The 71,007-nt window shown below is 31.8% G+C and overlaps 8 protein-coding genes, 1 long non-coding RNA gene, 1 other non-coding gene and 1 pseudogene across 12 annotated transcripts in view; 6 read left to right on the forward strand and 5 right to left on the reverse strand.

The window, feature by feature from the left end:
- Nucleotides 1–1,589: 1,589 nt before the first annotated feature.
- Nucleotides 1,590–2,707, reverse strand: LOC114424232 (annotated as a pseudogene).
- Nucleotides 2,708–18,252: 15,545 nt separating this feature from the next.
- LOC114422948 lies at nt 18,253–22,363 on the forward strand. Its single transcript, XR_003668771.1, has 3 exons — nt 18,253–18,542; nt 18,644–18,756; nt 22,277–22,363. It is a non-coding gene; the product is annotated as an uncharacterized LOC114422948 (long non-coding RNA).
- Nucleotides 22,364–22,467: 104 nt separating this feature from the next.
- LOC114423588 lies at nt 22,468–25,036 on the forward strand. Its single transcript, XM_028390405.1, has 5 exons — nt 22,468–22,567; nt 23,472–23,512; nt 23,613–23,861; nt 24,030–24,122; nt 24,855–25,036. The coding sequence occupies exons 1-5, from the start codon at nt 22,522–22,524 to the stop codon at nt 24,987–24,989; spliced, it is 564 nt and encodes a 187-aa protein (XP_028246206.1). The 5' UTR covers nt 22,468–22,521; the 3' UTR covers nt 24,990–25,036.
- A 3,106-nt stretch (nt 25,037–28,142) lies between these two features.
- Nucleotides 28,143–28,214, forward strand: TRNAM-CAU. The gene has a single exon. It is a non-coding gene; the product is annotated as a tRNA-Met (tRNA).
- A 3,534-nt stretch (nt 28,215–31,748) lies between these two features.
- Nucleotides 31,749–34,047, reverse strand: LOC114423572. The gene is made up of 4 exons (XM_028390386.1): nt 33,743–34,047; nt 33,416–33,508; nt 32,333–32,467; nt 31,749–32,226 (listed from the first exon to the last, which is right to left on the reverse strand). Exons 1-4 carry the CDS (start codon nt 33,995–33,997, stop codon nt 32,185–32,187), a joined length of 525 nt encoding a protein of 174 aa, XP_028246187.1. The 5' UTR covers nt 33,998–34,047; the 3' UTR covers nt 31,749–32,184.
- A 2,052-nt stretch (nt 34,048–36,099) lies between these two features.
- LOC114423573 (protein GRAVITROPIC IN THE LIGHT 1-like) lies at nt 36,100–39,562 on the forward strand. The gene is made up of 3 exons (XM_028390387.1): nt 36,100–36,271; nt 36,673–37,578; nt 38,399–39,562. The coding sequence occupies exons 2-3, from the start codon at nt 36,924–36,926 to the stop codon at nt 39,178–39,180; spliced, it is 1,437 nt and encodes a 478-aa protein (XP_028246188.1). The 5' UTR covers nt 36,100–36,271; nt 36,673–36,923; the 3' UTR covers nt 39,181–39,562.
- Nucleotides 39,563–39,652: 90 nt separating this feature from the next.
- On the reverse strand, nt 39,653–44,148 carry LOC114423576 (mitochondrial uncoupling protein 2-like). The gene is made up of 9 exons (XM_028390391.1): nt 43,866–44,148; nt 42,876–43,094; nt 42,714–42,792; nt 41,959–42,092; nt 41,762–41,860; nt 41,550–41,654; nt 41,211–41,285; nt 40,671–40,757; nt 39,653–40,125 (listed from the first exon to the last, which is right to left on the reverse strand). Exons 1-9 carry the CDS (start codon nt 43,935–43,937, stop codon nt 40,102–40,104), a joined length of 894 nt encoding a protein of 297 aa, XP_028246192.1. The 5' UTR covers nt 43,938–44,148; the 3' UTR covers nt 39,653–40,101.
- A 2,116-nt stretch (nt 44,149–46,264) lies between these two features.
- On the forward strand, nt 46,265–48,371 carry LOC114423574 (proliferating cell nuclear antigen). The gene is made up of 4 exons (XM_028390388.1): nt 46,265–46,719; nt 47,417–47,569; nt 47,675–47,772; nt 47,903–48,371. The coding sequence occupies exons 1-4, from the start codon at nt 46,401–46,403 to the stop codon at nt 48,131–48,133; spliced, it is 801 nt and encodes a 266-aa protein (XP_028246189.1). The 5' UTR covers nt 46,265–46,400; the 3' UTR covers nt 48,134–48,371.
- Nucleotides 48,372–48,572: 201 nt separating this feature from the next.
- Nucleotides 48,573–51,519, reverse strand: LOC114423575 (probable sugar phosphate/phosphate translocator At3g11320). Its single transcript, XM_028390390.1, has 4 exons — nt 50,791–51,519; nt 49,542–49,645; nt 49,180–49,408; nt 48,573–49,007 (listed from the first exon to the last, which is right to left on the reverse strand). Exons 1-4 carry the CDS (start codon nt 51,235–51,237, stop codon nt 48,861–48,863), a joined length of 927 nt encoding a protein of 308 aa, XP_028246191.1. The 5' UTR covers nt 51,238–51,519; the 3' UTR covers nt 48,573–48,860.
- A 9,811-nt stretch (nt 51,520–61,330) lies between these two features.
- LOC114423577 (neutral ceramidase 1-like) lies at nt 61,331–67,412 on the reverse strand. Of its 3 annotated transcripts, XM_028390394.1 has the most exons (11): nt 67,282–67,412; nt 67,109–67,181; nt 66,301–66,710; nt 65,947–66,155; nt 64,990–65,334; nt 63,909–64,173; nt 63,545–63,812; nt 63,318–63,443; nt 62,797–62,860; nt 62,495–62,661; nt 61,331–62,153 (listed from the first exon to the last, which is right to left on the reverse strand). In XM_028390394.1, exons 3-11 carry the CDS (start codon nt 66,642–66,644, stop codon nt 61,605–61,607), a joined length of 2,337 nt encoding a protein of 778 aa, XP_028246195.1. In that variant the 5' UTR covers nt 66,645–66,710; nt 67,109–67,181; nt 67,282–67,412; the 3' UTR covers nt 61,331–61,604. The 3 variants fall into 3 exon arrangements, with proteins under 3 accessions (XP_028246195.1, XP_028246193.1, XP_028246194.1); XM_028390392.1 differs by having other exon boundaries at nt 67,109–67,400; XM_028390393.1 differs by lacking the exons at nt 67,109–67,181; nt 67,282–67,412 and adding an exon at nt 66,910–67,084.
- Nucleotides 67,413–68,127: 715 nt separating this feature from the next.
- LOC114423578 (ruvB-like 2) overlaps nt 68,128–71,007 on the forward strand; it is a 3,107-nt gene continuing 227 nt past the window's right edge. The window contains exons 1-2 of the mRNA XM_028390395.1: nt 68,128–68,983; nt 70,237–71,007. The exon at nt 70,237–71,007 is cut by the window's right edge and continues 227 nt beyond it. Coding sequence (XP_028246196.1) covers nt 68,235–68,983; nt 70,237–70,885 — 1,398 coding nt within the window. The 5' untranslated portion in view covers nt 68,128–68,234 and the 3' untranslated portion in view covers nt 70,886–71,007. The remainder of the gene's footprint in view (nt 68,984–70,236) is intronic.

Genomic DNA, 71,007 nt, shown 5'->3' on the forward strand with positions numbered 1-71,007 from the left:
TATTACATCGAGATCATGTTAAATGTTTTTCTCACAACATTTTCTAATATTATATAGTTTTCTGCAGTGACGATATGAAGCTGTTTATTTTATGTTAGACAAAGCAGCAATGAAAGGAGAGGTTGATTGCCACTACAGAGCGGTTTAGTATATTCAGATTTGCGGCAGGGTTTTTTTATTTATTATTGTACAGAGATTATTAAATAATTGGTATGTTTGTGTTGCCTCAAGTGGCCAATGGATCATGGTTTTGCCTCAAGTGGGAATGTCAGTTTCCAATATTCAGACATGGTTGGGTTGGACTTTGGAGTGAATGTCAGTTTCTAATAAACAAACCTTTAGCGCCTGGACTACATTTTCATTTCAAAATACCTGTTTAGATTCAAATTCAAGTGTTTAAGACTCAGATTCCACAACTATTAACACAAGAAATTCTGCAACTTGATTCATGGCGTAAATGTTGACTACCAATGTACAGTAATAAACTTCACATGTTGCTTTAGTGGGGATGACCGTTCACCAGCTGCCATATCATTTCATAAAAATAAGATCCACCTCCTCTAATTAAATTAGAAAGCTACAGTTTAGAGGATACAATGTTGTTATATAGTCATTAATTAAAAGGTTTGTACATGTATAATACAGTAGAATTTTAAAATTAGTTAAAGATCGACTTCATTATTATTTTCTAATTAATGGTTGTCTAAAATATACTCTTTTTTTTTTAGTCTGAGTCTCAAATACACTGTATATACATTACTAGAAAATAATCTTAATTAGTTTTTCACACTCTAATTTTTATATTTTGTCTTATACTTCTCTTACTTTTTTTTCCTTTTTCTCGTCACATTATATATTATGACAGAAGGTCAAATAATAGTAGGAGTCTTAGTAAAAATAACACTTACAATAACTTCCAAATAATTAGTGTAAAACTAGTTAAGAATGTGGCAAATTGGTCAAAATCGGTTTAGTATTAATGGTTTGCTATATTATTTTTTAATTCAAAAAAGCAACAATATTAATGATCATTGATATAATTAATTATATGTCCTAATATATTTTTTATTAAACAACTTAAAAATCATCTCACTTTTTATTTTTTTCCTAAACTAAAAGCCTTAGGTACGAATGATACAAAATCTTGTTTTTTCTTCTTTTTTTGGGATCATACATAATGATTTTACAAATGATTGACTCGATCGTTTCATTTAAATGTTTAACTTGATGATTTGTTGTGTGCTTGTTTTTTCCGTGTTCTGCATCTCTTAAGTAGACGTTCAGGCAAAAATGCAAGAATTTGTTGCTTCTTATAAATAAAACAGTGATTTGAAATGTGAATCAACTGGATGGAATATGTATACAAATTAACATGCTAGCTCTTACTCTTTAGTTTTAGACATCTTTGTATGTTATTAGTCCCCCACGTGTACCAATAACAATAGATATGGATAATATCAAATGAAAATTTAATTTTTTATTTCTTAGACAAATGATAAGTGATTTTTTAGATTAATCTTGAATATCTCACCTCCACCTCCAATAATTTATCTCTTATTTATATATTTTAATTTGAGTTTAGTTTTAACCTATGTAATACTTTGAATTTTTCCAACATATTCACCAAGAAACTTCACTTGCCACAGCTCTTGTTTCAAGCTCCCTTTCAATACATTCAGAGTCGCCAACATCCCTTCCCTACTGCTACGTTGTTGTTCACCTTTTCCATTCCTGCAGCTTGTTGGATAACCGTTTCCCCTCCAAACCGAACCTCTTTATCATCGTTTGGAAACACAGGGTCAAGCTCCTAGCCGTCTTGATTGAAGTTCCACCCACTTATCCTTCTCTGCTTCACCTGCATGGAGGGATCATCATCATCTTCATGCAAATTACCCTTACTCTCCTTGTACCTTTTCTCCACACTGGGCAACCCTTGCAGCACATTCTTCACCAGAAAATCGGTTCCCTTACGGTTCTTAAAGGAGGGGTGTTTGAGCAACTTATCAGCATTGGGTCTCTTGGAAGGATCTTGGTCGAGACAAGAAGCCACCATGTCCTTGAACGCCTTAGAGAACTTCTTCCCATTCCCCTTCCTATACTTGTCATGGACTTGGAAGGTGGAAGGTGCAAGAGGGGAGGCCTTCCATGCGCAAGCTCCAACGCGGTTATCCCAAAGGACCATATATCAGCCTTGAAACTGTAACCCGTGTGTGAGTGAATCACCTCAGGAGCCATCCAATAGGGCGTGCCGGCAACATCGGTAAACTTGAGAGACGAAGAAGAAGAAGAAGACGTGGTGGTGGTGGACTAGTAGATGGAAGCGGAGACACCGAAATCAGCGAGCTTCACTCTGTGGAGATGGCCCTGGCCGTGGAGGTAGGAGAGTGCGTTGAGCGTGTCTCTGAGAACCACAGCGATGCAGGGCTCCGTTAAGCCGTTGGGGTGGGAATGAGAAATGATGGATTGAAGTGATCCTTCGGCCATGAACGGCATCACCACCCAGAGGATGTTGGGGTGGGAGAGGTCGAGGTCGATGGATTTGATTGCGACGGCGGCGGAGTTCATGGGGATGCAGAGGGCCGGCTTTGTAGACAAGGGCGCTCATGCCTTGGCCAATCTGGTTCAGGAGCTTGTAGGAGGAAGAGTCCAGTGGGTATTGGACCCTTTTGCCTCCTGCTGCTTCTTCTGCTCCGTTGGTTGCGGCCATGCTATTCTACATGTGTGTGAGGTTCAAGAATATGGTGCATGCATGGAGTGAACTGGAGGAATTAATAAATGGGAAAGAAAGTGTGTGGCTTAGGGTTTAAAGCGGTTTTCTTGTTGAGGGTTGCAGGAAAACAAAGTGTTGTCGTGACTTCTCCTGCATGCATGTGAATAATCACGATAAGGCTCTATAGCCAGTCACCTTTTTTTCTCTATTTTAAGGAAATGAAAATTACTCAACAGAGAAAACCTAAGTCCGTTATATCTAAGCCTCATGAGACTAATCTCATAGTAATTTCTAGCAATAACGATATCTTGCTTCTAGGAAAAGAACTACACAACTAAATGGATGATTGAATCCAAAATGTAGATGGTTAATATATTACTCTTCACATATATACATTATTTTGGATAATGCATCTGAATCCAAACACACATTTGGAGCTAATGATTGAACATATTGAATGTAAAATTTATAAGACTAAATGTTAAATTTTAATATCATCTTAAAAATTCAATTTGAAGTTAACTCAATCTAAAAAAACTAACTTATAGTGATAAAAATTATCTCATATTTATATATATCATTTTTGTCACATCTTTATTTAATGTGAAATCTCCACTAAAGGATATATGCTTATTTTAGAGATTATTAATCATTGCAAATATAATATATGAAGAAAGTAAAAATAGACTTTAAGTTTGGTTTTATTAATTTGGATTCTTAATTATGTATTGAATCATGTTAGAAAATTCTTAACAAAAACATATTAAGTTATTTCCTAATGTTAAAAAAACATTAAATATGAATTTATATATATCAAATAAATATTACATTAATCAATTACCCATAATATATTCACTAAGAAAATATTTTCTATATTAGAAGAATTAGATGAATAAATCTTAAAAATATAATCATGCATAAATGATCAAGATTTAAAGTCATATGATGACCACTTAAAAGAATGTGACTTTTTTATAAAAAAAAAAAAAAAACTCATATGACTTATGGACTTTAGAGCTCATTTAAATAAGCAACTTAATTAAGATCTTATTGAATAAGGTCCAGTAATTATAAAATTATGCCTATAAGCTTTTATAATAATTATTTAATTTTTCACCTATAATAATCTTTTAATTAGTTGATAATGTGTAAAAACCTTTAAACTATATAAATATGAAACTTAAAAGTAAATTAATTGCTAGTAACAGATCCTGTTTCAATGTTCTAATTTTGCAAAGGAAAATTTTTGTTTTTATGTTAAAAAAAAAAACTGGGGCATGTGGTTAATTTAGTGGCCATTGTACTAGCTAGTAGGAGTAGGAGTAATTGCATTATATTAGTCTTGGACTTAAATGCAAAGTGAGAGACGAGTTTGGGGGTGGTAATAACTGAAAATGTAATCAATTTCCTGAGTAGGATTGGAGGAGATGTATGCTATGTGAAGATTGAAGAACCTGTGACCCACAACAACGTTTCATAATATAGATTTGAATGAGAATGGATGAATAATTATTTAAATTGAATTTATGTGTGTTAGAAACCGTTGGAACTTGGAAGGTATGTAATTTGCTCTTCAATTACCGCCGTGCATGGCAGTAATTTTAAGAGCAACACAAGCATTGGAGAACACTCGTTTTAACAGATGTTGGGAAGTAGAGTCATAGCTCTGTTTATATATATATATATATATATATATATATATATATATATATAACCATAGTTATTTACTTTTGGAATCGTATGGAATAAATAGTGCAGTCTGATTAAATTTTTTTAGTTGATATATTAGAATAAAAAATTAATCAAGTTGCTTGAAATAGTAAAAATATATGATATAATAAACAAATGTGAAAAATAATATAAAATTATTTTGACTTAAATGTAATTTTTGATCCCTCTATCTTACTTAATCAACAATTTTGATATCTTTATTTTAAAATTGAGACATTTAATACTCTTATTTTAAAATATCAGTCATTTTGATTTTCCTATTTCAAAATATAAATATTTGATCTCATATTTTAGAAAATTTATAATTTTAGTTTAATCTATAATTTTCTCTATATTTTATTTCTTACTTAATAATTGATTAAATTATTTCTCTGGATGATACCTTAAATTAATATGTTAGGTTTATGATTTAATTGGATCAAAAGAAATGAAATAAAACATAGATCAAATTGAGAATTTCATTAAAATTATGAATTTTTTAAAATAAAAGAATTAAAATTGTAATTTTTAAAAAATAAAATAACTAAATTTCTCTATTTTAACATGAGACAATTAAATTCATAAAATTTTTGAAATAAAAAGATCAAATGTCTCAATTTTAATATAAAAAACCAAAATTATTAAATAAACAAAATAAAAGATTAAAATTACATTTAAGTTACTCATTTTTTACAACATATAAGAGTTGTTTCATCAAAGTTATCCTCTTAAGCAAGCCTATCCCATCTTGGTAACCTTTTTTTGGGAGGTTCTTCTTAAATATATTTTTTCAATATTATACATCACATCACTCGTGTCTTTTTTTTCATTATTTAAGTAACTCTAAAAATTTACTAAATAACTTTCACATCCTTACTATTTCTGAACTCTAATTTAAGTAACTCTAGATAACTTTCATCAACATTTTTTTTCCAAAGTCATAATTATTTAATATATGAAAAAATAAAACAATAAAAAGATAAGCAATTTTAATGAATTAAATTTTATTTAAAATGATAAAAGATAGTTTAAATTACAAAATTTGAAAGATCATGCTAATCAATGTCCTCTCAGAACATTAAATTAATTGAACATTTATAACTTTTAGTATGTATCCGGTTCACAGTCTGGTTTGATGAAAATAAAATTAGTTTTTTAAAAACCATCATTGTTTACATTTGGTAGATTTCATTGATAATTTATTTTATTATACACTTGTTAACATCGTTATCTTTTTACCGTAAAAAAATACTCTTTGATAAAATATTGAAAATTAATCTTTTAATATACTATTTTGGTCAAAATATAATTTTTAAAGTAATTGTAAGGTGGAAGAAATAAAAATTTAAAAATCATCAAGACAATAAAGATATCAATAATGGAGGTTAAAGACAGAAGTCATCCAAAGTGAAAATGATGACAGGAAGTTATTTGAAAAGTTATGAATAATTAGAAATTATATTATCTATAAATACTAATTTATACAATTGTAATAAAGATGATAATATGCAATACACTCATTCTTTTAAGTTCATGCGACGTTTAAGGATTGATGGGTTAGGACAATGTTTTCAATTATCATTTCAATTCCATCATTTTAGTTTTTTTCATCATGTAACTTTATTTGCTTTCATTTATCTTTATTGCACATCTTCTTCTCATCTTTTTCTCATTTTTATGCTATTTTTTTTTCCTTTCAATAGTATATTTTTTTACTTAATAAGTATCCATAGTTTGTTTATTGTTTTTGCAATTGTATATTTTAAATCAAACTAAATATAAAAATTTAACACATAGATCTAAGGCGAATGACCTACTAGGAGGATAAAAGGTGTTGGAAAAAAAACATTCATATCTTTATTATTCAAAAATCACACAACCAATAACAAGAGATAACACTATAAATGAAATACAAAAAGATCACAAATTTGTTTAAGTCCTCACCTCTACATCCACAACCTCAACCTCAACCTCAATTTGTTTAACGTGGTTCAGATTCTCATATCTACATCCACGATCTTCTCACAATAAGTTTTTAGGATAAACTTGTAAACCTTCCCTCAACATGACCTTCCTTTCTAACCTTGGATGGTCATCCCCCTCTTTAGGCTGAGTAATTCTTTTCATTTTAAGAAACTTTATATATATATATATATATATATATATATATATATATATATATATATATATATATATATATATATATATATACCTTGCATCATAATCTTAAAAGAGAAAATAAATATCTAATTTATAAAATATATCTTTAATTCTAAACAACATTCTAGAAATAAGACAATATAATTTTTTAAATCTAAATAATATCTTAGAAATTTGAAATTACAAATTTGAATTGTTTTCAACACTCCTTCCCTCAATTAAAATTTAATTTCATCTTTAATTTTGCTCATCACGCTTACACTTTGCTTGCACAAAATCTAGTATATTTCCCGATCTGCTACACAAGTACTGAATGGTGACACTTCTGGATTTGTACCGCCAACTACTTTCGATGGAACACGCTACTTGACTATCACATCGCCAAATAGACTTTTGACATAAGGACCCCACACAAATCTACCATTAGTTTCCTCAAGCTTATTCAATACTCTTCTCTCTCTGGTTACCAGACTGCAAGATCATTCAACTCTGATACCAATTGTTATGGGAAAAGTACACTCATATCTTTATTATTAAAAAATCACACAACCAAGAACATATTCTTATATATAACACCATAAACGAAATAGAAAAATATCACAATTTTGTTTAACGTGATTCGGATCTTTACCCCTACATCTACAACTGTAACCTTAATTTGTTTAATGTAGTTCAAACTCTGATTCCTACATCCATGATTTTCTCACAAATTTTTAGGACAAGTTGGACAATCTTATAGATATTCCCTCAACATGACTCTCTCTCTCATCTAGGATGGTGACCCCTCTTCAAAGGCATCATAATCTTTTAAAAAAAAAATCTAAATTATAGATTATATCTTTAATTCTAAGAACATCCTAGAAATAAGGCAATCTCTTTTTTTAAATATAAACTATATCCTTCTTTTTTAACAAAATATCTTTAAAAGAAAATTTGTCTCCTTTCATAAATATACCTATGAGATTATATTTATTAATAAAAACAAAATAAATTTTACCGTTAACAAATCTGAACTTATTTCTATTCAATTATCGTTAGATTTTCAATATTGTGATAAATAGGGAGTGGATGATTTAAGGCTGCAACTTTTATTGACGTTCTTCTAAATTTGATCCGCAACAGTTGAAAAACTAAACAATTTAGTTTATTTAATAAAATAATTTATAAATCCAATTTACCAACTATGCATTAACTAAAACATTTTATATAGCCACAAAAAATGCCAATAGAGTCAGAGCTCGAAGAGTTATTTGTTGTCGGAGAGAAATACATTTAGAAATGCCTCTCAAACAAATCCTTCGTTTTATTTATTTTTAATATTTTGGATTTATATTTTTTATTAGTTCTTAAATCAGACTAATTCGGCCCTAACTTACCTTAATCCATTGAACCTAAAAAATCATAACCCACAAAGATATGGACCTAACTTACCTTAATCCATTGACCATTGTTTTGGGCATTCAACATTTTTACTGGGACACCCAAGGTGAAAGGGCTAAAATACCATTCATCTTTTGTCGATAAAAAACAAGAGTGAGTCACTCTTCATGCATCGTTGTGGTTTTTCTTCTTCCTTTTCCCTATATTATTTCACTCCGTTGGTGCTTCTTCTTCTTCCTTCGTGGGTGCTGGTCCTCTATTTGTTGTTTTTCTTGTTGGTGGCTCCTAATCCTTTGTTGTTGACCTTATCATTCTTATTTTTTGTGCATTGTGTTGCTACTCCTTTGTTGTTGTTGCTTTTCTGAATGAATGATTGTATTGTTTTGGATATTGTTGATATTGGTTTGATGATGTTGTTTGAAGTAATGTTGCAGACAAAAATGACATTTTTTTTTGGAAAGACCTCATACTGATTGCTGATTCGTATGAAATATTTTTTTGTTGAATGATTTTTTTTTCAATTTTTTTTCTTCTAAATTTGTTTTTTTTTTTAATTTTTGTTTACATTGTAAATATATATTTGTCAATTATTATTTAAATTATTTCGTAGTATAATGTTGTTTTGTAATGTTAGTAAAATTTTATAATTTGTTTTGATTTATATGTTAAGTATTGATTTATTTGTAAAATAAATATATTAGTTATTACTAAGATTAGTTTAGATTAGATTGCAAAAATTAAGATTAGATTGGTGAAACAATTAATTTTTAATATTGTTATATTATATTTGTTTAACTTTTTTAAAAAATTGAAATAAATATTTAAAAGATATTAAATTTGTTACTTATGAAAAATATTAAAATCATAATTAAAAATAATTTAAATTTGTTAGTTACAAAAAATATTTAAACAAAAATTTTAAATAATTAAAATTTGTTATAAAAATATTGAAACATAATTTCTGATTGTACAATAAATCTGTTAGTTATAAAAAAATTAAGAAATCAAAATTTAAAATTTAAAATATGATAAGATTGTTAGTTTAAGATAATGATTGAAATCAAATTAAAAAATTTATTTAATTTGGTAGTTATAAAAAATATTGAAACCAAAATTTAAAAGTTAAAATATGATAAGATTGTTAGTTTAAGATAATGATTGAAATCAAATTTTAAAATATATTAAACTTGGTAGTTATGAAAAATATTGATACCAAAATTTAAAATTTAAGATATGATAAGATTGTTAATTTAAGATAATGATTGAAATCAAATTTAAAAATATATTAAATTTGATAGTTATAAAAAATATTGAAACCAAAATTTAAAATATGATAAGATTTTTAGTTTAAGATAACGATTGAAATCAAATTTTAAAATATATTTAATTTGGTAGTTATAAAAAATATGAAAACTAAAGTTTAAAATTTAAAATATGATAAGATTGTTAGTTTAAGATAATGATTGAAATCAAATTTAAAAATATATTAAATTTGGTAAAAGAATATTGAAATCAAAATTTAAAATTTAATTATTAATCACTTTATGCCATTAGGATTTTAAAATTTTTAAAAAAAATAGAAACATACAGATTACTCATCCTTATCTTTCAAAATTATTTTTGTATTTCTTTTTTTCGGTGACGAATAACCACCCAATTTTATCGTATTGTCTTGACCAACATATACACCACCACCAAAGACAAAAAAAGGAGACTAATGAAAGGTAACAAAAATATAAGAATATTGTTAATATTTTTAAAAACTGTTAAATGTCTCGGCAAAGATGCTGGGTACCTCAAGCAATTGCCTAATCCATTTTGACATCGGCTTGTTGAGGTAGGTTGGACTGTCCATTTTATCCTAACAACTCGGTACAACTGTTTTTTCTTTTTAAAAAAATGTTTAGCAATAAGAAAACTAGAGATTACTAAATTGTCATGTCTTAGGGGCATTCTTCAAACACACACGGTTCTTATAATAATCAAATAGAAATTGGATCCGAAATAATTATCACTATCAACCCATTTTTATTACGTTTTCTACAAAACTATTTTTTAGAAAGTCAGAAAAGTTCAAAATTATCAAGTTGCTGTGTCAAACATTTCCAAAAGAGAAAAATGATTTTACTATGAAATTATAAAGTTTTATACAGTCATTCAATCAAAATTAACTATATTAATAGATTTGTTGACTTTTAAAATAATTATTTTATAATAATTCAAATATTAATTTATAATTAGATGATAATATAAAATTATTTTACACTATCAAATAGGTATACATTTAAATCTTTCCAAAACACAAAGTTATTGAAATAACTAAACAAAATATGAACCGAAATAATTGTGATTACAAATAATCTTCATTTCCTTTTTATGAAAATATTTATAGAAATAAGAAAAAATTTAGAAATCAAAGCTCTGAAGCATTCTTGAGTAAAAATTATGTAAGAAGCATTCTTCCAAGACACAAGGTTGTCACAATAACTAAACAGAAATTGAATCCAAAATAATTATTACTTACAGTTTTTTTAATAATTTTTTAAAATTATATTTTTAGAAATAAAAAAGGTTGGGTAAGAATAATAATAAATAAATCTACTCCGCAAATTCGTAACATTCGAACTCCTCTTTATGACAACAAGCTACGAACTAGGGAAAATAGAAACGGAAAAATCATAACAACCAACTAGCAGTGGCCACCAGATGATAACCCCAAAGAAGACTACATGAATAATGTGAAACAACGGAGAAAACAAAAACATGTAAACAAATAAGGTGATTTTATTTGTATTTCATTTTTTTCTCCTACTTTTTTTTATATATTTAAATTAGTTTCAAGTATATAAAAAATAATTTTGAAAACAAATTTCTGAAATAAGAGTATTAATTATGAAAAGTAACAAAGGATATGCGAAAAAAAATTACCCGAAAACATATGACATGAAGACCCAATAAAAAAAAAATAGACCCATGGTCCACACATGACCAGCAATATGAACATTTTCACCATTCAATTGAATAAAGTATTGGAAAATAAAAACATAAAAGGAAACAAAACAAAACAACAAGGGAAAAATAAATGAATGAAGGCGTGAAGAACCACGATACAACAATTTTAAGCCCAACACATAATTAGTGACTCAGCGACTGAATGAGACTGGATTGGATCGTGCCCTTAATTGGACCCAAAGACGGTAGCCAAGATATTGTTAAACGCACACCAATTTTTGACAAGTACGTTCCTTGTTTTACACTATTTTTTTTTTATCATAATGTTGGTACGAAATATTCCCACCACCAGCAGTGACTAATATTCATTAGGAATCGTGAGAAACACAAGATGAATGTTCTTCTCCCAACATGATTTATTCCATACTTAAGGGTTAACAAGGATTCGAACCTGATCCACTTGGTTAAGGAACAAAAATCGCTACCACTTATAAATTATAAAAAAAATAGGAAATAAGAAAATTAGTATTAATAAATAAATTTTATCAGTCATCTAGTACCCACTACCCAACATCTTATTTGTTCATTTGTTGAAACTTATTTAGGTGCAAAATATCATACTACTAAAAATGAAGGTTTGGGTTAATTTTTTAATTTTATTCGATTTATTGTGCAAACACAGATCGTAGTGCAAGCTATGCTACTAGCAAAATTGCCACAACATGCATTCTATAATTAAGATAAACTAGGGTATCACATTACAAGTTTCTACCTCATTACACTTTGAATAAATGGACATTTGGTTTGTCTAGACAAGACTATGAAAGAACAACTTCAATGTGTCCATACACTGCCCTTTGGCAGAAGAATTGAATTTGTTTATTCTGAATCGACTATGAGTGGTTAGGTATGCACTATTCACCTCAATAACTACTAATCAGGGTTGTGTTTAACCTGTGCTTATAAAGTAATACCCCCTAATTCCGTTTTCTGGTAATTTTCCTAACGTGTGGGTATTTTGGTAAACTGGGTTCACACTGCTGGGATGCACACAGAGTCAAAAGTATAATCCTTGGTGTAGACCAATGCGAGTAAATAACTTTTCATGTGATAAATCAAAATGACTGAAATCAAACAATGAAAATCATCTGTGTTTAGATTGGCAATTTTTGAGGTATGTACTCTGAATTTGTCTCAACATTTTTTTATGATAAAAAAAACTCAAAATTACTTATCTCAAGTCTCATGTACCAAAAAAGAAAATTACTCTTATCTCTATTTTCTTCACATGTGCTCACGCCATTAGTTTCCCTATGAGAACAGAGACAAGGCTCGTTTCATTGGGTGTTGTATCCCTCATTCCATTTTCTGATTCTCCACAAGATCTCATTCTTACCACAGATACAATAATAGCCATCAAGCCAAATCCAGCCGTTGGATGCCACCACTTGAAAACCCGTTTTGTTGCTTTTGTTACCATTTCATTTGTTTATCCTTATGAGTGGTTCCAAATGCCATCGCAGTAGTTAAGGATTTTAATGAGTTTCATATGCCCCGACATCAAACAAGCCGCAGGGATCCCCGAGAGTTGCAACAACAATAAAACTGATATAAGAAAATCTAATTCATACCATAGTTTGTGTAAAAATTTAGTTGCAAAGTATTTTTTATTAATTCGGCTTAAATAAATATATTTTAATTAAGGTAAATATTTAAAAGATAGTTATTATTAATGAATAAAAAATAAAAGTAATATGATTTTATTTATTATTTTAGAAGAAACGAATATAAAATTGTTACGTGACATTATACCATGCAAAAATATTATTTTATATATACATATATATATACTAAATAGACGGTGGGAGCCGTCTCTGTGTTGTTTTAACGCGACGGAGACGTGGGAGCCGACGAAGCCAACTGCGCTGATGACGAGGACGGACATGCCGCCTTGACGGTGGATCTTGCGGAGGTGCGGACCTGCTTCTCCCACTGGATCCTGCCCCAGGAGACAGAGAGGTAACGGCTGTCGGAATCAACGAAGCCTCGAAAGCTGAGATATGAAGCGAAGGATGCAGAGGAGGGAGTGGTTGAAGCCGGGAACTTGTAGGAGAGGGGTTTGGCGGTGACGGCGGAGCAGAAGAGGGAGGCGAGGGTTTGGAGGAAGTGAAAAGGGAGCGAGAAAATTAACGTTTAGACAACAGGTGTGTTTGGAAAACGAAAAGTATCAACGGTTTTGCTAAAAATCGTCACCATTCATCTTCTTTTAATTACAATTTTGTCGTAAAATATTATTACTATTATAATAGTGACTGAGTTGAAATTAACCAAAGAATGATAAAAAAAAGTGATGCTAAGTTGATTGGATTATCATTCTGAGAGCTACAAGATGAGTCGACAAACATTCTATGACGCGCAAATCTCGCTGTCCTCCTTAACATTTCAGGTCCCTTGTCCTATTCATATGGCAGAGGAGATTGGTTCTCAGTAATTCATTATCCTTTGTCTGCAAATTTGGTTTGTTGGTGTTGTATCTTTGGTTTCTATGACTATTTCTTCTCTGAGTTTACCTCCCTTGCAATGCCACAAGTTTTAGAATATGAAAGACCGTTTTCCTCGAGTGGTTTGAGAGGTCTCTAGCTGACCCATCTTAGTATTGGTTTTTTCAAGTTTATGAAACCAAAAAATCCACTTGTTCCAACAAAAAAAAGAAGCCAATACCACGATGAGTCAAGGGAGAGACGCTCAAACCACCACTCCATGATAACACTCTTTGAGACTCTAAAACTTGTGGCACACGGAAAAACACTCAAATAAATCAAAAAAGCAAAATCAACAACCCAAGTTTGCAAATGAAGAAAAAGAAAGGACAATGGATGGACTCTCAATGCTTTACATTAAGAAACAATCTCCTCATCTTTGCAACATGACAAGGGACAAAAAATGGTGAGGAGGACAATGGGGCATGTGCGTCCTAGTATGCCAGATTATGATTATTTGTCGGCTCATCTTGAAGTTCTAGTGAAGACAACCCATCCAGCTTAGCTTAAAAACATCACATTTTTTATTTACTTTTTTTTAAGATTTGGTAATTCTTTGGTTAATCCAAGCTCACTCCGCACTAGGATTCAATATTTTATTTTGACATTTTGTATGAATTTTTTAAATTGAACTAAAAATATCACTTACAAGTACGTGTAGTTGTTGACTCCCTCACTTATTTATATTTACAATGTATGACAAGATAATGAAGCCATAAAACTAAATTGGTTCATTTTCAGAGTTAAGTTAATTTTAAGAATTATAAATATTTGATAAATTTATTAATAAATTATAAAATGATACATAAAATATATTTATACAATTCCTAGAATTCTTGTTTGACAACCAAATTTGATTAAAATTTTAAAATAAATAACATAAAAACATTAATGTACCGAAGGTAATGAGGAAAGAAAAAAAATATTTATATTTATAATTTTAAACATTGGTTATATGATGTGATGCCATATTACAATTTCATATTTATTTCCTCTAAAATAATAAATCCAAACATATTTGGAATTAAATTTTAAAAATAATATAATAAAAAAAATCAAATTCTCAAGTATCAATTCAAATAACTAATACCCTAATTATATGAAAAGAATTGTATTTAGATCCAATGCAAATTTTCCTTGATCCAATCACAAGATTCAGTGGAGGAAGTTGGTTCATTCCTAGGCATTTTTTTTCAATAGGCAATCAAGTTATTTGAATTAGTCCATTAAGTACTTTCTTGCGTTACTTCCAGCAATCCCTTTGATTCGATAAGAGAAATTTGAATAATTAAGAACCTAATACATTTCTTTTCAAATATTGTATAAATAAGAGGGAGTTAAAACCGTACCAGCTTACACCCATAAAAAGGATCAAGCACGCATCTGACTTCTCTGGTGTATTTTTTCAAGTTTTCGCTGTGTTACCTATTTAAAACTATATTGTATAACAATTGTGTTAATATTTAATTGTGATTTAATTTTAAAAATCATGAAAATAATATTGTTTTCGAAGGGACAATGAAAAAACCAAGTTAATTAGGCACCGGAACAACTTAAAAAGGGACAGCTAAATTTTTGCATTACAAATTTTGAATTTTAGAAAAAGAATATTCAAGAATCACATTCTTGTTTTTTTTAACATGTAAGAATCACATTCTTGAAGTAGTAGTTAATTTTGCTCACCTTAGAAACGTTTCCAGATTTATTATTATTACTGTAAAAAGATATGAAAATAAAAAACAGTTAGGATTATGAGATTCATGAAAATAAAATATATCTTTTAGTAAGTAAAAAAAATAAATTAAATTGTTTTAAAATATTAGATTGTCATTTTTATTTTGAAAAAAATATGAGTATAATAATATATTGGATTGGTTAAAGATAATTACAAATAAAGATAATAGAAATAATAAATAAAAAAGAAATATTAATTAAACAAATTTCAAATTAGTACAACTCTTGCATAAAGATAGACAGTTATTTATCTTATAATCACACCTAAATGGTATGTATTAGTGAGTTGTATAAGGACAGAGAAAAGAAAATAAAATCAATAAAGACTAATTTACTTTCTAATAATATTTAATTTTTCTTTCTAATAGTAATTTTTATGGTACTATTTTAAAGACTATAAATAATTACATTTATAAGCCTTCAATAATATTATTTTGAAAATATGATTAATGTAAAGATTAATTTTTATTATAAATTCATCAAATTTCGTTGTGACATGTTAACATTGAATCTTGTAATCTTGGGTTTGTAAAAAATGTTTAAATATATTTATATTAATATTATTATAAATTATTGACATAATTAATATTTTAGAACATATGAATATTTTATATCAAATTTGATATACATATAAAATCTTAGTTTTCATAGTTGGCCTCCCCTAACATAGAGGTTTGGGTTCGCCCTTGAGTGTATGTTCGATTAATTTAATTTGAACAAACAATCATTCCACCTATTTTCTTAAATATATATATATATATATATATATATATATATATATATATATATATATTAAAATAAAAAACATTTATACTCTAAGAAAGTTATTTTCATTTACTATTGTTTTTTCGTTCAAATCAGTTCTAATTACATCAATAGTTAAGTTGATTTGACGCGATATATATTAATAAAATAAAATAATATACTTAACATAACTTGATTAATACATCTTCTAAATTTAAAATTATTATAACAAATAATAAATATATTTTTTTAACAAAAAAATAAAGTTCAAAACAAAAACAATTCCATATTCCAAATTAAAGCATTGTCATATAAAAATACATATGTTTATATGTTGGATATGGTATAAATATTAAATTTGTCGTAATATTCTAATTTGAAGTCCTTAGTGCAATGGCCTAAAGTAAGTGTGCACTATGCAACACTTGAAGAGCAATGGGTACGAAAACCATCTCTGCAAAAATAATTTTTTCAAATTTTAATACTAAATAAATTTACTCTATGTTAATTCAAATACCGCCTGACTTATACTTTTAATTTGTACAAATGTTAATTCAAATATGTTAGAAAGTATTTTTTTTTTGGAATAAAATATACATAAAATTTATTAGATAAATATTAAAGCCTACCGAATAAAACAAAACCCTATTCAGTAGCCTACTAAATAAAATAAAACATTTCCGTCACCAACTGAGGTGGGTTTTGTTCTATTCGGTGGGCTTTAATATCCATCTAATAAATTTTATGTATATTTTACTTCCATTTCCCTTCTTCTCCTCTCAAAAACATATTTTTCTCAACCCTATTAATTACTAAAATTTATTGAAGTCGTAAAATTACAATTCTGTCTCATTAATATGAAAGACTCTAACATTCTTTTCGCAAGTTCTATTAAAGTATAACTAAGAAATTAATAATAGAAAATATATTCAAATTAATATGATAATAGTACTTTCATTTAACATTGAATATTAATTATTAATGTTAAAAATGAAGTCGTAAAATTATATTTCTGTCTCATTAAATATGAAATATATTTACATTCTTTTTTCAAATTCTATGAAATTACAGTTAAGAAATAATAGAAAATAAATATTTTTTAAAAGGATTTTAAAAGATTTTTTTATAAAAAAAATTTGTGATATTCAATCAGAATTTTTTAAAAGGTACAAAAAAATCCAATAATATTTAATTAAGATTTGACTTTCTAGTATATATAAAATATCTATCAAACAATCTCACACAAACACTTGAGATTTTATTAGACTTTTTTCTTTCTTTTTATATTGGTTATCATATTTTCTTTTTTCTCATCACACATATAATCTTTTGTCTTCAATACCCAGTACAAAACAAGATCTACTCAATTGAAAGAAGTATTTGACAAAAAAATAATATTTTTCAAGATGTGTATGTCATGTGTTTCTCATATTCTTTTGAAACAAAAAAAATGACAAATATACTCATTTTCTTTGCAATTTTCTATTTGCTTTCTAAATTAAATTAATGTTTGTTTTATGTGTCAATGCTAACCATGTTTTTTTATATTGATTATGTTCATCACCTACTCGACACAATATTTTTATGATTGTTACCCTTAATTTTGTATTTTTCATAACTCAGTAACCCTCTTACAGATTTTACACTGTCATCACTCTCATCTAGTACAAGCTAGTTATTACATCTCATTTAAACATGTTATTGAATTTATCATGAAATAATTGTAGTAATTGAAAAATATATAAGAGAATTAGTGTATAATTTTAAATCTATTGTTCGATAATGAGAATATGTTATTGTAAGATGAGTTAGTATAAGAGAACTTAAAGCTAAAAATAATTTAGCTATTAAAAGATTAAAAAATTGTATTGATTTTACTTTTTTTTTTATCCAAATTTCATTATTTTTTATTATTTTTCTTATCAACTCTTGTAATTTTAAAAGTGTTTTTAAAAATTCATCTTATAAATTTATAAAGTTATTTTAAATTCTTTAAATTTTTATGATATAAATCCATTAAAATTCAAATTATCATAAAAATACTGTAAAAGAATTTGATAAATTATAATATTCCAACATAATTTTTAAAACAGAAAAATTTATATTACAATAATTTTTTAAAATCTTAATTCAATACATCCTTAAAAGTAATATTGTAGCATCACCTTCATTTAATATTAATAATAAAAATGTGTGGGGTAAATAATGTGTTTGACACTTTGACGTAATAAAAGAAGAATAAAAAGGGTATCCTTATCTAACACCAAGTAAGAGAAGAGTGAATAGTCAACAAAAGTGGGGTTCTACAAAGTGAAGTAACGCTCACCGCAGAAGAGTTAAAACCGTTTCTTAACTTTGCTGGCTGCATGGAACCTTACACTTACACATTGCACTCTCTCCCTATTCTCACTATCTCTCATCACTAAAATCTAATGCAAGAAAACGTTTCTTTGCCAATGTCAATGCTCATTTAAATCTTTCTTTCTCTTTCACTTTCCTCTATTCCATTCTTCTTCTGAATTACCATTGTTCTTGTTGTTCTCTCTTTATTCTCTTCTCTTCTCTCACACCACCCTTCAAGCCATGGACCCAAACTGGAGCACTCGCCGAACGTATTATCTTCGTCACCTTCATTTTTTTTATTTTAAGTTTCTCTATTCTGGGTTTTAGTTATTTTCTTGATCACTTTTTCCCATGTATTTTTTTTTTGAAGGTTTGAACGTTTTCTTTATGATTATCTAATCAAAAGAAACATGCACCAAACTGCTGAGGTTTTCAGATATGAGAGTAATCTTCAGCTTGATCCCTGTGCTTCTTCAAGTGATGGTATAACATTATTTGTTTTCTTTTTTTTTTCTTTATTTCAAGGAGATAGGAAAGAGAAATTATTGGATACTGTGGAGCTATAATTGTTCAAATTACCAAAAAAAAAAGCTAATATGTGTCACGTAGAGATTGATTAAGATCACATAGTTTCAATTCCAAACCAAATAATAATTTCTCAACAGAAAATAGGTGCGACTGGTTTGTTTTCCTAGCATTGTAGATGTTATAAGAAAGTCTACATGGAATGAGTAAAGTAACACAATTAATTAATTCAGATACATAGAAAATCTGAGTTGTAAAAAATAGTGTTTCTTGTAAAGAGAATTATAGTATAATTTTCATAAACATACATGGTGGAATTTTCCTTCATAAATTGCTTTAATATCTGTTGATTGAAATTTCAAAAATTTGAAATTGTAACAAAATATATGTATATGAAAAATAAAAATCACATGAAAATTTTCAAAAAAGTAGTTTTACAATGGTTTCACATGTATCCCAAAAAAACCACATATCCTACCGTCATAAAAACTCTTGCGCCGTGAGGGACATGTTGAGGTCCCCCACGTTAAGCTGCATCAAAAGTTTGACCCACATAAACACATTGGGAGAGAGAGTGACAAGTGAAACCTAAAAAGCTTGAGGTTGGAGTGGGCTGGGTATACGGATCGGGTGGATAAGCCCTTAGACCTAACGGACTTTACCATCTTACAATATTTGTTATTTAGGGGGATACGGACCTTTTAAAAAATAAGAGTGTTGCTAGGTGCACCCAGCATTATTATTGCTGGTGCATCCAGCACTAACCTTAAAAAGATAAAAATACCTTTTACGGATCAAGTTGATCCATAAGTTAATTTTTAAGACTTACGGATCAACTTGATCCGTAAGTCTTTTATGGATCAAGTTGATCCGTAAGGGGAGAAATTAGCAAGGGCATTTTTGCCATTTTTAAAGAATATTGGGTGCACTAGCAATAATGTTGGGTGCATCTAACAACACTAAAAAAATAATTTATTTCACGGATCAAAAGTATATGACTAGTCTAAAACATGGATTTCACAGACTGAGCCTTAAATGGGTCGTGTCAATCCGGATGCACAACCGATCAAGGAAAAAAAACTCCGCCCTACAAATCCCATATTGCGAATCTCAAAGTCAGATGAACCTCTATGTTTTCATCTCAAAGAATGATTCTGGTAACTTATTGGTTAGGAGGTTGACGATTAAGATTTGGAGTTAGGTTCTGGCATGGGTTTGTTGCGTTATGGTGGGTTCATGCCTTTGAATTGGCACGGTGCACGATGGATCTCAACATAGTTTCCTTCCCTTATCGTGCATCACCATGACACCTTCGTCATGGAGTTAATGAGGATTTGAGGGAGAAGCACGAGCTACTTTGATTTCAAATTAGGGATTTGGCGATGTGCACAAGGAGCTACATCCCTCATCGATTGTTTCTTTTCTATTACTGAAAATTAATCGCGTAGAATCATTAATGGATGCTAGCTCCTACTTGTATTTGTCCATGGAGATTTAACACAATGTTGTGTGATTTGATTTGAATTGATTTTGGATATTAGAAGTAATGGTTTTTGTTGTGTTTTCGATTTGAGTTGGAGTTGGATCTAACATGTAATTTTTTTCATTGAATAATTAAAAAATTAACATGTGATGGTCTTAGAGATACCATGTCAACTTTAAGAATTTTAACCTGTCAAAAATTTATTCAAGAATTAAAAATTTAATTAACCAAATGAATTATGAAGTTCAAATATCAACAGTTCCATTTTTTTAATCAAGATTTATTACTTTACACTATCATTTGAAGAAGTGGATGTTAGAGGAGTCAAATTTATAAACAACACGATTGAAATTGCATGATGCCACAAGTTTTTTATGCTAGACAAGTCAAATGCTTAAATGGATACAATTTGATTATGTCATTAAATTATGTTGATATGACAATATTTTAATAATTTAGGATAGGGTTACAAAAATAATTAATATATTTAAATAAACTCATATATATTTTATCGTCACAGTCCAAAATTACATTTACGATTGACATTGATAGTTTCTCCCTCCGAAGAAATTGCCCCTCCTTAGCTGAACAAACAAGCTCACTATGCTAAAACAATATCCCTGAATATGCCAAAAAGTATGACAACTATAGAAATTAATCTTTCATGTTAAAATCTCACTTGACAAGGACATGTTTAAATCTTGTGTCTCTCTAGATATTACATAGGTAGGGCCTATTTAATGTCTATTAAGAAAATGATATAGGTTAGTATTCATATAACAATTCATATACCAATTTATATGATAACATTTCTATATCTATATCACCATTTATTATATCTCTCTCATTTCTTCCTTAGACGTAAACATTGTTATACAATTCTTGTATACATAACATTTATCTAAAAAAGAGATAGAGATCGACGATATTTAAAATTAAAATGATCTTGTAATCGAAGAATCCTAACATGTTGGTTGTTCTCCAAAATGTTATTTCATACCTGTATATAATGTACAAACAAAGGCTTTTTAATTATTACGAAGTTTGACTTAGTTGGCGTCCTGAATGTCACGTGAGTAAACCTTACCCAATTACCCGTAGTGTAGCAGTTTGAAGCCTTTTTAGCTTATAGTAAGAAAAGGCAAATGAAGACTTCTTATTTGCATTTTTTTGAAGGAGTACGTCTTATTGAAGGATTAATCCTATTATTTAAGGTATATTTGGAAGTGTGTATTTAAGCTTATGAAAGTGGTTGGTTATGCATTAGCCCTTTGACTAGTCCCAAGTGAACACTTCAATGTTATCACCACACGCACACTGCTGATTTGTAGCCTGTGAAAAAACTATATATGATACCAATTGACAAGAATTTTGGAAGAATCACGCCACAAAAGCTAGTCATTGTAGTTGGTGACCCCATGGCTTTATAATTCACACACTAAAATTCCATATTTTCAATGTGAGACTAAGTCCTATAACTTGCAATTGGATCCAAAGTCAAATGCTAGAATTTTTTTAATTAAGTACATGAAACTATACTTTATTTTGAATAAGATAGTTTAAACTGTCATATCCTTGATACATTGTTGGGATTTTACAAGGGACTTATTTTTAGAAGAACATATTATAAAAAAGTTTTTTTTTTCCCGATAAATATTAATTATTAGTTTAATTAGTGAGAAAATTCAAACCCAAGACACGATCTCTTCCTAGCTCTTTTTTTTTCTTTACTACTAGACCAACCTTATATCTCTCATTATAGGTGTTTGCGATGTGATAATTCTTTTTTTTTTTTTATTTTGCTATAATAAAATTGTAAATATTTTTAGCAAGAATTTCTTTGTGGTAGTTTTTCCTCAAAAATTTTTGTTCTTTAACAATAATATTGCAGCTTATACCTTAAAGCTATACTTGAATGTTCTTACATTACGCTAAGGATTATTTATTATTGTGTAGCAATTTTTGTGACTGAAAAATGTGGGATTGGTTTTTCAGCAATGAATGTACCAAAAGGATTTTTGGAGGAGTGGTGGTCGCTCAACTATGATTTTGACTCCTTTAGAGCATGGCTGCAAGTCCAAGTGGGTTACACACTACTCCCTCTAATTGTGGCCCAATTCAAGTTGTTTTATCGATGCAATAATGTGTTCAAATCTCACTCTTCTTGGATTTAATTACAGGACACACATGGATTAGAAGCCGCACAAGGATGTAATGCTTCTCAAGAAGCTGGGTGTTCCATGAATGTTGAAGCAATGACTCAATTGCCTAATAATTTCACTCCTGGTATGTTTCTGCCTCATTAGCTACATTAGGGCATTTTAAATTGAATGACCTTTATTATATTGAGTTTGTTTTGTTATGCATATGTAATTTCAAAAACTTTATATGCATGTGCATTGCTTGATGAACTTTGTCTTCATATTTGTTCTATAAAGTTTGATGGGACAAGGCTTGTTCCATGTAGCTGACCCTGCATAATGGGATATGGTTTGATTGTTTATAAGTCAATGAGACGTTATATGTTTATTTGCTGACAACAAACAATTCTATACTATCACTCCAATTTATCCAAGCTGGTGTAGTAAAATGTTTCATGAAATGGAGTTGAAAACAATGCATGATGACAAGAGTAGTATCCATCTACTTTAGCATAATGAGTTAGACTTAGATGTCAATTAATTAACTGACAATATTGTACTTAACATATCCGTAATATTTTGCAGATGATATTTATGTTAATTATAAAGTTATTAATAAAATTCTTCTTTCCTTTGGATTTTTTTTCTTTTAATTGTCAACAAACGTATCTCTAATAGTTTATGACTTAGAACTTAAAGATACTCACTTTTTCTATCGTCTGATTTTTCTCCATCCAATACATTCAACTGTAGTAATGTTATTTAGACATGTTAACTTTTAAAAAATTAAAAAAAATTATGAAATTACACACCTCGATATCAATTATAGGTTAAGCATCAGAAAGATTACCAGGAACATTAGAAGCCTTGATGATATCCCTAAATTTGTTCTTGATAAATGATTATATGAATAGAAGACAAGGAAAATTAATCTTCCACTAATAACTTAGATTCTTCATAATAAAGTTTTAGGTGTAATGTTCAAGAGTCGGTTCATGGTATAGCCTTCCCCCTTGATATATTACTCTCTTATTTATTTTGTGTTGCAGTTGAAACATTCAGCATAGGGGGCAACTCAATTCCATCACATGTAATGAGCATTACTTCAGCTAATAAATTTTAACTATCTTCCTAGAATATTTAACTTCTATTGTTAAATTTTTGATTTTTTTTATATAAATTTTTGGCAGGTAATGGGTGAATTGCCATTATTTTCCCTATTATATTCACAACAGGAATTAAGTGGTCAATTGTCACAATTTTTTTCGCCATTTTCCCACCAAGCAATAAGTGGTGAATTATCACAACTTTTATTGCCATTTTCACAAGGAGAACTTCTAACGTCTACAACGAGAGCAGACAATGTGGCTAGTGCATGTATAGAAGTTGAACCTTCTATACAGAATACATCAAAACCTCAATATACCGGTTTCAGTGAGGTAGTTACATTGAAGTGGTTAAGCTGAAATTTAAACACAATTTCATGTGATTATACTTGTAATAGGGTTGCCAATGACTACATGTATATTATATAAATAAAAACATTTCTATACAATATTTTTACTATCAACAACATAACTAGTTGTCTTGATAAATTGTTTTTGCAGGAAACAGATCCAGTGCTTGAGAACTTGATAAATACATTTTGGTTGTTTGACCAAGATCAACCAAGTCTGTTTAACGATTCAACTGCAGGAGAGGTAATACATAATAAAAACCCTTCAAACCAGATTAATTATGTTGTACAACTTCGCCATCTAGTTTATATTGTAAAATTGAGCCGAATCTGTTGCAGTAATATATCTCTAGCTATCATATGGGTGACTTAGTTTATATTTGGTTCAATTTAATTTGGAGGAATCATTTTCCCCCTAGCTAGTTTCTTGAAAAAGTTTTTGAAAAAAGAGTGATTATTCTCCAAAGAGAATTGTTGTTGTGAAACAGATAAATGTATTACTACTTTTTAAGGGATACATTGTAAGTTACTAACTAAAGATAATTCATCAGTTTCTTTTATGACACACATTATTTGGAAAATAAGACTTTTTAAAAAGAATATGAAATGTTTTGAATTGTATGAATTTGTGATTGCATTTATGGGCATGGGGAGGTGTAATCTACTCATTCTTTCATTAAATTTTCCTTCCGTTATTTATTGGTTCTAGTTTTGTTACCTAACGGTTGTGTCATCATTGAAAAATATAGGCGACTACCACTGATCATTGTCAAAGCTTTAGTGTCCTTTGAAACTCAACTTAGAATCTCAGATATTGCATATGCATGTGTTCTATATGCAGATATAATTGGCTTGTTGATTCCTTTCTCTAACTGAGTAAAAAATAAAATAAAAGGTGGAAAAAATAATAAATTAATATTTTCTAATATTCTCTTTAATATTAAACTTGCATTATCTTTTGCTTTTGGTTCTGTAGATCAATAGAAATATGGAGAATTTGTTGGCACATGGAGAAGGAAACAATGATAGGAATGAACTTGTAGGTTCACAACCAACATTGAGGGATGGCGATAAAACTAGTAAAGCAAGTGATTTTTCTAGCAATTTTTGAATAAATGATGGTGATACAGATGTTTCGATCGGTAACTTTTTTTAGGATTAATTTGTTAGCATTAATTGCAATTTGTATAGTTTCTATGTATTGCATATCAAATGAAATAATCAACTTTAAAAGTTACTATACTAGATTTCTAGATGAAACAATTTAGTATGAGATATTAATTAATAGGGATAATTATGTTGGCCTTCCTTGAGATTAGCACTATTTACATTTACATCTCTCTTGATTTAAAATTACACTTAACTCCCTTACTTTATATATTATTTTTAATATATATTGACACCCGTTTTTTTTTTTTAAAAAAAAAGTTACACATACCTCCATTTTTTAGAACATACCATATAAATAGTAACCTTAAAAAATAACAAAGCAGGTGAGATGCAAGAGAGGTAGGTGTAATTTTCCAATCAGTAAGGGTGAAAGCATAATTAACACCAACCTTAAGGGAAATCAATGCTATTATCCCTAATTAATGTTGAATTGTCCATGAAAATAGAAAACCACATGTTCAAGTATTAAATTAACACATTGTGACTAGATAATCTGATTTACCAAATTATGTGGGACGACAAATATATTCTCTCAGTTTGAGTATAAACTAATTAAGGACGGTAGAATGCGTTTTTAAGGTGACCAAGCATGCAATCAAATTAAATGCTTGATTGTTAATAACGGTGCCAATAACTCGAAATAAAAATAATGTTGTCAATAATAACTCCACTTTTTTTATGTCAATGATTTCAACTATTGAACATACATATATACATCATACACACATTTCACTCATGTGTGCGTATGAAATTTGTCTATTGTAACCTTATTCCAATTTCATCCTAATTATATGGAAAGTTTGGCTTGCCGCTCATCGGTTAGAATCCAATGAAGAAACATAAATCAGTATTTTCAAGCATAAAATGTGATCTATTATTTGCAATTATGAATTCCCTTATGTAAGAGGACTTTTTATTGTGATGTACAGTACTGCGATGCTATTAAATAAGTTTTATTTGAATAATATCCTTCTAGTTCGATTTTATTGTACACAATTACACATAGTCTAGTTACCTATAATATCTATTTTATTGTTTCTCTAGTTATGCGTCTTCGATCTATTTGGTATTTGGTAAATTTGAATGTACATCTTGCATAAACATCACAGAGCTTATAATCTTCGGAGAAGCTTGAGTCGTCACATATATATTAAAGGTAAAATTGTAAAATTGGTTTCCCAATTTATCTCTAATTATGGATCTGGTCTTCCTATAATTTAATTCATAAATTTGGTCCCCCAGTTTTATAAATCTCTGTAAAATTGGTCCTGAAAGCTCAATTTGGACGTTGACCGTTAACTTCAGACGTTGACTGCCGCATGTCAATGTCACATGTCAATGTCACGTGTCAATGTCTGAGTGGTTCCTTGTAAAAGCTTCATTTTTTGTAGGTAAAATTGCACTTTTGATCCTCCAATTTTACTCCAATTTCGATTTTGGTCCCCCTATAGTTTAATTCACACATTTAGTCTCCCAGTTTTATAAATCTCTTTATAAATTGTTCTTGTAAAATTGGTCTTTTGAATGGTTTAGCCATTGATGCTAGAGACATGGTAGGTCTTAATAAATCTCTCACTTCTTTTTTATCGCAAGTTTTTCACTCACTTGGAATCCAGAGAAAAATCACTCTTTGTCTCTCTCCCACTTCCGGGGTTGTTTAACTTGGGAAAGTGGCGCATGAATCCCAACCTAGGTCTGAAATTCTCAGATCTCTTACTTTAACAGGTTCTGTAATAACCCCCTATTTTTTTTCTTTTTTTGCTCCCCATGCGGTATTATGTATATACGACTGCTTAAGTGACCTATGTATGATAATGATATTTTTGTTTGAAATTTCAAATACAACTTTTCCAGTAATGAAATTTGGCTGAATTTATAAAGGGATTTATAAAACTGGGGGATCAAATGTGCGAATTAAATTATAAGGAGACCAAAATCAAAATTGGAGTAAAACTGGGGGACCAAAAGTACAATTTTACCTACAAAAAATGAAGCTTTTACAGGGAACCACTCAGACGTTAACATATGACATTAACATGTGATAGTCACACGTGGCATTGACACATGACAGTCAATGTTTGAGGTTAACGGTCAACGTCCAAATTGGGCTTCTAGGACCAATTTTGCAGGGATTTATAAAACTGGAAAACCAAATTTGTGAATTAAATTATAGGGGAACCAAATCTGAAATTGGAGATAAATTTGGGGACTAAAAGTGCAATTTTGCCTATATTAAAATATGTGATATGTTGTGCTTTTAATTATTACATTAAAATCCAAAGATTATAGCTTGAGTCACTTGGCTTGCTAGGATGAATTGAACACAACAACATTGGGCCTATCTAAAAGAAAATACTTCCATTTAGATCAAGGTCCTTTTGTAATGATTTCTCCAAAAGTTTTCTAGGGTTTTTCTCTACTTTTTTTATATCTTAGTCGATTTTTCGTCATTTTCTCCTCAACGAGTGTTACTTCAATTTTATCTTGGGTATATTTGTTCTTAATCTTATCTATTTGTGTATGTCTACTCATCCACCTTAGCAATTTTTTAACTCCGCTACACATGTTTTTTCTTTTGTTTGCACTTCATCGAACAACTTATTCATGATTGTAGAGTGTCAATGGTCTTGTAGTTTAATTTTCCTGTAGAACTTTCCTTTGAGCTGAATAGGATATTTGGGATCCTAATTGCTCAAAACCCTCAAGTAATCAACCCCCACAAAGAAAAAGCAATATCTAAACCTCTCTATTCATTATACATTTCCCCCCAAATGTCAAAGCTCAAAAAGATTATGTCAAAAAACATGTATACATTATTACCTGCAAAATAGAACACAACATGCAGAACCCTTATAAGAAAATAGAAACTCTTGAAACATTAAACCCATTCTACCTCCAACTCCATCATTCACCTTATAACTAAAATTACATTAATTTTATCTTATCTCCAAGAAATCCTTGAATTCCTTCTCACTTCTCATAATTTTCCATTTTGATTCTGCCAAATCATTATTCAATTTATTTATATTATTTTTGCTATTTGCGTTTTCTACACATTAAATAAGTACAATTTTTCGAAATATAAGTTTCATCAATCAGAGTGGCGCAGCGGAAGCGTGGTGGGCCCATAACCCACAGGTCCCTGGATCGAAACCAGGCTCTGATAAAAACAGAGTTGCTTTCCGCTTTCACTTTTTAAAATTCTCTAGTTTCTGAACAGTATACATGCTATTTTTTGGTGCAATGAAAAAAGAAGTACCTTGACTATTTTATATTTTTAAATTACGAAAGTAATATATATTCGTTTGAAATTACATAAAAAAATCATTTGGATTTTAAAATATATTTTAAATATTTGATGAAATGCCAAAATTTACACTATTTTTGGGGAGAATTATCTGATTTTTTAATTTTTTTTGTGGTGAACCACCTTACACATTACCAATGGATTATGCTGTAGGCCTTTTTTCATTGGGGCCTTGGACTTGGGATTATAAGATTCTTTAAGCTTTTGATTAAAGTGTGGGTTTATCGGGACTATTTGCTATCTTTGGAATAAAATCATAAGGTTAATTAACTTCGTGATTTTGGTTCAATTCAAAGCTTTTTTCTTTTCAAGTGACACATCACACTACTAATTAGAGCTAACAATTATTTCTAATATATTAACATTTTTAACTAACCACTCTTAACAATTTATTGATAAATCAAATATTAATAAACACTTCTCTTAATTTAATATTTTTTGTTGAGTTTGAGATTTTTTATCAATAAATATTAATTATTAGTTTTTATTAGTGGAGAGATTCAAACTCACAATTTATCCCTTCCTCCCTTCACCTTTTCCCATTCATTAATTCAATCTTGTATCGTTTTGTTCATTCTCAGTAACTATTTCAAAATCTTAAACTTGATAGGTTTCTTATAAAAGAAAAAAAAACTTAAAATTGAAACATATCCACTTCACTTGAGCCATTATAAACTGATTAACTAAAAAAACTAAGTGTTTGGATGCTTGTAACTAATGGGTTTAGTCTTTTTTATAATCAACTTCATGCATGTGCTTGTAGCCTTTATATGTAACACGATGGGTTTTGCTTTGTTTCTTTCCATTTCTTTAGTGTTTGTCAATCACATCTATTTGACTCCTATTCACTTCTTTGACATGAATTGACTGCTATCGAGTATATTATTCTGCTCAAATACTTTGATCTCTTCAGTGAATTGTGTCTAACTTTTGCTTTTCATATCTTTTCAATGTTCTAACACGTATCTATAAAGAGACAAAACAAATGATTCGCACTACAATTCTTGTATTGCATCATAAATTTTATAGATATTCAGTAGTTTGGGAAGATTGTTGGGTGGAGGGAGTGTTTAGCAGAAAGATTTCCTAGATTATTTATTAATTCACTTCAATTTGGTGAGTTAATAAAAAAAACTTTGGTTTTTGAGAGGGAAATACACGGGATGCTTTGGATGAGATGAAAAACTTGCTGAACACGAGATCTTTGGTGAAGGATAAAACTGACTGTTGGCTGTGGTTGTCTGATAATAGTGGCACATTCTGAATTCATGGATGGAAGGGTGGAGGCGCCTCCGAAGGCACTTCATATGGTGTGGAGGTTGTTCCTTTAACAGGTTACCGGTGAAGGAAAATCTTTTGCAGAGAAATATACAACTTTCATCCAATAGCTCAAGGTGTGTGTTCTGTAATGCTCTTGAAGAATCAGTGTCTCAATGGATGGATTATCAAATTGTTCACCCTGATTTTGTTAATGATCATTTCCTACAACATCCATTTTATTTGGTTACTAAGTCTGAAATCTTTAAATGGCGGGTTGTGTGGTGTTCTTGGAATTTATGAAATCAATGCATCTTTAATGGTGGAACATTTGATAAGGAATCTCTTATACAGAACATTCTATTCACTGCATGGAGTTGGCTAAATGGATTATCTGCTGGTTTTTCTTACTGGTTTGCACAGTGGTGCATATGTCCTGGGGCATGTATCATGCGAGTAACATGAAGATGTATAGATAATTTGGAACATGTTTGTGTGGAATGAGAATACTCGAAAAGTTATGAGAGTGAATAGCTTGTGGAGATGGTTTAATTGGTGCAGTTTTTAAGGTTACATAATTACTGGGGTAGTCTGTTACATATCCAAATGTGCAATGTAGTTTTGCTGTAATTTACCTTTCATTATGTCGGTCAATTTTGTAAGGATTGGTTACTTAGCATTTAATGCTTATTTTTCATTTAATGTCTAGTAACCATTTAAATGTCAGGAACTTGTAAGTGGTTGGGTATCCATTATACTCATTACTTATTCAATAAAATCCTTTTTGCTTGAAAAAAAAATACTCATTATTTTATTTCATTTTTATTAACAGATACTCATTATTTTTCTAAGCACATAACATTATCTTTCTTAATGGTGTGGACGGGTAATTATAAACATACATCTCATTTTCTTACAACTCAATTCCACCTCATTTTTCTTATTGTATTTTCCTACCTTTTTCATTATATTACATTATCTTTCTAAGCACATTACATTATCTTTCTTCATGGTGTGCATTTACATGGATTTCAGATAGTTTAATTTTCCAAATTGTGTGTGGAAAACGTGTATTGAAGTGTTTAACTGTCCAAGTTTTTTTTTTCTATCACCATTAATTAGGCACCCTTTAATTTAAATGTCTTGGTTGCTCGTTGAATTTTTATATCTTGCTCAATATTCTATTCTACTCAGAAATTTTGCTTGCAGTCCGATATTGACCTAATTTTTAAAAAACACAAGCAAATATCCTTTTTTTATCAGCAAAGATATAAGCAAATATCCTTTTTTTTTATCAGCAAAGATATAAGCAAATATCCTGATGTCAGTTGAAATGAGTTCACTTGATTGGGAGGATATATAGCGCATTCTGTTCTGATTAATGAACAAATAACAGTAGTTTTGTTTTGTCTATTAGGTATCACAATTTGTTGAAATTTGATGATAAAACTTGCTTGTAGTATCTATGCTATTCCATATATTCTGCTTTGTTTGGATATGAATTTTTTAAAATGTCACCTACATCTACATGTATGCTCAAAAACAATGAAATGTGTCATCTAACTTGTTTCTGGGATGAGTAGTTTAGCCTTGATTGTGAAAAACTATGTAACATGTTATGATCATTATATAACTATTCAGTCAATTAAATGGATATTATCTTCCTTTTCCTATTATTGTGTGCTTTTTATAACTAATTACATTTGAGGGAGATTGAGGAATCGAATACTGCAATATGACAATGAGGGATTGTTAGCTTAGTCAGACTGATGTCACTCTCTCTTAAAATTCTTGAACTCAATTCATGGTGCTAGTGCCTGTAATGAGTGTAGGTGTAGATCCTTCTGGTCAATGCAAGTTTAAGAGGCAAACAATAAATCAATAATGTCACGCCATTCCTTAACTCAAGGTGTTTTCATTTATAAGAGGCAAGTGGGAGTCCTGATTTTATGATAGTCCCTTCTACAACTACTGGAAACAACCTTTTTTTTCCTCTTTCTTCTCTTTTCATGTTAAGTGTTTGAAATTTACAAGGGGCTCAAAATATGTTGATTAATTTCTATAAGACTATTATAAGAAAATATAGGTGCATGGTGTTCTAATGGAGAACAAATAGGGATGCTGTTGGTAGGAATAGTAAATAACAATTCATTCCTCATAGTCCTGCAGGATGCTATTGCTATAGAATGAATCCTTGTGTTTAAACTAGACATACTAATTACAACACATTCTCAACTTAAGTCACTTTTGCCTTTCATATAGTGAAAAGACTGTGTCCATGACATCATCATAAGATTAATATATGCATCACTAAAATATTAGTTTGCTTTAAAAATCTTTATATGTATGCGATTAAAGACATATCCAGGAATGTAAGACATCAATCATCAATGATACAAGATGAAATGCTAACTAGTACCATATCTCAAACACAATAACCTTGAATCCAACTCACAAGTTTTTTTTGTTTATTTAAATTTATTTGGTTTGCAACTCTAAACGCCACGTGGAATCCACACAATCTGAAAAGAAGCTGAGATATTGATATCTTCATGTAACCACTCCTCCATTCTTAGTTGTCACTCCTGTTAGGTTTGTCTGAATTGAAACCCACCTGAAACATATTTATGTCAGAGCAAAATTATCTGAAAAACACAAAGATGACATAGTTTGTTTTAACTAAAATAGGAAAACTTAAGGTACTATATATGGTATGGTACCTCGTTGGAAGGAGAAGGAACCCAATCATTGGTTGCTGGATTGCACTTGCAAGAGTGATGGCAACCAGTGTCATTATCTGGTTCTATGTGAAAGTCATTTCCATTTTTCTCTACTTTGATAAATCCTGTTCCCGTCTGTGGATGACACACATATTCATGAATTGTTTAACATAAACATTTGATATTGTATTTAACATTATAGATAATTATCTTTATATTTTAATCATTTTTTTTATTCTTTTATCCACAACAGCAACAAAAATCTTATTCTGATAGATGAGATAAATTATATGAATCACGCGAAGTAATTAAACTTGTTAAAGACTAAAATTTAATGTATATTATTTATTATAAAATTCCACTTGGTAATTTTTTCTAGTATTCTTATTAATCTTTCTCGATCCTTTTTCACATGATTAAAAATCTTACAAGTTTTTTTTATAATTATGATACGAAATATTCACCGATTTTACTGATGATTAATCAAACACTACTCGTACTAACAATATGTTATTAAAAGAAACCCTTACAATTTACTATCCTCCCCGTTTCCTCTACCTCTTTCTTTGTATCAGCACGTTTCAAAAATACCTCTTTCAAATTAAAAAGAACAACAAAGGTTATCTCACTTTAATTGTACCAAAAACATTTTTCATTTACATATATGTAAGTTGTAACAACTATGTTTTTTTTTGTAAAGGATTTAGAAGCTATCAATATTACTAATATAGAAATATGTTCTCGGGAGTAAAAGGTCACAAAATAATAATTATTATAAGTTCACTATTATTTGAAAGGTCTATTAGTTTTGCTTTTCTATCTTGTTCATTTAATTTCTTAAAAAAAAAAAATCTTGTTCATTTAAGACATGTATTGTCATGTTAATATATAAGGAGAAAGGAGCCAAATCTATTTGTAAATGCTAAACAGAAGTCTAGGTGACCTGTTAGATAAAGTAACATGGTTTCAATATTTTGTAATCAAATACACTAAAACAAGAAGAACATAAATTAATCTAGAGATGTATTTGCGAATCACATCAAATATATTGAGAAGAACACAAGTAGGATTGGACTGAATTACCGTATGGTGGTGTTTGTCCACGCTGTTGAGATCTTGGTAATACTCTGTTTCCACAAATTCTTCCGGTACTTGACTTCCATTGTACTCCAATTTCTGAATAAAAGAATGCAATGAAATAAAAATTAAAGTCCAAATAACCAGATCTTGCTCACACGAAAGTTATTTAAAATAGAAACATAATTTGTATAACTCAAAATCTAACAAAAATATAAGTTGACTTAATGCTAAAGGGTAACAATAAATATAGAAAAGAATGGATCGTGAATTCGAATTTTCCTACTATGAGAAAAGTTGATAAATGATAAATGATGTTTTTTTGGAACTAACCTTCTCTTGGGGATCATTCTCGAGGCGTTGGAATTGCATGAATTCTGGTATAGAAGAAGAAGAAGAAGAAGAAGAAGAGTGATGGGCATTGGAGAAAGCATCCACATATTGAGCTGAATACTCACTTCGTTGAGGCTTTGTGTGGCGTTGTGGTGCAACCCCATCAAAGTAGTCTCTGGTCTTTGCCTCTATGGTGGCTTCTTCCTCTGCTGAGAGGTGGATGTCACTCCTATTTGGCCTTGTGTAGAACTCCATTTTTTGTGCAATGAAAACTTGTTCAATTGAATGTGGTATTTGTAAGATATTTCCCAGATATTTTTGTTCTGGAGTTGACATTTCTAGTTGCTACGTCCTGAAAAATATCCCTTTGAGGGGCTTTTTCCATCCAAAATATCTAGGAAATCTTATCCATTATGTCTTGTTAGATGCTGGATTAAATTTTTTCAAACTCAATCTACAAACTTAAATTTAATCATGCTTAATTGTATTTTTGTTTCAAATTTTTTAACTTTTAATTAATTAATTTAACACATTTTATCTTTATTTTTTAAAAAATTTATCAATTTTATCTTCTGTTAATTTACTTCTAACATAATTTCATATTTTGTCCAAACTTTTTATTGTTTTTCAAATTTTACATCAATTTTTTTTATATTTTTTTATGTATTTAACTCTTTTTTTATTATAAATTTTATCCTTAACTTTTGTATTTATTAATGAATAAATAAAAGAGGTAAAATTCATAAATTTCTTAAAAATTAAAAATAAAATATACCAAATTAATTTATTAGGATAAAATTCACCAAAAATTTAAAATTAAAATTAAAATTAAAAAAATACAATTAACCCTTTAATCTAAACTTAAGTTTAGAAACTTTAATACAAATATGCATTGAAACTTATAACTTTCCTATATCATACTGTAAAAAAAAAAGTTTTCCTATATCATAAAGCTCTTGATCGGTGTTCCTGTGATGTTCTTATTTCTAGATTTTTTTTGGCAGAATATATTGTCTTTTTTAATATAGAAAATATATTGTATTTTTTTAAACCTTTGCTACATTTCCTGTAAAAAAAAAACTTTGCTACATTTGTATATGCTGTGAAAATTCAAAGTTCTAATTTTCGTGCAATTGATAATATATATAAGAAAATTGTTTTCGAGCACTTTCTATTAAAGATTTAAAGTGACCCCAGCTCACAGCTCCTTTGAAAATGAGAAAACCTTTCATAATATAAAGTGGAAATTTGTACAGGGGGCCATGTTCCCACGTGACTATCTCCATCAGACTCAACTTATGTGAATATTTGTAAAATTAATTTAAAATTAAACTAATTATATAAAATTAATTTTGAAGTGATATAATTTGTATTTGAATATTTTTATTTTAAAAATAAATTAGTATTAAAATTTAGCATAGTTTTCTTTTATCCAACTTAAAAGTTGTGGATATTTTAGTTTGAATTATCTAATGCAGTTATCCATGCCAATTAGAATCGACTCTTTTTTTGGTACATTTTTTTTATACACATTTGAAGCGACTCTTTATAACTTATGCATGAAATTAGAATTGAAAGTGAAAAAGTTTTACAATGTAAAATTTAAAGTGTTTTTTAATGGGCGGATGATAAAGTAAAAATTTACATTTATATCAAATTAAAATGATAGATTTTGGAATAATTATTTAAAGATTATATCTAAGATGATTTTTTATTGACAAGAATTAAATGTGATATTAAATTTAACCTCTTAATATTTAAGATTGATCTAGAGATAAAACAACTAAAACTCAAATTTTAAGTACGCCAATAAAAAAAATATATGTTTGCTTAGTTTTTAAAAGTAAAAATGACATATGTAAGCCAAAAGACTTAACATATAATTTTTTATTGAAATTATTTTTAAAAACAATTTCTTTAAGCCTGTTAACATTAATACCAACAATGTATTAATTATATTCATAATCATCTTTTAAAAGTTTAAATAGTTAAAGTTAAAACAATAATACTCTATCTAATCTCTACAACTTCATGAATGAATTCATAAATAAAAATACTAAACTTTAAGAATATATTTTGTAAAATAGCTCTTAATCTTAAAAAGGTAAAGAAAATATCAACCACTTATTTATTATTTATTTTCCCTAATTATTATTTATTGTTGAATATTTCTAATGATAACAATTATATGATAGCCGCTGTTTTCCTAATTATTTTTATCATGAAATAGGAAATATATAAAACTAAGTACATTTTTCTTTATTCTTTTCCACCTATCACTAAATTGGAGTATTTACAATAGCAAAAAAAGGGTATTACAGCTAAGAATATCCTCTTCTGTGTTCTGTCTCCACACAGTTGACTGTATTCCCTTATCTCATCACATGCTCTCATAGCAAGCAATTACTAATCCTCAACCCCAGGTCCACTTTTTCCCATTCCACCCACAAGTCCAACAACTGCCACCGTCAACCACCGCACGCCGCCATATCACTCCGGCAACAGGTCAACCATCTCTCTCTCCTTATGGTAGTCCCAAGTGCCCACTCCCCTCTTCTTAAAAACCGGACCTCACCACCACTACTGTCAAATTCCCAATTATTATTATTAAATAAATATATTTATGCACATTACCTCTTGCATAGTTATAGCTCATTCAATTCTACACATTCTATTTGATAGGTCAGGTAACCAGTTCATAAAAAACGGAAACTTTTATCATGTTGTAATTTTTTTTATGAATAAAAGATTAAGTTAGTTGGAACATACTTTAAGATTCACTTAAGCTTATAAAGAAACATGTATGAATTAGTTTGATTTTTATCAATTGAATATTCTTTTGTTGGCTATAGTATTGTAATTGAAAAGATAATAAGAAATTAACAAATTTTTTTTATTTTTACATTGCATATACGATGGCATAACACAAGAGAAGTAGAGAAGAAGTCCTTGGCAGAACATTGTTGTTAGTAATTGTTATAGTGCGCACCCTCCTCGTGGGTGGTCTCTGACACTGTTGGCAGAATCCAGCAAGTCACATTCTCGCAAACACACACAGCACGTGTTTACTAAATTTCTTATGGCATTTATTATCAAGTCACACTTGTTCTGTCCCACTTGCCACCATTTTTGAGCTTCACTCGCATCACAACACAACACAACGCATCTCAAGACAAGACCAATGACGAGAAAGGTCTCGAATTTCTCGGATCTGATCCAAAGGGTCACCGCCTCTTGCCTCCTCCACCCCCTCGCCACCGCCGCCGCCGCCGTCAAGGAAGACGACAACTCGCCTTACGAGTCCGAGGACAACCGGAACGACTCAGAGGAAGAAGAAAATGAGAATGACGACGAGTACGAGGATGAAGAGAGATTGGTGGGGCCCTTGAAGGCTTTCAAAGTAAAACAGATGGAGGCACTGATGGAACAAGTGTTCGAAACGGTGTCGTCGATGAAGAGAGCCTACGTGAGGCTTCAGGAGGCGCATTCGCCGTGGGACCCGGAGAGGATGAGGTCTGCTGACGTGGCGGTGGTGTCGGAGCTCCGGAAGCTTGCCGTGCTCAGGGAGAGGTTCCGACGGAGCGGCGGCGGCGGCGACGACGACGGGAGGAGAAAGGGGAGGAGGAGAGGTGGCGGTGGTGGGGTTGCGTCGGTGAGGGAGGTGGTGGCGCCGTACGAGGCGGTGGTGGAGGAGCTGAAGAAGGAGGTGAAGGTGAAGGATATGGAGGTGAAGAATCTGAGGGAGAAGCTTGATAGTGCTGTTGCTCTCACTACTAATGGAAGTGCTGAAAAGAAGCCTGGGAGGTCTCTGTCTAAGAGGAAACTGGGAATTCAAGGTACATTTTTCAGTATGCTATTGCTACCCACTTTTTTTATATTTTATTTAACAGAAGAGAATCAAGAGATGCTTGTTTTTTTTTTTTTTTAAATGAAAATGTGGTGTTTAGATTTAGATGGATGGAATATTCAGAAGAAGAAGAAAAAAGTGGAAAGTCTCTATTTGTTATATTTTGTTGCTTTGAAGTTGGAAGTGTGTTTCATTCAAAGTAAAGTAGAGAAGTGTGTGATTTTTATTCCAAGTGATTCTTGCATGTGAAATGGTTAGGCTTTTGGGAAACTCCTGCATTGCATGATCTGGGGTTTCAGAAGCTCCTTCAGGCTAAACCAGAGTCAAGTGTATATGAGAAATGATTTTGCCTCAAACCTGATTTTAGTGTGTTTGGGTAAACATATGCAAACTTGATTTTGAATTAAAGTGATTTTGAAATGATGTGATCTGTATTTGAATTTTTTTTAATCAATGCAGAAACTGCCTAATGATATTTCATCTCAATCAAATTTCTCAACATAGAATCAAATATGTGAAAAATTACATTAGCTTGTATTTTAACATGATTCTGGATTATCTAACAGATTATCTAACATGAATCCAATCATGCCATTATAATTATAATATCAAGTAGAATTGATTTTAAGTGATAAAAGTAGCTTTTGTGTTAGGTTGCAAAATTTACACAGTTTTACATCATACTTGCTTTCAAGGTAAAATCCAAATTTGTGAAATCAATTTTATAAATGCTCGCCCAAACCAAACCTTAAGACTTGCTAGAAGAGGAAATGAATGGAGGATCTAAATTTGTGAAATTCTATATGCAGCAATGGCAGCAGTACCAACCCCTGAACTCTTTGAAGCAACAATGGTGCAAGTGAGAGAAGCCTCAAAGTCTTTCACATCTCTGCTACTGTCTCTCATGCACAATGCACATTGGGACATAACAGCTGCTGTTCGTTCTATTGAAGCTGCTACTGCCTCCACTGACAAATTCCATAATACTTCTTCAACCACGTCCATTGTCTCGGCTCACCATGCCAAGTATGCCCTTGACTCCTACATTTCCAGGAAAATCTTCCAAGGGTTCGACCACGAGACTTTCTACATGGATGGCAGCCTCTCCTCCCTCCTCAACCCTGACCAGTTTCGCCGTGATTGCTTCACTCAGTACCGCGACATGAAGTCCATGGATCCTACCGAGCTTCTTGGAATCTTGCCAACATGTCACTTTGGCAAATTCTGTTCCAAGAAGTACCTTGCCATTGTCCATCCCAAGATGGAGGAGTCCTTGTTTGGGAACTTGGAGCAGCACAATCATGTCCAAGCAGGAAACCACCCCAGGAGTGAGTTCTACAATGAGTTTCTAGGGGTGGCCAAGGCAGTGTGGTTGCTTCATTTACTGGCATTCTCGTTGAACCCTGCACCAAGTCAGTTTGAGGCAAGCCGTGGAGCTGAGTTCCATCCCCAGTATATGGACAGTGTAGTGAAATTTTCAGGCGGGCGAGTGCCGGCTGGTCAGGTTGTAGGGTTTCCAGTTAGCCCTGGATTTAAGCTTGGGAATGGCTCTGTTATAAAGGCCAGAGTTTATTTGATAGCCAGAACATAAAGTTTTTCTGAGGGGAAATTCTTTTTGCACCATTTTCTTTTCTGGTTCCACCCTATCACTTGTTTTACATTCCATAAATTAGTTTCTAGAATACTAGAAACTAATTTCCGAAATGTATAAAAAGAAAAAAAAAAGAAGGGGGTGTGAAGAGAATAAAGAGGGTGCAAATAGAATTACTCTTTAGTTAGTCTTGTATTAAAGAAACTGATTAGAGTGATCCAAATATTTTCCTAGCAGGATTACTGGGCTGTTGATGTAATATGAAAAATCCTTAGGCTGGCTGGGTTATTGATTTCCAGGTGATTGAGTCTGACCTTGGAAGTCATTCTGATATAGCTCATTCCCAAACCTACATTAGCAAGCTATTATTTTCTTCTCTGAATTATTGACTTACAAATGAGAGGAAGGAGAACTGTTATAATCCCAAAGTCCAAGATTATCTGGGATCTCGCATGGAACCAACAAAATCCAATATCCATTCAAAAATGGCAATAGACCCCATGATATTTGAATGAAGTAATAAGCTATACTCTAAAGTATTCATACATGTTTCATTTCATTTGTCTATTCAATGAGTTGGGAAATACGCAACTTATTTCCCAAAAATACATTACATATCGATCCAGTACAGTGAATGCCTTTCAAGTAAATGTAATTTCACGGTCTATTCATTGTAGCCAAGAATGTTTTAATTGTGGCGTCCACATGGCCCAAGTAGGAGACAATGGTAATTTGACGGTTTATTCATCGACTAAGAATATATGAAGCGTGACGTACATCCACACGGCAGAAGTAAATGTAGAAAAACCACCTTTCTGCTAACAAATCTGTTGTTCATCTGATAGCAGTAGCACTCACCCGAAAAAGAACACTAAATTTGCTTGGTGAATCTCAATCATGAAGAGTAACAACTAACAACAATTATCCTCTTATAACTCTCTTTGCCTGTCACATGAATAATAACACTTTTAATATTGACAAGCAGATTCATATGTTCAGAAAGCAAAAGCTGTCTTTTGTAATTTACAAGGCCAATTTTTCGGGGAAATTCACAGCTGTCTTCACCCAATGTGGGTCTAGAAATGTAATTAGGAATCTCTGAAGTAAGAAAGCATGACAGCATGTTAAGTGAAAAAGTACGTGTATCCACCCTTGATTTGAAATAGGACCATTATACTTGACTATAACAACTATCAGACAAAAGATCTACTTATTTGATTCTGATTAAGTTACAAAAAGCTATTTTCTCTAGAATACATGTTAATAGCAGAAGCTGAAGCAGAAGGGGAAAAAATCATCGAAAATATTTACTAGACTAAGACAGACCTAACGTACAATTTGTATGCTGTGTAATTGAAAATATACAAGTGGCTTAAACATTTAAGCAGGACATTTGTAAGTGGATAACAGGGTGTAATACGATATATAAATTACGTAAGAATATAAAGATAACACAAACAGCATTGCCAAGCTAAAGATGTGTATCTTACTTGTTCAAGGGTAAGAAACATAATCACATTCCAGGCTCCTACTCGACTAAAATTAGGAAGGAAACCTTTATAGAAGGCCAAAAATCCCTGCAATACATTTATGACATGAGTTCAAGCTGTACAGAGAAAAAGACAAACTTTATGCAGACCTCCATGTCAACTTATTTATCGAACCAACAACCTCGTGGCAACTGTTAAAAATATTTTCAGTTAGTTCAAGGATCAGAACAACAAAGCTTGCTTTTAGTATGGAAAAGCCATATGCATTGTTTGGTGGATTAAGTGCGCTGCTCAATAGCCTCTTTAATCATGCAATACAAAGTTTGTGTCCGGCCTCCCAAGTCACCTCATATAATAATAAAGCTCTTTACCAGGAACATTTATAAAACAATCAGGACAACCAAAATAAAAAATATAGCAACAAAATGGTGCTAAGTGCTAACTATTGTAATTTGTAAGAAATCTTTCAATTTCCCTAGGTTTCAAGATTTTAAACACCAATTATAACAATGGCCAAATCAAATAAAGAAATTCACAAACCTCATTAAGCAAAGTCTTGAGAAAGCATTCAAATGTGCTTTTGTAGGTTGAATCCCCCATCATCCTGGATTTCACCTGGAGCATGGATATAAGTCAACCCTTGCTTCATAAAAGTAGAGGCTGCTTCTTCATAGGAATTTCACCAATATTGTTTAGGAAACTTGCAATGGTTCTCGAATTTCAAAATCCTAAGTTACTTATAATTTCCTTCTTTTTCTGTCTCTTTTCATTTATAAACAGGACTATCATTGATATCAATGATATGTTCTACTCAAGCATAAGTGTAGACTGCAGACAAACAAAATAGGGGAGAGAAAAGGGGGCTAGGGTAGCACCTACCACATCAACAGGAGAACCAATAAAGACAGCAAAAAGACCTGCACCTAAGCCAGCGAGTAGGTGAGTATAGACATTGTCCATGAACCCTGGAATTTTCAAAATCGTCTGCATAAGTATAAAGAATCAGAGCAGCATTGCAATTAAATTTTATGTAAGGATATAATTTGAATTATAGCAAAAATCCAATTTAGAATACCCTATAATGTGATTACCCGTTTCACTTTATCATAGCTAGCCAATTCCGCAGCATTTATAATTGCATTCCTTGCTATATTGGCCCCAAGACCTGTCCACAAGGCCCCTATCCCTTCCTAGTTTAACAAAAAAATATAGAGAGAATTGGACTTGATTAGTATATTTTCAACAAATAGAGAGGAACAAGACCAAAATAACTATAAGAAAGGCTTACTTGTCTCAGTATAGTTAAATATGCATCTATAGCACCAGAATAACGCTTAGGTACCCCAGTTGGCAATTGACCTTCAGCTTGAAGCCTAACTTTGACTAGATCAGTTGGATTAGCAATTGTGATTGCCAAAGCACCTATCACAAGCTCAAAAAAGTGAGTCAATGACTATTAACATATAACATAATACAAAACATACATATATATCCATGGGGAATGCTAACTTCCTCACCTTTGTGTAGAAGTAGAATTCTCCACACCTTGAATTGGATAAGGAACCACTCTCTTTATTTAGAAGAAAAATACAACTTGTGAGCATTTAATTGTTTTTGTTAAAAGGAAGACAAATCTAATTAATTCCCTTTTTAATTTCCTTCTCTATTAGCATTTCCCATACCTCCAATTTACAAGCTTTTTCTATTTTCAATTTCTATTATCTGAATGTAAAGTCATTAAGTCTAAATTTACACTATGCAATTACTATTTCACATTTATGATAAAGTCTAGTGCTACAATATCAAGATGAAGAAGTTGCGTGATAAATAATAAATAAATAAAAACACAGCTAAAGTTTTAATTTTCGTGTAAATGGGGGGAAAATGACCATAATTCCAGCATTATTTTCCTTTTAAATTATAATGATTTTTTTTGTCCCATTGAAACCAAGGAGGATGCTAATTTCCACACAAAGGTGAGAAGGTCAATGAATGTCATGCAATCTGAAGCAACATAACTGTTCAGAACTCAGAAGTACTCACCAGTCAGCAGAGCAGCCAATATCATATGGTATAATGGAACCTCTCCAACAAATGCACTACCAACAAGAAATGTTTTCACCTGTTCATGATGCAGTTCATATGTGCAACCCATGTTCCTCCAATGACAGTCTTATTCAATGAAAGTCAGATATTTATACTCACAGGATCATATAACCCAATTCTTAAGCCTCCATATAAACATTGGCGGTGTAAACCAGGAACAATGCCTTTCCACAGAGCTGATATACCCTCTTCTCTAGCAATGGTCTTAACTGTGCCCAGCAAACCCTTGTATTTAGGTAAACCCACTCCATCATCAATCCCTACCTTCTTTTGGAGTTGAAGCCTGACCTTAGCTGTGTCCAGAGGAATAGTACAAAACTACACAAAACACAAGCACAAAGGAATTATTAGAATTACTTTCTGGCAGGGAAGTTTCTTGATTAAATTTCTACGGCAGACTTGGGATAGAATATTGTCATAAAGACATTTATTTATCAATAGTGTAACTTCAAAAGAGCATAAAAGAAACATATAAAGAAGTTTGAAGCATGATAACTAGTTTTTCTTTAGAGTTGAAATACACTGCCAGTGTAACATTTTTTTTTTTTTACACTATCAGCCAATTAGAAATCATCCTTAATATGAATTTTAAATTAGTTGTTTTAAAAGTCAACAAACTTGATTAAGGAAGAAAAGCTTAGTACAAAGCTACTGATAGAAACCAACCAGTCATGCCAATCTATCTGTATGGTAAGAGCATCAAGGATCAACAATGATAGTTATAAGTGAATACACCTTAGTACGATCTCAACTCAGATTCATTTAAAACTGGAACTAATTTGTAAACTCTTAATTTGTAACCATGTAGGACGGTGTAAAAACCCTTTACATTGACACTATTTACTCAAAACTAAATACAACAAGGAACATTAAATTAAATAATAAACATATTGGAAAGCGAATAACAGGCACAATTTGACTTTTCACAACTTCTACACTTTTACACACACAACTCAACTCACACAAGCGAGTCCTTAATTAGGATTTCCTTTGGATTCTAAATGTACGATTCAGTTTCTATCCAAAACAATCGAGTATGGGAGTAGCTTTATTCCGAGATCCAAATGATGAATCGAAACGGAAGGTTACCTCGGCGAAACACGCGGCGAAAGCGCTGCACAAGAAGGCTTGAGCGAACGAAATCTGGTACGGATCTGACATTGTTGACGCTGGTAAGAAGAAGAAGAAGAAAGGGTTGGGTGAGAGTGATTAAGAAGCTGAAGGAGAGTAGTAGCATTAACGCAACTTCGCAAGCAACCACTTTGGGTTAAATCTTTCAAACGAGTTCACGGTAAATTAATATATAGGTGTGGTGTTAGCTGCGTTACTTTCACACTCCAAGATAGAGTGGTTAAACACAGAGAGAGAAATTGATGTGAATCATGTTAAGTAATTAGAAAACTACCCCCTTGGAATGAAAATATCCACGTTGCATGAAAGTAAAAATAGATATTCTACTAGTATTGAGAAGTGAGAACCTATCAATCACGTACACTCCATCCTTTTGTTCGTGTTTGGTGTCTGACACATGTTGGTGTCCGTGTTCGACAGGACTCTTTAACTTTTTTAAAATGTGAGATGTGTAGATGCTTCATATGTGAGAAATGAGAAGAGAAGTATAATGTTTTCGACCCCGTTGATTTCTATTTTTTTTTTTTACTTTTTTCAGTAAAAATGCGTTTCATCCCCAAATGGCCAAATCTCTAATAAGTTATATCATGAGTCATGTTCATTTTATATTTAAGTGAATTAAGTTTTGTTCAAAATATATACATATTAAGTTACTTAAGTATCAATGACTTTAATAATGACAGATTTAACATGGAAATAATTGTTGTCTTGAGTTTAATCTAGGGTTCTACCGTTCTAAAACAATAATGCAGAAGAATCAGAAAGAGACAAACCTAATATAAGCATCCATAACCAGGCTTTTTTACTTCACTTCTTGCCACTCTCTTTCAACAAGTAAAAAATACTACAAATAAAAAGTAGTATCATGAAGGCAGCAACGGGTCAAAAACTCTAAGTTAGGAAGACAATTTATTTAAAAGATAAAAAAATTATAATTTTTATTATAAAAGGAGTAAAAATTAGAAATGAGAGTTCAACGTATAAAATTAGAGGGGGTAAAATATACACATTCAATATATCTATATATATAATTTTGTAAAAATGAGTGAGTACATCTGCAGCCGCTGACTACAACGTAGATACGTCACTGCATGTAGGTGTGTAAATGTGAACCTATTTAAATAGGCCCAGTAAAGACCTAGTAGATGGACCCCATTATATTGGGCTTTAGTTTGTGGGTTTATTTGGGACTTTCTTTGGCATTCAAAGTTCAAACTAACAATATAGAATACATTTTTTATGAATCAAAAGTCAAGAATCAAATATAAAATTCTAAAATTTTTAAGGAAATAAAAATATTTTTATTTTTTTCATCACTTTCTTTTTGTGAGACAATTTTGTTTATTGGTGTAGAAAAAACGGTAAATTGTTAGAGTTTTGGATCATTATATTGATGCTTCGTAAATTATTTTGTTTGTAATTGTTTGTGAGCTTTGCTACAAAACTTGTAAGTTTATACACACGTGAATACCAACATTATGTTGCTATGAATGAATTGGCTATGATATTATAAGCACGTACATGCTAACCTTAGATAGTTAGTCAAGTACTTCAATAAAAATAATAAATTATTTAGACCTATAATATATACAATTTAATAGATGGATTAATAAAAATTACATTTTATAATTCATAAACTTTAAAGCAAACAGACTTAATAATATGTAGACATAATTTAATTGTTGAATTAATTAAAATTTCATTTTATATCAAATTATAAAAATAATATAATAGTTATCCAAATTATACAGTATAATTTCATCTTTATTGATATATATTCTCTTAATATATAATATGCTAATAAATTACTATAAAACTACTTTGAGAATTATTAGATTAATGTCCAAATGATATATTGAGAAAATAAGTGGATGCTCATTTTCAAATTTTATTCGAAATTCGATGCAATTATTATTTTTTCTATTTTTGCAATTTTCAGTTTTTTGATTTTTAATTTATTTGATTTTCATTTTTGTGTGTCGATTTTTTTTTATTCTAATTGATTGAATCGGTTTATGTACCAATTCAGTTTGGAGTATATTAGATTACTTTTAAAAAAAATCGATTTTAAGTTTGTTTGTTTTTCAGTTTTCTGTATATAACCTTCTAAAAAAAAAAGTTGTGTATGTAACTTTTTTTTTATTGGATTTTAATAGGTTTATCAACGGCTCTAATTATTTTTTGGTTATAATCAACGTCTCTAATGATAACAATCGTAGAAAGACGTAAAATAAAATTAAAATTAAAGTTTGTTCATTCCCTCCACAGATTCCACAAAACCTCATGGCGGGAACTGAATTATTTCCCCCCAAATCCCCCCAACTGTTTCCAGAACCTTCCCCTTATATAAACCTCACCTTCCCTCTCATTTCCCACTCCTCATTTCCATTTTCAATTTTAATTTCCTCTCTAACCCTAACCCTAACCCTAACCCTAACCCTATCCCTCCCCGTCACAAAAGAAAACCCTCTTTGTCCGATCATCGTCGTCAAGATGTTGGAACTCCGTCTCGTGCAAGGCTCCCTCCTGAAGAAGGTTTTGGAATCCGTCAAGGAGCTCGTGAACGACGCGAACTTCGACTGCTCCTCCACCGGGTTCTCCCTCCAGGCCATGGACTCCAGCCACGTCGCCCTCGTCGCTCTCCTCCTCCGATCCGAGGGCTTCGAGCACTACCGCTGCGACCGCAACATCTCCATGGGCATGAACCTCAACAACATGGCCAAGATGCTTAAGTGTGCTGGTAATGACGACATCATCACCATCAAGGCCGACGACGGCAGCGACACTGTCACTTTCATGTTCGAAAGCCCTAGTACGTTCCTCCTTTTCTTCAGCATTCTTTTCGGTTCTTGAGTTTATTTCCGATTTTAATGTTTTAGGCTTTTCTTTTCTTTTAATTCAAATTGTTATCGCTGCGTTTTCTTGCGCGTGAACTAGATATAACTTGCTTTGACGTTTTGAGGGATTTGACATGGAAAACTACTGAGATGTGTGTTCTTGAATCAAAACCACTCGCGCACTGTGTCATTTAATAGTTCAATTTTCAATTACTTGCTGGAAATAATTGTTTGTTTTTCTCTGAAAGAAATTGGTTCTCTTTAAAATGTAAGTGTTTTCCATAAAGAATGTGTTTCTTGATGAATGCATTGATGTTTTTAGGTTTATAGTGCAGTTATTTGGTTCAAGATTCCCTAAATTTCAGGGTTTAGGTGTATGCTTTTACCGAGGGAGGATTTGTGTTTTATTATGCTTTGAATTCTGAAGCCTTGGAACTTTTAAATGTGAAAAGTGATGCATTAGTAGGCAGAGAGAGAGAGAGAGAGAGAGAGAGAGAGAAAGAAGTATAAGAGAGAAGGATGGATGGCAATATGCAATGTGGTGTGACAAATTAGAGAGATGTAAATAAATAATGAGTGTTTATTAAGGCGTTTGTTCTGATGTGTCAAGAAAAAATATTACTATTTGTAGAAATTTTAGTTTGACTTGTGTTTTGGGTTTGTGCTTTACAGCACAAGACAAGATTTCTGATTTTGAAATGAAGCTGATGGACATTGATAGTGAACACCTTGGGATTCCGGAGGCAGAGTATCATGCTATTGTTAAGATGCCATCCTCTGAGTTTGCTAGGATCTGCAAGGATCTCAGTAGTATTGGTGACACTGGTAATCAGCTTTGCTCCTCTGCTTTGGAGGTTTTTGTTAATGTTTGATTGTTTTGTTGAGAAAGTTATGCTGATAATTGTTGGTGTTTTGTGGTGTATGTTGAAGTTGTCATTTCGGTTACTAAGGAGGGTGTGAAGTTTTCCACCAAAGGAGATATTGGAACTGCCAATATAGTTTGTAGGCAGAATACTTCTGTGGACAAGGTGAGACATTGTTTTCCTTCTCATTGCCTGTTCCAGATATGAATTTTTAGCTTAATAATCAACTTTCAAGTTATTGAATTTCAGTGGTGTGTTTTTTTTACATAGTTGTAATTTTTGGTTAATGTTGCAGCCTGAAGAAGCAACTGTCATTGAGATGAATGAGCCCGTGTCCTTGACATTTGCTTTGCGATATATGAACTCTTTTACAAAGGCAACGCCATTGTCTAACACAGTTACCATTAGTCTTTCAAATGAGTTGCCAGTTGTTGTTGAGTACAAGATTGCTGAGATGGGTTATGTGCGGTTCTATTTGGCTCCCAAGATAGAAGAGGATGAAGAAGATACGAAACCTCAAGTTTAATCTACCTATTAGATGGTTGGGTTAGGATATTAGGATTTTAATGTCTTTGAACTTGTAGCTTTCGTTATACATCTTCTGTTGAAGATATTTTAACCGTGTGAGCAATGAATTCACATTTTGTGGATTTCTTAGATGTGTATTGGTTACCTACCACCTTATTTTCCCTCGATTTGATTGTTAAGAACAATTCGAAACAATTGGTGTGTATTTTTCATGTTGATGCGTTTTTATTTGTGAACCGGAACAGCTTCATAACAAAATACTGCATCAAAGCAAGAAACCTTGAGTTAACCAAATAACAATACTGCTTCTACTGTCTTATAAAATTAAGGATAATTGTTTTTCTACTTTGTAAATTCAGGAGATGAAAAAGAACAAGGGAGTTGGGTAATAGAAGCTGCCTAAATATAAAGAATATTAAATTGAGGCACATTGCTGATTTCACCAAAATTACGTCAGCTTCCATTAAACTTATAGGTTCAAATATCATACATGAGTTAAAAAATTAAGCAAATGTTACAAGTAATAAAGTTCTTTCTCCAGTCCACTAATTCCTAGATATGTCAAGCCGAGCACTAACATCGCCCATACGCTGATTCTCTTCACTGCTGATGATTGAACCTGGCTGAAGGGGCAAAATATTTACACTTTCAATGAATCAGAAGATTAAATTCTTTCCGATAGGTGCATCAGCAGTTTTAAGAGTCGATGGATGCATTTTTCACTTTTATTTACCCCGTTTCTTGGCTTCACTATATAGGATGACTCCAATGACTGTGAGAGAATATCCAAACATTCCAGTCACTGATACAGGATTTCGGAATATCAAAATGGAGATAACAACTGCCACAGCTCCCTTTGCATTTCCTAGTACCTGGCACAGTAATTATGACTTATTAACAAAAAAATGCATGGTTAGATGTTACTGAAAATAAGTAGCTATGAATATGAAGAAATTTGGGTTCCATACATATGATCATTCTTGGTGTACTAAAGCTTTGCAAATTTCCTAGAATTTCAATGGGGAAAGGGAGAGGGATGATTACCTGAAGTGTTAATGCACTGGTGTGCTTTGTGACTAAGAAATTGGTCAAATTGACAAAGTATGCCAATGCAGAATTGAACATAAGCAACCACAAAATACTTGAATCCTCTCTGGCAAGTGAAATTGTGATTCCAATGACATCTTCCTCCATTATGATTGAGGCTGGAAGAAGGAATGCAACAGCCACTGGTGCCATGTACATAAGAAGGTTCATAGAATTGAGCTTTTCCCTGAGAAATCAAAGAAATCATTTCTGTACTGACCTGGCCAAAAAATCTTAAAGATACTATGTTGTGGAATATGGATGTCACTCATTCAATCAGCAAAGTTCAAATACAATGGCTTGAAATTTGAGCTCATTACCCTTCAGAAGACAGCAAAACCCCTTGAAGTACTGTTTTGAGTGCCCTGGCTGCTGTAGCTGCGATGCACATTATGAATCCAAATAGATGAAAACTTGGTTCTCCCTTCATCCATGCAAGTGAAAAGATATAGTAAAAATCAATAACTATAGCTTGTAACTCCAAGCAGAACCGTATTTTCAACTACATTAATGACATTTACACCTAGAAAATCTACATCAGAAAAAACCATCCCCAGCATAGGCGATTTCTCCCATTAACAAAATTAATTAACAGGCTAAAACTAATTCAGAGAACATATTTAAAAAGAAAATTCAAAGAAACAAAAGAAAGTCTTACATACTCTTAAAGCAATAGACTCAACGGCTTAAATCCTCTTAAATATCATCAAATTAACCCCGCATACACATCATCAAATTTCTGCATCACATTCGTGTGTTTTAATTATAATATTAGTAAGAGCACATAAGAATTTTCTTCAACATCGACTTGTTTATAATATTATAACAGGCTTAAAGAAAAGGATTTGACTCCCCTAATATACGGAGTGATTGCTAAAGGATCAATTTCAATAAAAACCATTGATAAAACATATGAACTAATGAGTAAGTTATGAAATTGTAAAATCTCAACTGTTGAACCTTGCAATTAAAAAGGGGCAAATCCAAATAAAAGAACTAGAATTGCATGTCCCAATTCAAATGCTTCACAATTTCGTAACCATAGAAAACAAGATATATACAGTGTCCAATTTAATAGTTTGTCAGTTGCACATTATAATACAACACACAACAAAACAAACACCAAAATAAGAAAGTGACAACTCTTACGGAAGTGAATTCCTTGAATTAGCACACTCATAACTCATAAATCGATACCATTGGATGAAAATAAATCGGACTATTCACATCTCAGATGCATGTTTTATGTCGGATTCATTCATCAAGATAAAATGAGTCATCTGATTTTCATCCAACAATTCTGATTAATTAACTGAATGAATGCTAGAAATATATATCACATGGAATCCAAATAATTAAGGCGAGGAAAAGAGGTTGAAATTTAGATAAAACATATGTAAAAAATGTAACAAATTAGCAGTTATAACATGTTGAATTTGGTTTCACATTTGGGATGTAAGTTTTAGAAACTAATAGTAATAATTATAACTTCCACATCCTAAACGTGATTCTTCTGTATATTCTCAACAAGTTTCCAAACACGCTAACAAGATAAGAGAGAAGTGATACCCCACTAGCAATAATAACACCGGCGACAACCGGGAGGAGTGTGACATACGTGAGCCAACCCTCCCTCCGGAGGGTCATCAAATAGGCGAACACCGCCGTGAAGAACGGCGTGGTGGCGCCGATGGCCTGGTTGAACGACACCGGAAGGTAGCGGAGGGAGATGTTGCCCCCCACCACGGACAAGCAGAATATGAGTCCCAGCGACGATATCTTCACAAATTGCACCCTCGAACGCACCGTTTGCATGGGCACCATCTTGAGCCATGCAATGGCAACGTAGCTGAGAATTGAACACGCCATCATGTGGCACAGTGTCAGGAATATAGGGTACCTGAAACCGTGGTTGCTCAGAAGGTACTTGTTCAGCAGCAACACTCCTATGTTGGAGGCGTACCAGAAACTTATCAACCCTAATGTGAAGAGCTTTCCTGAGACTGAAACCTTCATTGTTCTGTTATAATGTGATTGTTGTTGCTAGTTTTTTCTTCTTCTTCTTCTTCTTAGAGATGATAATGGTGTGGATATATAATATCTGAGAGGTGAGAATTAAAGAAGGAGGAGGGGGAAAGAACTGAAATGGATAAAGAGAGGATTTTGGTGATGTGGGTGGAAAGAAAGGTGGATTGAGGAAATGGGTTTTGGCTTAGGGGGCGAGTAGAAGGAATGAGAGAGAGAAGAAAAAAATGGGTGATGCAGAGTGAGAAGCTCTGTGGAGGTGAAGGGTTTGGAAAAATTTGTTACGTGAGTCGTCCTAAAACATGAGGGGATATTATCTGTTATACTATTATTACAATAATCAATTTTTTAATATATGCAATGAAATAATCTCTTTTGGAAGAATGAAAAAAAAATTGTAAATGTGAGCATCCCGTTGGGATTAGGTTAGGGTAGAAGAAGAGAGAAATAGAAAGAAAGGTTTATTATTATTTTTATTTCTATTGTTCTATTTGGTAAAGAAAAAAAAATGATAAATGAGTGAAATGAACCGTATATTTTGTAAGACCCACATTTTTATTTTTTATTTTAATTTAAAACTTTTATATCTTTTCTTTCTTTTCTATCAAACATATACTTAGTCCCTCATCCAAATTTTGATTAGTAATAAAACTTTTTTATTACCACTTTTAGTCCCTAATAATTAGAAATAACAACTTTAATTAATAACATAATAATAATATTGACAATCTAGTGATTTGTCACATTACAAGAGTTTGACGGGAACAACAAGATAATCACACTTATTCTTTTTTTTTAGCAAATTATGTTCTTAATCCTTATCAACTAGTCAAGAAACGAGGGGTTAAAAATATAATTTTTCAAAAAAAAAAATTACATGTGATTATCGTGTCAAATTTATTAATGATATGATAAGTCAATAATAAAAAAAGATATTTAAACAACTAAAGTTAGAACAAAAATATTTAAAGGAGTAAAATAAAAAAATCTCTTATTTTATAGAGTCTAAAATGTTATTTAAGCTTAAATTAAATATAATTTCATAAAGCAAGTATTTAATTAATATTATGTTTGATAGAGAGGAATGAAAGTGTGAGAAATAAAATGAAATGAAAAGAGATGAGAGAGAGTTGAAAGAGAAGGGAAAATGAGGTTATTTAGTTGAGATGAAAGAAAGTGAAAAATGAATTAAATATTTAAAAATTAAAGTAATTAGGTAAGAAATAAACTAAAATTAAGCTTTTATGAAATCTCAATGTTTCCACCACTGGAAAAAATGCTATCTTTTTATTGTAAGATTTAAAAAAAAAAATTGATAAGAAAGGCATAATCAATTATATGTTTTGGGAAAGTTTTATTTTTTTAAAAAAAAAATGGACTGTGCCAAATGGTAAGCTTTTTCTTTTTTAAAAAAGAAAATTTAAAGGTTTATAATCAATTATATGTCTATCAAAAAAAACTTTTGTTAACCACCGAGTGTGTAGATCAATTGACACAAGATTGTTCTAACTACGTTAAATACTTGATACTTGGAAGGAGAGGAAGAATTTACTGCTCATTGTGATCCCACAAGATTCGAATAGAATTATCTACCACAAAAATACTTGTAATTTATATATAAAAAAATCTTTTATTATTCACTTGAGAGCCCCGAGTGCATGAGGGAATGGCTCTTTAGGAATGTTGACAAACAAACAAAGGAACACTATGTATTTTAGTTCACTTTTATTTCATTTTTGAGGTGAAAGTTTCATAACTGGAACTCAATTTTTTTTTTTTATAAAAAAAAATTCATCACACTTCTAGTAGAAACAAACATGTGAGCTGAAAATGTTTCAGTTTGTTTCATTTATTAACTTTCATTTCATCACACTTCTAAACCTTTTCATTATACAATTGACCTTTGGTTTCATTACTTAAAATTACTTTGGTTTAGTTATTATATCCATTCTTAATAGGTTACATACTAATCCCGTACGGACCAGGGAACTTTGCCTAGTGGATCCGTGTTACATCATGCATGAATCCAAATTTTGTATAGTAATTGAGGGCTCATTTTGTAAAGAAGTGACAATGGCATTTGTCAAACTAATCATTAATATTTTTATTTTGTCATTGTAACTGAGGGAGTTGAATCCCACACCCCCATAACTGAGGGACTTAAATAAATAAAGATTTTATTGTTATTTAATATGGAATAATAAATCATACGTTTACTCTAATTTATTTTATTTTTTATATTATATTTTGGATATTTTTATATTACATTCTTAATGATTATACTATTTATTTTATTAATTTAGTATTATAAATCAAGACATTGATAATGATAAATGATAGTATTTTTTTTGTTATTATATTTTATATTTTTTTATGTTTATCCATTGTACCATTTATAATATTTAATTTATTATTTAAACACTATATTTTGTCTATTATTTTTTAAATAATTTTATATTAGATGATTTATTTTAACTATTACATTAATTAACATAATAAAAATATAATATGTACTTAAGTGCATTTTCTTATATTATTTTAAATTCGATTAAAAATATTTAAAGAAATAGTATAAAATTAATAATAAAATATTTAACATAAAAAAATATAACATAAAATAACAGAATATAAATATATTATTTTTTTATTTTATATTTTTCAAGTTACTTTTATTAAATATTTTTAATTTAATAAATTAATTTATCAAATTTCTATCCCTAACTAACTTTTCAACTTCTAGTTAAACTTGAAGTTTCAGCTGGTCTTAGGAACACATAGATATTTCTCCTTAGATGTGTCCAAAGAGACTTAAGTTACGAGGCACATGCAACACCGTTTTGGACACAACAATATATAAAATAAAAATTAGTAAGGTAGCTGGTCAGGTTTGTCCCGCAGCCATGACATGGTCCAATGGCTGAATAATTTGTTCCTATGTCTTATTAATTTTGTAAAGGTTGAGAAGCTAAAATAAGGGTTGAGTTCAGGTTTCATACTTTTTCCAACTGCAGAGAATCCTGGTTCCTATCGAAATGCAGCACTTATACCTCTTATAGTGCTTCGAAAACACAATAAATATAGATGATTCCAATAATTCTCCTAGAATTAAAATATTCATCATCACCTCTATATATATAGAAAGGGGATAAAATCCACATCAATCACCTGATCTGGATTTTCATTCTCATCTTTCACTATGAATAAGTCCAAGGCCTATTTTGTTCTCATAGCCATGCTGTTATCTTCAAATGGAATTATGTATCAAGTTTCCAACAGTAATCCCTTCCAACAATCAACCCCAACCAAGTTGCTTTTCGTTACTGCTATATTCTGTCATGTCCTTGCATCCAAGGCTGACATGAGCTTGCTAACTACCATCATTACATTCCATGTGTCAGGGATAATTGCATCTCAGACACTCCTCTGGATTCTCCTTGCTCAGTTGTTATGGTACTGTATCATCAACTTGCTTCTTTTACTGGTAGCATGGTTCTGCTTCTTTGACTACATTGCTAACAACATCACTCAGCTGCTTCATAGTGCACCTTCACATGCTCATCAGATGCCAAATATGGAACCACAAGAAGCTCAGGTGTAGCATTTGTAACATATATAGTCTGGTTTCATGGATAGTTATGTTTCTGCTGATATTTTCTTATTTTTCTCTACATTCAAGTTTGTTGCTGTAATACATTCAAGTTTGTTGCTGTAATGATTCTGTTGGATTCCGAGTTAAATTCCTAATGATTTAGGGGTTAGCCTAATCCTGAAATCATGGGGTTGTGTTAGCTATAAAGGAAACCAGACTATTTTTATTTTACGGCGATGTTCCATACAAGTTAACTACTCTAGCACAGCATTCATAGATAAATAGAAGATTACCATGTTCAATTTACAGAACCCTATGATGCTTGGTGCAAAGAGTCCTGTAGAACCACAATTGTTTTTTTTTTTTAACATTCACATTAATTTACGCTCTTATAGCATGACTGTTACAAAGTTATCACCCCTATGACGCCAAGAGGCACTTGGCCCTTCTGGTGCCTTAGACATACCTTTAACTACTCTAAACATACTATGTTCATATAATAAGGAAATTAGGTATTGATTAACATCATCATTAGCACAGAACTGCTATGTATGCCAACTGGTTTTCAAAGCTGAATGAACTAAACTAAACCAACTTCTTCTCCTTCTTAGGTTGCATGAAACACAAATATTATATGTTTACTCTTTCCATGATCAGCTGGATCTTTATAGGTGGTGATAGCTTATTTATTGTTATTCCCACAATAAAATAGCTTCATTACAAATTTACAACTGTGTCCCAATGTATTTGGGTTTTTCCTTGCCCAATAGCTTTTTATGCTGTTGTTGCTACTGAGATATGTTTTGTCTCAGCAGTGGATTGATTTGAGCCACTACTTGTTTTTGTTTCTGTCTATCTTATTTACTATTATCAATTTGCCTCTGTATGAATCAAATATGATGTATCTGCTTTTGATCAATTGAGGTTGTAAGTTTTCTGATTAATGGTAGGTAAAATTCAATTCAGTGATACCTAGTTCTATTCTAAGAAATGTTTTAAGTTGATAGTGTTGGGGAAAAACATATTGTGTAGGCCAATATTTACTAAGGAAACCCTAAAGTGAAAAAATAGATTTCTCCATAACAGGATTCTTTTGGTTCATGAATCGTGATGTTGTTGATGGACTACTACAGGTTGATTTGGCACTGGTGTTAGAATCACTATAACAAGAAGGAATAATTAACCTGCTACATTAGAATCATGCTAAAAAGAGCTGAACTGAACAGAGCATATGTTTCTGTGTACTTGTATCTAGTTGTTTTCTGCCACATTCCACAAACCAACTTCAGCATTAAAACAGTCCTAATCTTCAGGATCACCACTGTTTTTGTTGTCAAAATGTCTGTCCTAAAATTTCTCACAATATATATGAATACAACACTCCTTGATGTTTATCCTTAAAAATCCAACTCCGAAAACCAGTTAGCACTTATAATGACCAAGGCTCTGACCAAAAATATATTTGAAATTTTGAATCTCTTAGGACTAAACCAGCTTTTTCTCTTTCTTAGATTGTATGAAACTTAACTTTTATGTGTTTAGTCCTTCCATGCTGGACATGAGTGTTAGTGACGCTAACAGTTGATTTATGATCACCCCACCATAAAATAGCTTTATTTTAATTTAGTCTCAATTTAGTTGGATTTTTTAAGCCAAATAGCTTGATTTGCTCAACAACTTGTTTCTGCATGGATCAAATGTAACAGCCGCTCCTTTACTTCCTTTAAATAAATAAAATAAGATTAGGTCATCAATTCTCTCATTATGTAAATTAACTTTTAACCTAGAACAACTTTTACAAAAATACATTTCTATTTCTCTGACGCACAAGAACCCTAACAGAGCAGTCGGAGGAGGAGTTATAGCGAGCACCAGAAACGTCATCATTGCTAATGGGAAACGCTTGAGCGACTACATCGAGGTAAGGGATGAGTTACTCACACTTGAAAATTAGAATAAACATGTATAGTGATCCCTAGAGGATTAATTCTGGATTATTTTGAGTTATTTCTTTCTTTTTAAAAAAATTAAACTCTGTTTTTCTTAAAATTTTGCTTGTCATTGTGATTGAATTTCACTTGTGCAAAAATTGATTATTTACATATGTTGCAAGTTTTAATTTCACGTGAATTGTTTGCCTATTTCAATGCTTGATTTCAATTTGAATTATATAATAATAATAATAATAATAATAATAATAATCATATGTATATAACTAGAAGTGGTGTTCCAATTTGACTTGCGCGCAACGGATTAATTCTAACCATAAATTTATGGTTTGTTGATATTATCTTTTATATAATAATAATAATATTTTATTGATGTTAATGATTTTTCTTGGAGATAATTTGTAAAAACCAGAATGTATTGGACTATATTTATTATGGTATGAAATCATCGAATTTTATGCATATCACTAATTGAATTTTGTGTTGGATGATGATTGATGTTGGATATCTATGTTTTATTGTAATAGACTGTAAGTTAACTTTGTCCATTTGTCCTTATTTTCTTCAAGTTTGAATAATTATTTTAAAATATTTTAATAATCTAAACGGATTTGCAGCACTAAAAATGTTGATACTTAGAGGCTTTCCTTGAAGGTGCAATATATATGTTTGATTCGTTAATGATTTTGCATATTTAATTGGTAAACGGATTGCAGCAGTAAATATTGCTTTCAAGGTGTAATAATACATGTTTAATATGTTAATCATTGAAGATATTATATTTGTAAGTGCAGCAGTGGTAATATTCATACCCGTGGTTCTTGTTTTTATTTGTATATATATATTTAATACATTCTTATTTATATATATAATATGGTTCTCTAATGATACCTTATATATACACGGACAGAGCCTCTGAAGATGAAGGATATTTTTTTTTAATGTTAACTTGCCTATTAGTAATTGAATTCAAGTGGTTGCAGAAAGGAGGTCAAATTAATACTGTTCAAACATATTTGATATTTTCAAACATAATTGAAATCAAAACACTCTACATATTTTTTTCTTAGTAATTCTAGCAGATTAAAGGTGAAGGATACGTCATATATATACAGACAAAGCCTCCCGAATATATAGTTTCTTTTATATATATATATATATATATATATATATATATGTTTATCTAATGATACGTTGCTTATATATTTGGTATTACATGTAATTGTATTTATTATGTGTTATATATATTTGTGTATTTATAAGTTTTGAAGTTAGATATATTTCATTATTATGATACATGCTTATTTATTAGTTAAATATTTTTGTTGTTAGTTAATCGAGATTTAGAGGTGTATATCAATATTTTATGCTTAATGTTTTGATTTGGTTAGTGCGTATATACTACCTTGAATTTATATTGTTATTAATTAATTGACATTGAAGATGTTATAATGTTGCTTTGATATAATTTTAAAAATTATTCGAGTTGATGTGTATGTAGTAGGTTATGTTTTATAAATATTGATATGAATGTATAACATGATATATCAGTATAATTGAAGTATGTGATTAAGAGAGAGGCCCATGCCGTTAGATATTACGGAGGGTTAGTGAGCATCATGCTGAATCTCTCTACCATTTCCTTCTCTTCCACTAATCACACAACTGTAAGACCCTTTAAAGACGACGAGTTAATGTGCGATGAGTTGTGATTGGTTCTACGGTGAGAACCCAACGAGTTTAATCACTTGAGGCGCAATGAGTTAAAATAATTTTGAAAAATAATTGAGATTTTGAGTAGTTGTGTGCATTGCATAGTTTATAGGTAGAGTTTGTGTGTTAAAATATTTTTCTGGGTTGGACCTAAATCAGGAGGGAGGAGCCCTTACGAACTCCTCGGAGTCTAGGCCTTGGGGTAAATACACTCGATTTGAGTGTTCTTTTAAGCCTAAGTTGATCCCATATGATTAGAGCATTCTCGCAAAACAGAGTAATCCTATCTCCCTATGATTTCACTTAGTGAGAGTGATCTAACTTACCCATTGTGAGGCATGTCCCGTCATGTGCTCCTAGGCGCCCGATGAGGTTTTCACTGAAAAATGATACCACATTGTATGTAGACTTGAGTCTAACATATTTGTTGCATAATATTTGTGTTTGACTTTCATTGAGTTAACAATTACGATTGGATGTTATTTTCTGGAGTGTGTGAACTTGAATGAGTGTGAATAATGTGTGATTTTGTGAAGTGATGTTATTTATATAAATTCAACTCTAAGTAATATATGTTTAAGATGCTCTAATGTTTTATTATATACGAATGTGATAACTCACTCTCCCAGTGTGTATTTGTGTTTGGACTGATTGTCTTTTAAGTGAGCCAACATATAATGAGTTTCATGCCGGAGATTGAGAGATTTAGCCTGTGATAGGGATGTGCTTTGATAAGTGTGAGTGACATCGGGACGTAGGATTTTACTTCATATGTTATAACTCCGTGAATGATATAATTGTGTTATATTTTCTGTTTTAACTTTTGTTTTATATTGATTCAGAATGAGCGGTCTTATTTTGAGTCGGGATAACTTTATCTTTTATCTAAATAGTTTCTAGTATGATTTCAATAAGTAGATGTGAATCTTTTATTTTTTTTAAATTGATTTAACATCATGTATGGCTTATTATGAAAAATGTAAAAAGTATAATTTTTCATGAATGTAACTCACTCTTATAAGTTTGACTCATTCTAGGTACTAAAAGAACACCAACGATTAGCTTTACACCCGTTGAAGTGTCAACTACGATTTCTCCCTTTCCTTTGACATCAAGTACTCTTCATTACCTTATCATCAATTTGGAGAGTACTCTAGCTAATGTCAGTTCAATCACCCATCAAGAATGAACATTGAAAGCTTCTGAATTTCAAATCTCATCAGGACCCCACTGAAAGAGAATCCCATCCAATCATTTCCCTTCCACGACGCGCATATGTATGACTAACATGATCGAATGGACTTTTTGATTAGTGTGGTAATGACTAACTCTTTTAATATATATTTTTCTTTTGCAATGAATTTTGAATATCGTATTATCAATTTTTAGATTCCAGTTGATGAAATGATAATTTAAACTGTGGTATTATTAGTTTTGAAACTTCCCTTATAAGATTCAATCCATGCATCTTCTGAAATCCTAGTGGAGATTCAATAATAGTTACTGAGAATGCTAAAAAAAACTTGATCTTAAATACACAAGGAAGAAGGAACACAGTAATTTGATTGGTGCAAATATATATCACTTGGTAACAAAGACCAGTTCTCTTGAAATATTGATATTTAATCGTGAGGCACGTATTGGATCGGTGCTAGTGGAATTCTTGACTTCTGGTCAAACAGGCTTGTTTTGTTTGTATAATGCTTACAATAAGCGACTATCAATGGAATTAGTGTGGGGTATACATTGTGATGTGAGGATGGGTAGCTATTATACAGTCATGGAAAATTGTCGGCTTGTGTAAATTTCTATGATTACTTGGCATGGTACCTTAGGTACCTTTTAATGCAATAAAATTTTATTTGGCTAATAAAAAAAATGTGAGGGGCATATTCATATTATATATATATATATATAAGTCTATGTATTTTTGACAAAATTAGTTAGAATGATTTTTTTTATAAGAGTTAGAATGATGCTACATCTGTAATGAAGTATAAACAAAAAAAAAATGTATGGGTGATGGAATAAAGTATAAAAGTAAATTTAAACTAATTCTCATATTTCATAATATTATCTTTAGAATGTTATTCATTTAATTAAAATTTTATTTCCAACAAACATTATATTCTTTTTGTCTTATGCAAATTGGAGAGTGTATTTTAGGAAATAATTTAATTTTTTTATTGAGACAATCAACATTAAATGATGTTAACTAATTTTATTAAAGGAAGAGAGTTAATTTTTTTATATGTTAACTAATTTCACTTGAAAGCTCAAGTTATTCTAAATCTCCTAATATTTTATTTAATTCTTATAGATAAAAAAACATAAAAAAATGAGTTATAGATAATTTACAGTAAAAATAATTTCATTACATTTTGTCCTAAAATTTTGAAAATTTCTCTTTGAAGTCCTTTACTTAATTCCGTTGATTTTTCAATTAAAAGTTTGCAACGGTAGTTGTTCTAACATCAAGGCAGTAGTATGTAATGCGCCATTAGAAGAATAGAAAAAACCATATTACAGTTCTATTATTCCTTAACAAGTACATACAATTAAACTCGTATATTACCTATATTGTAGGTGGAACCTGATTCCGGGAACAAACATTAACGGGTACATTGTCTGTAATAGGTGGAGATAATTTACATTTAATAGAAAATATTAACTGAGTTAAAAGAGAATTAAAAGGGAAATTTTGAAAATTCAAGAGGCCAAATACAATAAAATTATTTTGAGAGAACTAAAACCAATATCAATCAATATTGATAGTATTATTTTTGGAGAACTAAAATCAATATCAATCAATATTTGGAGGATCAAAATCATATTTAACCCTAAATATATTTTAAAATGTAGAAACATTACAGTTTTCCAATTATGAACAATTGAAACTAGTAGCAACATTTTTTAAAGAGTAAGTTTAGCCACATCTAGACTAAATTAACTACTGTGGTTTATTGTTCTTAAAACTAATACCAAAAGGGAAGGAAAAAAACAAATATTAGGGAATCATTCTTAGATATTGAAAGGATTCTACTAAAGTTCAGCACAAGAAATCACAAATATAGTAACGGCAGCAACCTGCAACAACATGCCTCCCTTTAGGCTACTACAAACGCAGTGGATGAACCTGTAAAGTGATGAATTGATCCAAATAAGCCCTTTGCAGCACCAAAGTGACTTAATCTGTACACACCAGGAGTCACACCCTGCGGTATCGTCCATTCCAAGGTTCCTTTACTCCTAGAACTGAGTTTGGAAGGCCTTGACCACTTATAGCGCAGACAGAAATCATCATCATCATAAGCAGGAATCCAAGCATCCTTTTCTTGGAGAAATTCGACCAGTGCAAAGGTGCCTTCAGTCATCAGGTCATTGCGAGGGCACGCGGACCAGAACGAAGCTGTCACCATGTCACCACTCTTGAAGGTGGAGTTCCGTGGTACATCGGCACAAACATCCCCGAAATTCACACCAAGGGGGGTTGCATCCAGCACAACAGGTGGAAGTAAGCTTATTTGCTTCTCCAGGAGATCAGGAGGTAGAGGACCAGGTTCTACAGGTTCACCATAGATTAGAGCCTCTGCAAGTTTCTTAAACTCCTGAATGTATGCACTGAGTGTGTGTGGGCCATATAGCGTAGAAGCACCCTAAAAACAAGGAAAAAGTCAGAAAGCTATATGGAATCGATACAGAAAAAATGATATTGTTACTGTAATATTCTCCATATGCAGGTGCATGTTGGCACATATGCACACAAGTGTGCATGATGATTGGTCTATCTATGATAGAAGCATGAACAAATTTTCAAACATGCCAGAAAAGTTTCTGACTGTCTGTTTCTATCACTCTTGTCAATAAAAAGTGATATGATTTGATTAAGAATTTGGATCACTAAAAAAAAAATTTCGCCAATGTTGCATTTGTTCTCGCTATGGCAATCTAAGAGATGTGAAATGTTTGCTGCGATTTCATGTCGCTAACAACTGACCTCATATCTTTGCACCTGGTACTCTTCATATGTAGTGATGTACTGTGAATAAGTATTAGTTAACCCTGCTATAACAATGTGAATGTCATCAAATTCAAAATCTTCTTCACTAGTTAGCACCATCTTCACTGCATCACGAAGACGCCTCCCAGCCATTGTTGTGAATTCTGTCAGAATGAAAACAATTACAAACAATTATAACAGTTTCTGTCATAATTGAAACAACAGTTGAGGATGTGAAGGTAGAGATTCCAGCAATAACATATTACAGCCAAATTAGAGAGCAGGAGACAAGATGGTACCTCCTGGTACACTAAGAATGATAAGCTGCCCAATTCGGAGGATCTGAATTGGAAGTATTGAAGGCTGCAAAACTAACATGAATAAGAAAGGTTTATACCAGTAATGGTTATCTTTTTATTAGCACACAATACTAGATCTGCATCCCGGAAGTGATACAGTAAAACTTTTCTATAGAACTTCTGTTAACAAAGGACATGATTGGGAAATAAATGCCACCCTTGCGGCTGTAATTAAGGCAGACCCCAAAGAGATTGCAATTAAGGCAGACTCGGGGTGATTGCAATCAAAGCAGCTTTCCAACACTCCCCCTCAAGCCCAAGGCAATCAACTTGGGAGTGATTGCAACTAAGGTGGCTTTCCAAAAGAAGTCTATCCCAAAATAAAAGATAAGACCAAGATGTGACAGTGGTATATCTGTAGAGAGCTAAATAGAGTCCCTATTCGATCAACATAAAAACGATAATTGAACTGAACGAAGGGACTACAAAATCATTATATTCAGGATGTGCGAGTAACCTACAGCCCAATCATATGGTTTCTTCATTTCACCAGTATCTAGCAAAATGGGCTTCGGGTGCTGACAATCTATTTGTTCCCTGCTTGGAGTCTTAAGCATGTCACGGACCAGCTTCCAGAAAGGATTGCCCTGATGTGTATGAGAACAAATAATAAGCATACACCATGACTAATATTTAAGACTACAAGTCTAGGATAATGGGAAAGCATAAGGTATAAAACAATGATTACCTTATCATCCCCTTGCTGAAAATCAAAAGCTCCTGGTCCATCTGTTGTTCCAGCCGCAAATGCAAACCCCATTGCAGCAGGGCATGTCTTTACAACCTCTGAATATCCTTGATCAGAAATAGTTACCTCAAGTTGGGAAAAATCTATATATGCATGTCGAAAATCAACATCCCCTTCAATCTCTTCATCTGCAGCATTGAAAAGATCCACTGCTTTTCTAAATTGTCTTTCTCCTATAATGCGGGTACTTTCAAATTCATCTGGGTAGCTGCCACACAAGTTATGGGATGCAATTTAGTAATTCTAAAGGCTTAGATGGCATTTCCATACACTTATGACAACAAGAGTATCAATGAATAATTACCCAGGTCCTCGGCTATAGCATAATTCATTCTTCCCTCCACATGTACTATGATTGAAGTCACAAGGTAATCCAGTGTCTATGCAAAATGCTCCAAGCACATTCGGACTAACATCTCCACAGTTTGATTGACAAAATGCAGATACAAATCGACGCTTGCCAACCTTCCTATGAGCACTTCTCACACGTTTAGCAACACTTGAAGTTTTAGTTACTGGTCTACCAGGAGGAGACTGGAAGGAGGTAGCCAGTTCCAGTAATTCACGGTCTGCACCAATGAATTTTAAATGAGCATATAATTCATTTTCTATTTTCAGATATATCCCTACTACTGACCTAGTTACATAACATCAATTATACAAAGTAAGGCATCATTCATCCAATAGATTGCTCAGTCAGCCATAGGACTTTCAAGCTGAAAAGACTTGTAACATTAATGCAAAGGATCTACCTTAAATTTGCATAACAATATGATGTGATACCCCATATTACCAAAGCACAACAAGAATTAGCAGGTAAAAACATGTAGACATACTAAATGTAGCCAAGAATTAGATGAATGTAAGTGTCAAGACTACAATATTGCAATTACTTTATTTGAGCTATAATTCAAGACATACAGACAAATGCTTGTCACTTGTCAGTATATGCATATGATCAAGCATTAACTACTTGTTACTTCCCAACTACCAGATACAATCTGAATAAAAGCCTTGATCAGTCAAGCAAACAGAAATGAAAAAGACTTGGTTGCTTACATAGTAAAATATTCTTTGGTTCTTCAACCAAAGTATGAAACAGTCAAACAGATGTAATATCTAAAAAGTCATATGTCATATCATTCATGACTGGTTCATCTACAAAACCATTTGAGGACACAATTTGTACTGAATCACCATCAACATCAAGGGTTTCAAAAAGTGATAGTATTCCAAATGATGAATTCACCTGGCATGTAGAAATACAAATATTCATGCTATTTAATTGGGATACTTATCTTGTTTCTTAAATCTGTGTTGGAAAAGAAGCTAGTAATTTCGTCAATGGATGCATTGCATCCAAAAACAAAGCATAAGTAACATACGATTATCATGATGGCTAGGAATTATATTTGGCATTCTTCTGGGCAAGGCATCATCTTCAAATACTACAGAATCTGTTCTTCCATAATCTTTTTGCTCAAACCAGTCTTCCATAAATCGTGCAGCAGCACCTTTATTATCCCCACTAATTAATGAGTTTGTACGACTCATTGAAGTTCCATGAGTAGGGAACCAATTGAAGCTTCCAACAGGTCCCCATTCATCGTCAACAAATTTTAAAAGAGTCATATCTGTATCAACATTATACTTATATTTTCTTCTCTCTCCAGCAGGATTATTGAGATAAGCACTGGGACTGCGACTTACACCAGCATCTAAGAGTTCTCCTGCATGTTAAAGATAACCTTCCAATGAGTCATAAGTTATTACCATCCAATTTCACCTAAAGGGAAGGAAAAGATCATAATTTTATCCCGTGAAAAACAAAACCAGTACAGCAATAGAGATCTAGTATCGAACTTGAACCAATAACTACACTAGAGAAAAAATAAATGAACTTTTTATGGTGCTACTCCATACCTGCTGTGGTTTTTATTTTTTCCTCTTTCTTAGCACATATATTTCCAAGTTTGATATTTCATCAACCAAGCCAGTGCCAGACATACATGGCACTTAGTAGCAATAAACACTAACTAAAGTTCGTACATAAGAATTCAAATTGAAAGTTATGAAGAGGTCTTGAAAGAATAACTTGACAGTATAACAGTAGCACTGTTCCTTTGGTCTTCGAACTTTAAAAAATACTACACAAAATGTAATACTAAAATTGATTCCTGTAATTCTAAATCTTTTCTGACATGATTCAACAGTATGCAAAACTACCATCAGTAAAATAAATTGACATGAAAGTTATGGATGTTGGATTGCATGCTTGTATTGTACCTGTGTATAAGAGCCTAGGGAGGAAAGAAGAAAAGTATGCAATTTTTTTCCCTTACCCTTATTGACAAATATTGATCCTGGGCGGAGATTTTCATGGGCCTGGATAATGCATTTCTCAATGCCATCGACAATGACATCAAAGGACTGGTGCACAAATCCAAGAGAAGTTACAATGTACACAACATATTGGAGATAACCCCCAGGACCAGCATGAGTGTGAATTCCACTAATGGCTACATTCTCTTCAGTATATAGATCACCATATCTGCCAAACAGAATGCAAGTATGACTTCAAGCACACAGCTATTGAGATCAAAATATTTTACTACCAGCAGAAACCAAAGTAAAATTTCTCAAGATACCACAATTTCTTTATCACAGTAACTCTTGAGACTAGTCACTATTAGTACCTTGCTTTCAGCCTCTCAATTACTTTGATCTTCACAATCTGTGAAGCCATGCAAGCATCAAGGTTCACAAACACTACCCGGTTACCATTTGGCTCTGCAACAATGAAAGCACGAGCCCGCAGCCTGAAGTGAATTCCGGACGCAATCTGTCCTGTGTTAGCATACCCCATCATGTTAACATCAGCAGCAGGGCCAGTAATGTCATAGCTTCCGAGACCAACCAAGTAGTCAGAACCAGAACACACATCACTCTTCAGTAGCAGCAGGAGTAAGAAAAGGATCCAAACTCGCACATTTGCACATTCCCTCCAAACATTCAAATGATCAAAGGAAGGAAACTCCATCACACACTCAATTTCAAAGCAAAAAAGAGCCAATTTTGCCAAGCTTAGCAAGTTCTTCTCATTCCCCTTCACCAAAATACACCCACAAAAGAAGCTTTAATTTCAGTCATCTTAACAAAAAAACATGAATCACAATTGGAATTCCAGAACTAACTACGCTAGGTGCATGATCAGAACCCAATAGTCGATAACAGCTTCACAAATCACAATCAATCATAAAATAATAATATTTCAAAATTAATTAAAAAAAGGAAAAAAGACAAACCTTTTCTTACCACCCAGATAAAAAAGCAGCTAATTTTACATGAAGATAAACATGGGGTAGTAGTATAAGCTATATTCAGTTCACTCTTGAAACTATTGATTACATAGAGAGTGTCCCAGAAAGTGTGTGTGTAGAGAGAGAGAGTCTAATGGAGTAAAAGCAACGAAAAGGAATGGAAGGAAAAGTTGCAAGTAGTAACCTTGACTTGTAGGAAGCAACTGTAAGTGGCAACTGCCAACGACCTTGAGAAGACACGAATGGGTAATTTCCCTCTGAAATTTGAAGCTTCCCAATTTGACATTATTAGTAATCATCACCATTACCAATAAATAAACAAAATAAGCGAGTTACATAAACAAATAACACATTAACCTTCTTTGTCCTAAATGTGGAGATTTTACAATTTCAGCCTAGGATTCGCAGCATTCGAACATATAACAACACATCGTCCCTTTTGTCAAGTTTGGGCCTAGCTTTTATGAAATTGTTTAAAGGAACAAGGTTACTCGCATAGTGTTTTTTGCGATAAAACCAAATGCTATTCACCTAGTGTCTAGTGATTATAAAGTTAATCTGCGTGCCAATTTCTTTTTTAATTAAAAAATGGTTATGCACTTATGCTTGAGTTAAAGTGAAACTTATGCTTGAGTTAAAGTGAATTATGGATAATCTATACATGTAATAAAGCCTAAACTTTGCATTTGATTTTTACTTTTTTTTATACCTATTTACTCTTTTAAGTTATACTCTCAATGTCCCAAAATATAAGGCACTAATTCACTAATTCATACTAATTAAAAAATTAATTTTGGTAATAATATTAAATTTATCTGTAATTATAATATATTTGTTAAAATTATCCTTAAAGTTATTAAAACTAAATATATCACTTCTTTTTGTTAACTACTTTTCATCTAGATAATTAATGTATGAAAAAAGAGTAATAGTAATAGAATTTTAATTTTTAAAACCAAACTCTCTCATCCTTGTGACAGAGAAAGAATCAATTCATAACATTTATTATTTATGAGTTAAAATAAATAAGAGTATTTCAGTAAAAAAAATAACAAATTAAAAAAAGTTAGAAAAAAATCTTACAAAAAAGAAAAAAACTTCAAAATAATATTTTAGAGACAGATGAAATATAAATTACAAATTATTTTTCAATGACAACACTTATTATAAAAACAAAAAAGGTTACGTTTATATATGTCCAACCAGTAACGTAACAGTGGCACAAGCACACTCCAAAGACCAAACCCTAAAAACCCTAAGCACACTCCGAAACCCTCTTTCTCCCTCGCACCGTCTTCGTTGTTTCTACAATGGCGGAGCTAAAACTCTCTGAGAGCCGCGATCTGACCCGCATAGAGCGCGTGGGCGCGCACTCCCACATCCGCGGCCTTGGCCTGGACTCCTCCCTGGAGCCGCGCGCCGTCTCGGACGGCATGGTTGGGCAAACCGCCGCCCGCAAGGCCGCCGGCGTGATCCTCCAGATGATAAAAGACGGAAAAATCGCCGGCCGTGCAGTCCTCCTGGCCGGCCAGCCCGGCACCGGCAAGACCGCCATCGCCATGGGCATGGCCAAGTCCCTCGGCCTCGAAACCCCCTTCGCCATGATCGCCGCCAGCGAAATCTTTTCCCTTGAGATGTCGAAAACCGAAGCCCTCACCCAGGCCTTCCGCAAGGCCATCGGCGTCCGCATCAAGGAAGAAACCGAGGTCATCGAGGGCGAAGTCGTCGAGGTTCAAATCGACCGTCCCGCGGTGGCTGGCGCCGCCGCGAAGACCGGGAAGCTGACGCTGAAGTCGACCGAGATGGAGACGGTTTACGACCTCGGCGCGAAGATGATTGAAGCGCTGGGGAAGGAGAAGGTGAGCAGCGGCGATGTTATTGCGATTGATAAGGCGTCCGGGAAGATTACGAAGCTCGGACGATCGTTTTCGCGGTCGAGGGACTTTGACGCTATGGGGCCGCAGGTGAAGTTCGTGCAGTGTCCCGATGGGGAGTTGCAGAAGAGGAAGGAGGTCGTGCATTGCGTTACGCTTCATGAGATTGATGTTATTAATAGCAGGTTGCGAAAGCTTTCTTTTTTGTTTCTTTAGGTTTCTCAGAATTTCGTATTTTTCAGACTGTTCAGTTAACTTGGTATCATTAGTTATAGGGTTTGTGTAGATAAACTTCTCTATAAGTACTTATAAGAGAACAAAAATAGAAAATGAAATAAGCTTAGTTTATGTTTATTTATGCTAAAAATCAGATTTTGAAGAAGCCAATGTGAGAAAACATCTAAAAATAGCCTATGCATAAGTTAAGTTTATTGAGAAGCTTATTTTCTTTTTTCTTTTTTTTCCCCTATTAGAAGTACTTGTGGAGAAGTTTATCCAAATATTTAAATTGAGGATATTGGTTTCATGACTTTCATCATTATACTTGACATTGTTGGAAATTACGTGATGCTTAGAGCCCATAGATCTTGACATTGTGGCTGAAATTACAGCTGCAGTTTTTTAAAACCTTGATTATAGTTTGAGTATTTAGTTATAATCTAAGCAGTGGCTACTTCGTGGAGCTGGGGAATTCATAGAACTTGTTATTACACTATGTCTTTGGATAAACTTCTCCATAAGTACTTATAAAAGAAAATAAGAATGTGCAATGAATTAAACTTCTCTCATAAGCTAAAATCAAGTCATGCACGAAACTTTTATAGAAGTTCTGTCATTTAATTTGTTCAAAAGCTGAAGTGCTTAAATCGATTTTAGCTTATGGGAAGTTCAATTCATTTTACCTTCTTTTTTTTTCCCTTGTGGACAAGTTTATCCAAACAGGGTCTTAGTTAATCTTAACACACATTTGTGTGCTTATAATCTTGAATTGGTGGGTAGGCCTATGCTAAAGCTTTTGTGTGTTTCTGATTCCCCATTCAGTATGCTACTAGAGTTGGATTTGAATTTCCCAAGAATAATATGGGGATTTGCATTGATGCTTCTGATGTGCATGGTGTGGAAATGGAGTTAGCACTTAGACTTGTCCTTGGGGGCAATGATCAATTTTTTTGTGTGGGGATCATTATGGTCCTTGTTGCAGCATATTAGTGCACTGTTCTATTTATTCAGTTGATTGAGATTCTATCTTTGTTGAAATTGGCTGTGAACAGATATGGAGCTTTTGATCAAGTTTTCCAACTTATCTGTATGGCATTATTAGCTGTTTACCTCCTTTGTTGTAGAAGGATATATACTCTTGTTAATTAGCCTTATAAATTGCCTTACAGGTTGCATTTTTAGTTCTTCCTATCATCTAATTCTGTTATGTTAATTTCAGAACACAGGGATTTCTGGCTCTTTTCACAGGGGATACGGGTGAAATTCGTGCTGAGGTCAGAGAGCAAATTGACACCAAAGTGGCAGAGTGGAGAGAAGAAGGAAAGGCAGAGATTGTGCCTGGTGTTCTTTTCATTGATGAGGTGCACATGCTTGACATAGAGTGCTTTTCTTTCCTTAATCGAGCTCTGGAGAATGAGATGGCTCCCATATTAGTTGTTGCTACCAACAGAGGCATCACAACTATCAGGGGAACAAATTACAAATCCCCACATGGGATTCCCATTGATCTGCTTGACCGACTTCTCATCATCTCTACCCAACCTTACACAGAGGATGAAATTCGCAAGATTCTGGATATCAGATGCCAAGAGGAAGACGTAGACATGAGTGAAGGTGCAAAGTGTTTGTTAACCAAAATAGGTGTAGAAACATCTTTGAGATATGCTATTCATCTAATCACAGCAGCTGCATTGGCATGCCAAAAGCGAAAGGGGAAGACAGTGGAGTTGGATGATATAAATCGGGTTTACAATCTGTTTTTGGATGTCAAAAGATCAACACAGTACCTAATGGAGTACCAAAGTCAGTACATGTTCAATGAAACAGGAGAAGCTGATGAAGATGAAACCAATGCCATGGTCTCTTAGATTTACAAACATCTGTTAGAGAGTTCGTAATTTCCTGGTTAGTCTTTCTATAAGTTGCAGCAATTTGTTCCATGATCTGGTTGGTCAATGCACTTCAAATTGTGTTTGATATTGATCCCCAG

This window comes from Glycine soja, chromosome 8, assembly GCF_004193775.1.
Source record: "Glycine soja cultivar W05 chromosome 8, ASM419377v2, whole genome shotgun sequence".
NCBI lineage: Eukaryota > Viridiplantae > Streptophyta > Magnoliopsida > Fabales > Fabaceae > Glycine > Glycine soja.

Bases quoted from the DNA above. Each gene is read 5' to 3' on its own strand.
- LOC114423575 (XM_028390390.1), bottom strand. From the start codon at position 51,237: ATGAAGGTTTCAGTCTCAGGAAAGCTCTTCACATTAGGGTTGATAAGT. The intron at 49,646-50,790 runs GTATCACTTCTC...GCATGGATGAAG, and splicing joins GTGTTATTATTGCTAGTGGG to GGAGAACCAAGTTTTCATCT. The intron at 49,409-49,541 runs GTAATGAGCTCA...TTGATTTCTCAG, and splicing joins GTTTTGCTGTCTTCTGAAGG to GGAAAAGCTCAATTCTATGA.
- LOC114423572 (XM_028390386.1), bottom strand. From the start codon at position 33,997: ATGGAGTTCTACACAAGGCCAAATAGGAGTGACATCCACCTCTCAGCA. The intron at 33,509-33,742 runs GTTAGTTCCAAA...TCTTTTATTCAG, and splicing joins AGAATGATCCCCAAGAGAAG to AAATTGGAGTACAATGGAAG. The intron at 32,468-33,415 runs GTAATTCAGTCC...TGTCATCCACAG, and splicing joins TGGACAAACACCACCATACG to ACGGGAACAGGATTTATCAA.
- LOC114423574 (XM_028390388.1), top strand. From the start codon at position 46,401: ATGTTGGAACTCCGTCTCGTGCAAGGCTCCCTCCTGAAGAAGGTTTTG. The intron at 46,720-47,416 runs GTACGTTCCTCC...TGTGCTTTACAG, and splicing joins TTTCATGTTCGAAAGCCCTA to CACAAGACAAGATTTCTGAT. The intron at 47,773-47,902 runs GTGAGACATTGT...TTAATGTTGCAG, and splicing joins AGAATACTTCTGTGGACAAG to CCTGAAGAAGCAACTGTCAT.
- LOC114423588 (XM_028390405.1), top strand. From the start codon at position 22,522: ATGAATGTTGAAGCAATGACTCAATTGCCTAATAATTTCACTCCTG. The intron at 23,513-23,612 runs GTAATGAGCATT...AATTTTTGGCAG, and splicing joins GCAACTCAATTCCATCACAT to GTAATGGGTGAATTGCCATT. The intron at 23,862-24,029 runs GTAGTTACATTG...TTGTTTTTGCAG, and splicing joins AATATACCGGTTTCAGTGAG to GAAACAGATCCAGTGCTTGA.
- LOC114423573 (XM_028390387.1), top strand. From the start codon at position 36,924: ATGACGAGAAAGGTCTCGAATTTCTCGGATCTGATCCAAAGGGTCACC. The intron at 37,579-38,398 runs GTACATTTTTCA...TTCTATATGCAG, and splicing joins GAGGAAACTGGGAATTCAAG to CAATGGCAGCAGTACCAACC.
- LOC114423576 (XM_028390391.1), bottom strand. From the start codon at position 43,937: ATGTCAGATCCGTACCAGATTTCGTTCGCTCAAGCCTTCTTGTGCAGC. The intron at 41,861-41,958 runs GTAAGCCTTTCT...TTGTTAAACTAG, and splicing joins ATTTAACTATACTGAGACAA to GAAGGGATAGGGGCCTTGTG. The intron at 41,286-41,549 runs GTAGGTGCTACC...TCCATGCTCCAG, and splicing joins TTGGTTCTCCTGTTGATGTG to GTGAAATCCAGGATGATGGG.
- LOC114423577 (XM_028390392.1), bottom strand. From the start codon at position 67,210: ATGTCAAATTGGGAAGCTTCAAATTTCAGAGGGAAATTACCCATTCGT. The intron at 64,174-64,989 runs GTATGTTACTTA...TCATTGGTGCAG, and splicing joins TCCTAGCCATCATGATAATC to ACCGTGAATTACTGGAACTG. The intron at 62,861-63,317 runs GTAGGTTACTCG...TTAGTTTTGCAG, and splicing joins AGAAACCATATGATTGGGCT to CCTTCAATACTTCCAATTCA.